The sequence below is a fragment of the Gymnodraco acuticeps genome, unplaced genomic scaffold (genome assembly GCF_902827175.1).
Source record: "Gymnodraco acuticeps unplaced genomic scaffold, fGymAcu1.1, whole genome shotgun sequence".
In the NCBI taxonomy this organism is placed as follows: Eukaryota; Metazoa; Chordata; class Actinopteri; order Perciformes; family Bathydraconidae; genus Gymnodraco; species Gymnodraco acuticeps.
The window spans coordinates 90301-162389 of NW_022989978.1; the positions used below are offsets into that span (position 1 = coordinate 90301).

Sequence of the window (72089 nt, forward strand, 5' to 3'; positions counted from 1 at the left end):
GAAAGTACAGGTATTTGGGTTCAACATGTAAGAAGTAGAAAGTACAGGTATTTGGGTTCAACATGTAAGAAGTAGAAAGTACAGGTATTTGTGTTCAACATGTAAGAAGTAGAAAGTACAGGTATTTGGGTTCAACATGTACGAAGTACAAAGTACAGGTATTTGAGTTCAACATGTAATAAGTAGAAAGTACAGGTATTTGTGTTCAAGATGTAAGAAGTAGAAAGTACAGGTATTTGTGTTCAAGATGTAAGAAGTAGAAAGTACAGGTATTTGTGTTCAACATGTAATAAGTAGAAAGTACAGGTATTTGTGTTCAAGATGTAAGAAGTAGAAAGTACAGGTATTTGTGTTCAACATGTAAGAAGTATAAAGTACAGGTATTTGAGTTCAACATGTAAGAAGTAGAAAGTACAGGTATTTGTGTTCAACATGTAAGAAGTAGAAAGTACAGGTATTTGAGTTCAACATGTAAGAAGTAGAAAGTACAGGTATTTGAGTTCAACATGTAAGAAGTAGAAAGTTCAGGTATTTGAGTTCAACATGTGAGAAGTAGAAAGTACAGGTATTTGTGTTCAACATGTAAGAAGTAGAAAGTACAGGTATTTGAGTTCAACATGTAAGAAGTAGAAAGTACAGGTATTTGTGTTCAACATGTAAGAAGTAGAAAGTACAGGTATTTGAGTTCAACATGTAAGAAGTAGAAAGTACAGGTATTTGTGTTCAACATGTAAGAAGTAGAAAGTACAGGTATTTGAGTTCAACATGTAAGAAGTAGAAAGTACAGGTATTTGTGTTCAACATGTGAGAAGTAGAAAGTTCAGGTATTTGAGTTCAACATGTAAGAAGTAGAAAGTACAGGTATTTGGGTTCAACATGTAGGAAGTAGAAAGTACAGGTATTTGAGTTCAACATGTAAGAAGTAGAAAGTACAGGTATTTGGGTTCAACATGTAGGAAGTAGAAAGTACAGGTATTTGAGTTCAACATGTAAGAAGTAGAAAGTACAGGTATTTGAGTTCAACATGTAAGAAGTAGAAAGTACAGGTATTTGTGTTCAACATGTAAGAAGTAGAAAGTACAGGTATTTGTGTTCAACATGTAAGAAGTAGAAAGTACAGGTATTTGAGTTCAACATGTAAGAAGTAGAAAGTACAGGTATTTGTGTTCAACATGTAAGAAGTAGAAAGTTCAGGTATTTGAGTTCAACATGTAAGAAGTAGAAAGTACAGGTATTTGAGTTCAACATGTAAGAAGTAGAAACTACAGGTATTTGGGTTCAACATGTAAGAAGTAGAAAGTTCAGGTATTTGTGTTCAACATGTGAGAAGTAGAAAGTTCAGGTATTTGAGTTCAACATGTAAGAAGTAGAAAGTACAGGTATTTGGGTTCAACATGTAGGAAGTAGAAAGTACAGGTATTTGAGTTCAACATGTAAGAAGTAGAAAGTACAGGTATTTGTGTTCAACATGTAAGAAGTAGAAAGTTCAGGTATTTGAGTTCAACATGTAAGAAGTAGAAAGTACAGGTATTTGAGTTCAACATGTAAGAAGTAGAAAGTACAGGTATTTGGGTTCAACATGTAAGAAGTAGAAAGTTCAGGTATTTGTGTTCAACATGTGAGAAGTATGAAAGTTCAGGTAATTTGAGTCAACAGTACAGGTATTTGGTTCAACATGTAGAAGTAGAAAGTACAGGTATTTGGGTTCAACATGTAAGAAGTAGAAAAGTACAGGTATTTGAGGTTCAACATGTAAGAAGTAGAAAGTACAGGTATTTGTGTTCAACATGTAAGAAGTAGAAAGTTCAGGTATTTGAGTTCAACATGTAAGAAGTAGAAAGTACAGGTATTTGTGTTCAACATGTAGAAGTAGAAAGTTCAGGTATTTGAGTTCAACATGTAAGAAGTAGAAAGTACAGGTATTTGTGTTCAACATGTAAGAAGTAGAAAGTTCAGGTATTTGAGTTCAACATGTAAGAAGTAGAAAGTACAGGTATTTGGGTTCAACATGTAAGAAGTAGAAAGTACAGGTATTTGGGTTCAACATGTAAGAAGTAGAAAGTACAGGTATTTGGGTTCACATGTAAGAAGTAGAAAGTACAGGTATTTGAGTTCAACATGTAAGAAGTAGAAAGTACAGGTATTTGTGTTCAACATGTAAGAAGTAGAAAGTACAGGTATTTGGGTTCAACATGTACGAAGTACAAAGTACAGGTATTTGAGTTCAACATGTAATAAGTAGAAAGTACAGGTAAGTGTATTCAAGATGTAAGAAGTAGAAGGTACAGGTATTTGTGTTCAACATGTAATAAGTAGAAAGTACAGGTATTTGTGTTCAAGATGTAAGAAGTAGAAAGTACAGGTATTTGTGTTCAACATGTAAGAAGTATAAAGTACAGGTATTTGGGTTCAACATGTAATAAGTAGAAAGTACAGGTATTTGTGTTCAAGATATAAGAAGTAGAAAGTACAGGTATTTGTGTTCAACATGTAAGAAGTAGAAAGTACAGGTATTTGGGTTCAACATGTAAGAAGTAGAAAGTACAGGTATTTGGGTTCAACATGTAAGAAGTAGAAAGTACAGGTATTTGGGTTCAACATGTAAGAAGTAGAAAGTACAGGTATTTGGGTTCAACATGTAAGAAGTAGAAAGTACAGGTATTTTGGGTTCAACATGTAAGAAGTAGAAAGTACAGGTATTTGTGTTCAAGATGTAAGAAGTAGAAAGTACAGGTATTTGGGTTCAACATGTAAGAAGTAGAAAGTACAGGTATTTGTGTTCAACATGTAAGAAGTAGAAAGTACAGGTATTTGGGTTCAACATGTAAGAAGTAGAAAGTACAGGTATTGGGTTCAACATGTAAGAAGTATAAAGTACAGGTATTTGGGTTCAACATGTAATAAGTAGAAAGTACAGGTATTTGTGTTCACGATGTAAGAAGTAGAAAGTACAGGTATTTGTGTTCAACATGTAAGAAGTAGAAAGTACAGGTATTTGGGTTCAACATGTACGAAGTAGAAAGTACAGGTATTTGGGTTCAACATGTAAGAAGTAGAACGTACAGGTATTTGTGTTCAACATGTAAGAAGTAGAAAGTACAGGTATTTGGGTTCAACATGTAAGAAGTAGAATGTACAGGTATTTGTGTTCAAGATGTAAGAAGTAGAAAGTACAGGTATTTGTGTTCAACATGTAAGAAGTATAAAGTACAGGTATTTGGGTTCAACATGTAATAAGTAGAAAGTACAGGTATTTGTGTTCAAGATGTAAGAAGTAGAAAGTACAGGTATTTGTGTTCAACATGTAAGAAGTAGAAAGTACAGGTATTTGGGTTCAACATGTAAGAATATAAAGTACAGGTATTGGGTTCAACATGTAGAAGTAGAAAGTACAGTTATTTGGGTTCAACATGTAAGAAGTAGAAAGTACAGGTATTTGGGTTCAACATGTAAGAAGTAGAAAGTACAGGTATTTGAGTTCAACATGTAAGAAGTAGAAAGTACAGGTATTTGGGTTCAACATGTAAGAAGTAGAAAGTACAGGTATTTGTGTTCAAGATGTAAGAAGTAGAAAGTACAGGTATTGGGTTCAACATGTAAGAAGTAGAAAGTACAGGTATTTGTGTTCAACATGTAAGAAGTAAGAAAGTACAGGTATTTGGGTTCAACATGTAAGAAGTAGAAAGTACAGGTATTTGGGTTCAACATGTAAGAAGTATAAAGCACAGGTATTTGGGTTCAACATGTAAGTAAGTAGAACGTACAGGTATTTGTGTTCAAAAGATGTAAGAAGTAGAAAGTACACAGGTATTTGCTGTTCAACATGTAAGAAGTAGAAGTACAGGTATTTGGGTTCAACATGTACGAAGTAGAAAGTACAGGTATTTGGGTTCAACATGTAAGAAGTAGAACGTACAGGTATTTGTGTTCAACATGTAAGAAGTAGAAAGTACAGGTATTTGGGTTCAACATGTAACAAGTAGAAAGTACAGGTATTTGGGTTCAACATGTAAGAAGTAGAAAGTACAGGTATTTGGGTTCACATGTAAGGGAAGTAGAAAGTACAGTATTTGTGTTCAACATGTAAGAAGTAGAAAGTACAGGTATTTGGTTCAACATGTAAGAAAGAAGTAGAAAGTACAGGTATTGGGGTTCAACATGTAAGAAGTAGAAAGTACAGGTATTTGGGTTCAACATGTAAGAAGTAGAAAGTACAGGTATTTGTGTTCAACATGTAAGAAGTAGAAAGTACAGGTATTTGTGTTCAACATGTAAGAAGTAGAAAGTACAGGTATTTGGGTCAAACATGTAGAAAGAAGTAGAAAAGTACAGGTATTTGGGTTCAAATTGTAAGAAGTAGAAAGTACAGGTATTTGGGTTCAACATGTAAGAAGTAGAAAGTACAGGTATTTGTGTTCAACATGTAAGAAGTAGAAAGTACAGGTATTTGGGTTCAACATGTAAGAAGTAGAAAGTACAGGTATTTGGGTTCAACATGTAAGAAGTATAAAGTACAGGTATTTGGGTTCAACATGTAATAAGTAGAAAGTACAGGTATTTGTGTTCAAGATGTAAGAAGTAGAAAGTACAGGTATTTGTGTTCAACATGTAAGAAGTAGAAAGTACAGGTATTTGGGTTCAACATGTACGAAGTAGAAAGTACAGGTATTTGAGTTCAACATGTAAGAAGTAGAAAGTACAGGTATTTGTGTTCAACATGTAAGAAGTAGAAAGTACAGGTATTTGAGTTCAACATGTAAGAAGTAGAAAGTACAGGTATTTGGGTTCAACATGTAAGAAGTAGAAAGTACAGGTATTTGGGTTCAACATGTAAGAAGTAGAAAGTACAGGTATTTGTGTTCAACATGTAAGAAGTAGAAAGTACAGGTATTTGGGTTCAACATGTAAGAAAGAAGTAGAAAGTACAGGTATTTGGGTTCAACATGTAAGAAGTAGAAAGTACAGGTATTTGGGTTCAACATGTAAGAAGTAGAAAGTACAGGTATTTGGGTTCAACATGTAAGAAGTAGAAAGTACAGGTATTTGTGTTAGAAATGTAAGAAGTAAAAGTAAAAAGTCCTCAGAAAAATAAGTAGTGGAGTAAAGTACTGATACCAGAAAAATGTACTTAAGTACAATAACAAAGTATTTGTACTCCACTACTTCCCACCTCTGGCTGACAGTAAGTAAAGGACTGTAAGTAGAGGCTAAGATGAGCCATTTATGTGAAAACACCAGGGGAATATAGAAAGAAAGACTCTGCCCGGGCCTTTTTTACATACACTCCCCATTTCACACCATAGACCATTTCTAAGCGCCCCAGTGTATAATATCTTGCTCAGTCATACTTCTCCCCCTTGTGGTCCCTTTTCCAACGGGCTTCTCTCATGTTAAAGAAATGTTACTGTCTGGAATGGAAGCAGAACAATTCAATTATTCTTGCTTCTATCGTTGCGATAGCCAAAGATTGTTCAATTTCTGACATCCTTGGACATTATTGGACAATGTCTTTGAAGTGGTTTTCCAGTCTTTCAAGTGCACCACTGACAGGGAAAAGGTGTGAAATCTTACCTATTGAACAAGAAAAATAAATGACAATTCAAATTTGAGCAAGTGTCCTTAATATAGCCTCCAGCATATCAATCAAAAAGGTGTATTATCCATGTCCTAAAAGAAAAGGAGAGAAGGCACAGACCAAAAGGTTGCGTATTGTAACCCTAGTTCTTTAAGGCAGTTTTACAGGCTCCGCCCCCTGCTGGATTCTATGGTTAATAATCTTCTCCAAAAACGTTTATTTATATTTTCCACCGCCTTTTTGGAATAAACAAGAATATTTTTCTTTTCAATCTCATCTGGACATTCCTTTTATTCTTCTCTCAACAACAAGCACAATCCCAGATAAACAGACTCAAATTCAGTTTTTTGTGCACTAAACGCTGCTAATATTTAAATTATATAAGCCTTCCGTGCAATACGAGGGGAATCGTGCAATTTAATTTATTATTTATTGATGTACATATTCCCTATCATGTCTATTTAAGTCCCATTTCTTGTTTTTATAGTGTCTTGTTGTTTTTATATTGTCTTGTTGTTGCGTGTTGGCACCTTGAGTTCATTGTAATTTTGTTGAACCTGTACAATGACAAATTAAAGATCTATCTAAACGTCTATTCATCTGTCAGCCCATGAGTGTATCACAGATAAAATAATAACAACAAATGGATATTGTGGTCACTACACCTTCATTCACTGAAATTAGCATGAACATAGCCAGCCAATCAGGACCAGCCAATCAGGACCAGCCAATCAGGACCAGCCAATCAGGACCAGCCAATCAGGACCAGCCAATCAGGACCAGCCAATCAAGACCAGCCAATCAGGACCAGCCAATCAAGACCAGCCAATCAGAACCAGCCAATCAAGACCAGCCAATCAGGACCAGCCAATCAAGACCAGCCAATCAGGACCAGCCAATCAAGACCAGCCAATCAAGACCAGCCAATCAGGACCAGCCAATCAAGACCAGCCAATCAGGACCAGCCAATCAGGACCAGCCAATCAAGACCAGCCAATCAGGACCAGCCAATCAAGACCAGCCAATCAAGACCAGCCAATCAGGACCAGCCAATCAAGACCAGCCAATCAAGACCAGCCAATCAGGACCAGCCAATCACCACGCAGCCAATCCGACAGCGTTACCCTAACCCTATACTGGACTCCACTTTGTACGGACCTTTTGCACAAAATCATCAGTGAGAACTATCAAAGTCCATTGGCGTTTTTCAAAGATAATGTTCAATCAATCGTATTTTATCGTATACTTAATTAAAGGACATTGTTAGACCTAAATGCAATTATTGAGTATGTCAAACTTGCTTAGTAGTACACCAATGGGAGCCATTTAGCAGAAGTTTGCATTATACAATTATATATATTATATTGAGGTTGATCACATTCCTTCAACAAACAATCATGACCATTGCTATGAAGGATCATTTTGTCTGCTTATTAGTACATTTTATTTTTCATATTTCCCCAGGTGAGTTCTACTAAGAGGGCAACCAACCATATTGAGATGAAAACAGACCCAACAATGCAGATTAAAAATCAACATTCTTCAACTACAAATCGTACATCGTCTCTCATTTGAGCTCTGTTAAGTGCCTCGATAAACATTCATCCGTTTGTCATCTTAAAATCTAGTTATTTATCTAAATTGTTATCACCGCAATAAACCGTATTTAATTGTTTTTTCATGTACAATATTTAAATTCCCATTCTGTTCTTGAATATTTCACATTCTATTTACATGTATATAGCCTCTGTTGTTTCCCCGACTCAGACTGCAAGGAATCTGGGTGTGACCCTAGATAACAAACTGTCCTTCACTGCAAACATCGCTGCTACAACCCGCTGCTGCAGATATACGCTTTACAACATCAGGAAGATACGTCCCCAGCTGACTCAGAAAGCCACGCAGGTTCTGGTCCAGGCTCTCGTCATCTCACGCCTAGACTACTGCAACTCCCTCCTGGCTGGTCTACCTGCATGTGCCATCCGACCTCTGCAGCTCACCCAGAATGCAGCGGCTCGTCTGGTCTTCAACCTTCCTAAATTTTCCCACACCACTCCGCTCCTCCGCTCCCTTCACTGGCTTCCAGTAACTGCTAGAATCCACTTCAAGACAATGGTACTTGCTTACCATGCTGCGAATGGATCTGGCCCTTCGGTACATCCAGGACATGGTTAAACCGTACACCCCAGTACGTGCACTACGCTCTGCATCAGCCAAACAGCTCGCTGCACCCGCACTGCGAAGGGGACCCAAGTTCCCATCAGCAAAAACACGTGGGTTTGCTATCCTGGCTCCAAGATGGTGGAATGAGCTCCCCATTGACATCAGGACGGCAGATAGCTTGCACATCTTCCGGCGCAGACTGAAAACTCATCTCTTTCGACTCCACTTCGAGCGATAGAACTATTAACGAAGCACTTATATACTAATAAAGGACTGGATTATCTAAAGCCAGTTGAGTAGCACTTGAAATGTTTGGCTCTATGAAACCTGATGTACTTATATGATTCTGTTTTCTTCAAGGTCGTGTCTTCCTGGTCGAATGCACTTATTGTAAGTCGCTTTGGATAAAAGCGTCAGCTAAATGTAATGTAATGTAATGTAATATAGACTTATTTCACTATTTTTTATTTGTATTTTTGTATTTTATCCTAAATGTTGCATCGCTGGAGGAGCCCAGGTCAGAAGATGTTCATTGCCATTTCTACACTGTAGCTTATATGACATAAAAACCTTTGAGTCTTTGAATTTGCTCCACCATCTGGACAAAATGTCATGAAACAAGTTCTGATTGCTTGGTTTATTGAGGTAATGGGAGAACCCCTGGTGTAATGCCTCTTCTTCTGTTAACTCCCTCATAAACACACTCCAATGAATGAAATGGCACCCATTCAGGGAGATTGACTAAAGGCTGTAATTCACTGCAATCAAGGTAAAATGCCTCTTCTAGTTGATTGTGCTCTTCAATAATGTCACTGATTCAGCCTCTTGTAGTCGTACACACTCATGCTGATCGACCAAGATATTAAGAGGGAGGCGTGTGGCGCAGTGGACTAGTGCATTGGTGTTCGGAACAGGTGGTCACAGGTTCAAACCCCACTGCAGTCAGCATGTTGTTGTGTCCCTGAGACACTTCACCACAAAGTGCTCCTGTGGGGATTGCCCACAGTATTGAGTATGTGAGTCGCTTTGGATAAAAGCGTCTAACATGTAATGTAAATAATGCATGTGTTGCTGCTATTCTGTCTCCTTGTGTTGCTTCATACCACCGCATATAATGATAATACTATCAATTGGGAATACAAGGCAAATTGTCTTGTATGTGGAGCAAGCATCATCTGGTTGGATCTTATATAGTAAAATAAACCATTTCCAACAGATTTAAAGTAGCAAAACATATAATAAAATCCCAAATAAATCCTGGAGATAGTTTGTATACGACAGTAATTCAAATTCAATTCAAATGTAAAGGTTGTATTGTCATGTACACAAAGCTACAGTGTAGAAATGGAACCTGAGCTCCTCCAACAATGCAACACATATAATAAAATACAAAATACAAAATAAAAAGTAGTGCAAAAGGTCTATATACATGTCAATAGAATACATGAACAGAATATGAAATTAAATAATGTAAATTAAGACAAAGTTAAATATGGTTTATTGCGGTGATAACTATTTATATAAATGAGTATATTGCAAGATGACAACAGGAAGTGACGATACATTAAATCATGTCTGGGAGTGTTATTTAATGAAACACACTACAATGTTTCTGACAGAAAAGCATGCATGCGGTTCCAAATATGAATTCAGATCTGGATGCTTCTAATTCAAGAGAAAGTGTAGCAATTGGTTTCATACAATACTATTAAAGCTTCCTAAGACAAGAGTAAGTGCTAGAATCAGAGCTAATGGGTACCGTGGGCAAGAAATTCTTAACGCCTTGTCAGGCAACGCTGGAGGGCATTAGATTCATTGCTGAAATCACAGTCAAACCAGTCAGGCTGAAGAAAGATACCAAACCAAGAGAAATATGGTTTCTACTGTATATGTATCATCATTTCTGGATTCAGTTATCTTTAGTGTGAGGTTTTGTTCACAAAGAAGCTCCATTACTCCACTGATTCTCAAAAAAAGAGCCTTCTGTTTTGATATCTAAAACAACAGACTATGTGTGAATCACAGCCTGAGGAAATGGACACATTACCATATGGAGCCGTCAGCAGAACAGCTTGTTTAAATGCAGTCTGTGCTGCTGAGTGCTTTCCTTCTTGCAGATACTACACAGATACAGCCACACATAATTCCCCCTCCCTTTTTTGCTGGTGTGTTGGCAGGTTCCTGATGGATCCAGGAGGTTGTTGGCAGGTTCCTGATGGATCCAGGAGGTTGTTGGCAGGTTCCTGATGGATCCAGGAGGTTGTTGGCAGGTTCCTGATGGATCCAGGAGGTGTGCGAGGTTCCTGATGGATCCGGTAGGTTGTTGGCAGGTTCTGATGGATCCAAGGAAGGTTGTTAGCAGGTTCCTGATGGATCCAGGAGGGTTGTTAGCAGGTTCCTGATGGATCCAGGAGGTTGTTAGCAGGTTCCTGATGGATCCAGAGGTTTTGGCAGGTTCCTGATGGATCCAGGAGGTTGTTGGCAGGTTCCTGATGGATCCAGGAGGTTGTTAGCAGGTTTCCGATGGATCCAGGAGGTTGTTAGCAGTTCCTGATGGATCCAGGAGGGTTGTTAGCAGGTTCCTGATGGATCCAGGAGGTTGTTGGCAGGTTCCTGATGGATCCAGGAGGTTGTTTGGCAGGTTCCTGATGGATCCAGGAGGTTGTTGGCAGGTTCCTGATGGATCCAGGAGGTTGTTGGCAGGTTCCTGATGGATCCAGGAGGTTGTTGGCAGGTTCCTGATGGATCCAGGAGGTTGTTGGCAGGTTCCTGATGGATCCAGGAGGTTGTTGGCAGGTTCCTGATGGATCCAGGAGGTTGTTAGCAGGTTCCTGATGGATCCAGGAGGTTGTTGGCAGGTTCCTGATGGATCCAGGAGGTTGTTGGCAGGTTCCTGATGGATCCAGGAGGTTGTTGGCAGGTTCCTGATGGATCCAGGAGGTTGTTGGCAGATCTCCGTCTGAAATCCCCCATAATTGTGTCGTAAAAAGACGGCCAAATCGTAAAACCACTTTATGTGAAAATCCAGTCCAATGGTTGAGCTATTTCTCAGGTTGAGCAGTCATAGAGGAGTGTGGTGAGAACGTTTTGTTGATAGTTAGCATCACAAGGTTGGATTTCAGTAAAGTGCAAATTAATTTGAAATGTAATGGATACAAGGCTTGTCTGAATACCTAAATATGCTGTAACATACAAATAATAATAAAGTGAGAGTGGAGGAAATGAAAATATATGGTTAAAGTAAATGAGAAGTTAAATTCTTCTTCTGTGGTGTTCCCTCTCCTGCAGTGTGTTCTATCGTGCATGTAAATGGACTGAAAAGGCTAAAAGAGGGTTTATTTGTTTGTTTTTCACACGTTGGGTGAATTGGCCATCAAACGGACTTACTGTAGGGCATTAGTGTTTTCACATAAACCTCCTCTGGATAAAATAATATCTGGGATGCAAAGCCAGTGTGAAAGAGGCCTGATTGTTAGCTCGTCACTGAGGACCAAATATCCTGTCGAGTTAATCAGCTGAATCTAATGTGTTTCAATAAAACGGGAAGGAGTGAGTTGTTTTTCCTATTGTGTGTTTAGTTGAGCAGACTCTTTTCAAACTCAGCCACAGAATGGTACACACACATTTCTCTCCATCAGTCACACAGCGGGCTCAGAACATAAACACCATCAATCACCTCACGGGCCCACACACAATGGGCACTGAGTGATGGATACAGGAGGAGCAGTGGATCATATTGAACAACTGGAACGCTTACAGTCTGGAAGGCTTGTTGATCATTTTTGCTGCGATAGATTTTTACTGTGAGACGTCCCTCAGGGTTATGACACACTGACGCCTTGCAGTGAGTAAAGTACATTCCCGATACACACAACCCAACATCAATGCTCCCTATTCCTGCTCGGATCAAAATCACACCATATCAAACACATAATATCGTTTTTCACAAACACTTCCCAATGCGGTAAATTGAGAATTGAGCTCAAAGGAAGCAGGGCCTTTTTCACGGCCCGTCCACACAGCGGCGTGCGTTGAAGCTTCCAACGCTTCGCCCATTCACTTTGAATGGGGTGACGTCACTTTTAGCCGAACTGCATTTTGGGAAGCGACGTGGAGCGTTGCTCGCTTCAAAAGTTGAGCAATGTTCAACTTTTGACGCCTCGACGGGAGCGTCAGCCAATGAAATCCCGTTTCTGCCAGTACAAGTGCTAGCCAATCAAACCGCGTGTATGCTGGGAGAGACTACGCAGGTCATTTCCTCATATTCAAACAAATGGAGGAGAAATTGATTATAGCGGTAGTGAATCACCCGGTGCTGTATGATCAGTCTCTGTTCATCTACCGGGATACAAACCGGAGGAGCGAGGCATGGAGGGAGGTGGCAGAGACAGTGGGTGAAACTGGTAGGTTTTCGCCTGTTGGGGATTTTATATCCAGTTTACTTCGTTTTAACTTTGCTATTGCTTTGTATGCCGGGGACGGGAGATTCATGTGATTGGTTGTTGGTCACGTTGGTTGTTGGTCCCCAAGCTTCAGACACGCCCACCGCCTAGCGTCAACGCACGCCGCTGTGTGGACGGGCCGTTACGCTCCTGTAGTGTGTTCAATAGGTTTTTGTGCATGTAAATGGTCTGCAGAGGCTAAAATCCCCTCCATTGGACTCCTTTGTTCACTTCCTGAACATAGTGACATCACTACGTTATACACTTCTATTGGCTAGCGCTCCAACACATTGTACGTGATAGGCTAAGGGGCGGGACATCTCTAAGTGGTTGACCGATCACAACAGAGCCGGCCAACTAACCAATCAGAGCAGACTGGGCTCTGGTTTCAGACAGAGGGTGAAAAGAGGTGCTGCAGCACAGACAGTATGAGAAGAATAAAGAGCTTTTTGAACATTAGAGCATGGAGACATGTAGAGACACTACATACTGATATACACCTAAACATCAGCAGGAGAGGACTCTTTAAAGTAGAGACACTACATACTGATATACACCTGAACATCAGCAGGAGAGGACTCTTTAAAGTAGAGACACTACATACTGATATACACCTGAACATCAGCAGGAGAGGACTCTTTAAAGTAGAGACACTACATACTGATATACACCTGAACATCAGCAGGAGAGGACTCTTTAAAGTAGAGACACTACATACTGATATACACCTGAACATCAGCAGGAGAGGACTCTTTAAAGTAGAGACACTACATACTGATATACACCTGAACATCAGCAGGAGAGGACTCTTTAAGTAGAGACACTACATACTGATATACACCCTGAACATCAGCAGGAGAGGACTCTTTAAAGTAGAGACACTACATACTGATATACACCTGAACATCAGCAGGAGAGGACTCTTTAAAGTAGAGACACTACATACTGATATACACCTGAACATCAGCAGGAGAGGACTCTTTAAAGTAGAGACACTACATACTGATATACACCTGAACATCAGCAGGAGAGGACTCTTTAAAGTAGAGACACTACATACTGATATACACCTGAACATCAGCAGGAGAGGACTCTTTAAAGTAGAGACACTACATACTGATATACACCTGAACATCAGCAGGAGAGGACTCTTTAAAGTAGAGACACTACATACTGATATACACCTGAACATCAGCAGGAGAGGACTCTTTAAAGTAGAGACACTACATACTGATATACACCTGAACATCAGCAGGAGAGGACTCTTTAAAGTAGAGACACTACATACTGATATACACCTGAACATCAGCAGGAGAGGACTCTTTAAAGTAGAGACACTACATACTGATATACACCTGAACATCAGCAGGAGAGGACTCTTTAAAGTAGAGACACTACATACTGATATACACCTGAACATCAGCAGGAGAGGACTCTTTAAAGTAGAGACACTACATACTGATATACACCTGAACATCAGCAGGAGAGGACTCTTTAAAGTAGAGACACTACATACTGATATACACCTGAACATCAGCAGGAGAGGACTCTTTAAAGTAGAGACACTACATACTGATATACACCTGAACATCAGAGGAGAGACTTTTTAAAGTAGAGACACTACATACTGATATACACCTGAACCATCAGCAGGAGAGGGCACTCTTTAAAGTAGAGACACTACATACTGATATACACCTGAACATCAGCAGGAGAGAGGACTCTTTAAAGTAGAAGACACTACATACTGATATACACCTGAAACATCAGCAGGAGAGGACTCTTTAAAGTAGAGACACTACATACTGATATACACCTGAACATCAGCAGGAGAGGACTCTTTAAAGTAGAGACACTACATACTGATATACACCTGAACATCAGCAGGAGAGGACTCCTTAAAGTAGAGACACTACATACTGATACACACCTGAACATCAGCAGGAGGACACCTGCACATCAGCAGGAGAGGACTCTTTAAAGTAGAGACACTACATACTGATATACCACCTGAACATCAGCAGGAGAGGACTCTTTAAAGTAGAGACACTACATACTGATATACACCTGAACATCAGCAGGAGAGGACTCTTTAAAGTAGAGACACTAGACTGATATACACCTGACATCAGCAGGAGAGGACTCTTTAAAGTAGAGACACTACATACTGAATACACCTGAACCTCAGCAGGAGAGGACTCTTTAAAGTAGAGACACTACATACTGATATACACCTGAACATCAGCAGGAGAGGACTCTTTAAAGTAGAGAAACTACATACTGAATATACACCTGAACATCAGCAGGAGAGGACTCTTTAAAGTAGAGACAACTACATACTGATATACACCTGAACATCAGCAGGAGAGGACTCTTTAAAGTAGAGACACTACATACTGATATACACCTGAACATCAGCAGGAGAGGACTCTTTAAAGTAGAGGACACTACATACTGATATACACCTGAACATCAGCAGGAGAGGACTCTTTAAAGTAGAGACACTACATACTGATATACACCTGAACATCAGCAGGAGAGGACTCTTTAAAGTAGAGACACTACATACTGATATACACCTGAACATCAGCAGAGAGGACTCTTTAAAGTAGAGACACTACATACTGATATACACCTGAACATCAGCAGGAGAGGACTCTTTAAAGTAGAGACCACTACATACTGATATACACCTGAACATCAGCAGGAGAGGACTCTTTAAAGTAGAGACACTACAATACTGATATACACCTGAACATCAGCAGGAGAGGACTCTTTAAAGTAGAGACACTACATACTGATATACACCTGAACATCAGCAGGAGAGGACTCTTTAAAGTAGAGACACTACATACTGATATACACCTGAACATCAGCAGGAGAGGACTCTTTAAAGTAGAGACACTACATACTGATATACACCTGAACATCAGCAGGAGAGGACTCTTTAAAGTAGAGACACTATATACTGATATACACCTGAACATCAGCAGGAGAGGACTCTTTAAAGTAGAGACACTACATACTGATATACACCTGAACATCAGCAGGAGAGGACTCTTTAAAGTAGAGACACTACATACTGATATACACCTGAACCTCAGCAGGAGAGGACTCTTTAAAGTAGAGACACTACATACTGATATACACCTGAACATCAGCAGGAGAGGACTCTTTAAAGTAGAGACACTACATACTGATATACACCTGAACATCAGCAGGAGAGGACTCTTTAAAGTAGAGACACTATATACTGATATGAACCTGAAAATGATCAGAATAGAACCCTTTTGAGAACGGCAAACAATATCTAGGACTCAGATGCTACAACTCCACACAAAAAGTTTTTTAAAATCCTAAATTTCGGAAAACCAAATACGACAATATATCACTCTTCAAGAGGAAACAGTTGGCAAATGCAAAACAATTAAAGACTAAATAAACATGGCTTTTGGTCCAAACTAAATACAAGTAATTGGCTTGAAAACCACTGGCATGAAACAAGACAAACTCACACATGACAAAGAAAGACGAGGACTATTTAACGAAGAGTTAATGAGACAACAATGCACTGACGGGAAAACACACAATGAGAAGAAGTCAAGGGCTCCAAAATGAGAGCGAAAGGTAAGTACAAAATAAAACAAGAAGTGCATGACGAGACTGAACACAAGTTAACTTCACATGTACAAAACAAGACTTGCCTAACTATAAATAACTACATCTAAACATGTACTAACTAAATATGAAACATATAAGATAAGCTAACAAACAGACAAAAAATGACAAGAGAAAGAAAACCATACATGGCAAACTGTCCGGGATGTCTTCGACAGTTTTCATTTCAATGAGCTTTGAAAGCATTTGAGTGGATTTATAATACTTAGCTTCAGGATAAATCTCTCTGCCGCAGATTAAACTAAAGTACTGCTCTAGGACTTTTGATCTGAGTCAATGAAGACACTTAAACCATCTTAATATTTTAATTGATCTCAAATCGAAGGAACAGGTGCTGTTGTAGATATCGACATCCTACAGGCCTTTTAAATATTAGAAAGCAGAGCACACGCATACTCTACTGAACATTACAAAGTAATGGCTTTTATCTTTTCTGTTAAGAATCAGAAAGAAGTTAAGTTAAGAAAAAGAATACATCTTCCTCCAGTCTCTACCTTGAAGTTACTGAATTAAATTAAATCAACCAAATTAGTTTTAAACCCAAGTTTTGGCAATGACCGATTAAATGTAACAGGATACAAAAATAACAACCGTATTCCCTCGTGGATACATAAATAGAAGACCTGATCAGATTGCAGTTTCAATGAATCAGTTTCAATTGAATGTGCTGCAGGTTTTCCTACAATTCAATCATTGTTGATCCTAAATATCTTCCTCTTTTCTAAGGTCACATTGTTCTGCCGTCTTACGTCATAAAAAACACCTTATTGAAATATATTTTCTTTTGTATTTATTAGCATTAGATATTGAGGTAATCCAAAAGTAACGGATTACTTTTATATTTTGATACTCAGATCACATCTAATTGTAACGGAGTACATTTTTAAAGTAACCCAACCAACCCTGGTCATATCTTAAAGAGACAAGTTATAACAAGAAAACATTGTTTCAATATTAGCTAAGCTAGCATAGCTTCAAAGTATTATTTAGTCATCCAAAAGTTATCGATATTACCCAAACATTTTCCATTTTATGTTGAGTATGTGAATATGAATGAAAGCTTGAAGTGAATTAACGACAAGGAGAGTTTCTTCTTCCTCTTCTCTTAATTGCATTTCATAATATCTCCAAATCAAATCCTACAAACCAGCTGTGTGTGTGTGTGTGTGTGTGTGTGTGTGTGTGTGTGTGTGTGTGTGTGTGTGTGTGTGTGTGTGTGTGTGTGTGTGTGTGTGTGTGTGTGTGTGTGTGTGTGTGTGTGTGTGTGTGTGTGTGTGTGTGTGTGTGGTGAGTGTGTGGCTAGCATACTTATGGGGACCTAAATCTGTTTACACAGTCACGTGTGGGGACTCGCCTCCCTTATGGGGAATCATGCATTTTAGGGTGAAGACTTGGTTAGGGTAAGGGTTAGGGTTAGGCATGTGTTGGTTATGGTTAAGGTTAGGGTAAGTCTCCAGGAAATGAATGTAAGTCAATGTAATGTCCCCTGAAGTGATGTATGCATGGTATGTGTGTGTGTTCATATAAAAACATACAGTTTTATCTGGAAAAAGAAGCAGTAAAACGTCCTCTATATCTCCTATGTTTCAAAGCATAATGCCTTGCAGTCCTCCTTCACATAAAAGGCTGCAGAGTGGTGTCTCATTCGGTTGTGTTGCACTTCCACTCTCCCATAAAGTGGTGTGAGTGTTGTGGAGACTTGGGAGTAGCTGTCAGATGTGTGTGTGTGGATCAGAGGAGTGTGTTGACGGCACATTGATGTCCACGCTGGAGGCCTTCCTCCATCAGGACCTCCATTGTGCTGTCAGTGGCTGTGGTGGAGCTCCCAATGGAGGCAGAGAGGCATGCTGGGAACACACCCCCAGGAGTTTCTCGATGTGCCACTGAACAGCATGGCGTCGCTGTGTAAAAATCATGACTCTTTTATTCACTTTTTAAATTCAAAGTCAGCTGTTTTTATACATTAACTGAGAAAAGTCAATCAGTTACCCAATCTGAATATCAATATATGAAAATAATGTTTTCTGATGACTTTCCTTTACATTTGGACAAGAACTTGGACTACAACAAAAAAGGAACAACAATAATATGTATAAGAGGCCCTATTCTGCCTTTTGGGCTGTTCTATAGGTTTCTGTGCATGTAAATGGTCTGCAAAGATTAACATCCTTGTGTCCCCTCCAGAAGGAGTTTCTCTCCCACACACTTCCTGAAACATCTCCATTGGACTCCTTTGTTTACCTCCAGAACATAGTGACATCACTATGTAACACTCGCGCTCCTATTGGCTAGCGCTCCAACACATTGTACGTGATAGGCTAAGAGGCGGGACATCTCTAAGCGGTTGACCAATCACAGCAGAGCCGGCCAGCTAACCAATCAGAGCAGACTGGGCTCTGGTTTCAGACAGAGGGTGAAAAGAGATGATGCAGCACAGACAGTATGAGAAGAATAAAGAGCTTTTTGAACATGAAAGCATGGAGACACTGCATACTGATATGAAACTGAAAATGAGCATCATATGTCCTTTCTTAAGCTAGAAAATGAATGCAGTAAAGTGAAAGCATTATAGGAACACTGGAAGACAAAAGACACACACTGCATTGTATTCCAGCTCAAACAAAGCCTCTCAGTGCCTCTCTGTGTTTACACTGATGTAAACATCATCTGATCACCAGAGCCAGCAGTGAAGTCATGAAACCCTGACTCCATCCTGCAACCTTATCGTGGTTCTTTAGGTGCCGAACCCTCCTTATCTGTCTGTATACAGATGATCAGGAACAGTCAGTAAATTACTAGTTTCTTATTTCAAGCACTGGATTGCAATTGAACCGGATAACATTGAGAACGTTTTAAGGAGTATACTTGTTTTATAGTATGACTGGGTTATTTGTGTCCGTTCTTAAACATAGGCGTGGTCGGTTGATTTAAGCTCAACAAGTTGTATTTATAACGACAAAAAAATATACTGTTTGACCTGAATATCGAAACAGAGTAAATTAAATCAAAGTTATCAAAATCAGGTTTTCTTTCACTTAAATATAATTGTACATGTCCAAAACTATGGGGGTTATTCCCTATCTTTATTCAAGAGCGTGGTATTTAAATTTGAGAGCATACTTTATGTATTTATTTCCCTCAAACCCTGTCCTCACACTCAAATAGTGCCTGCTTGCACTTAGATGTGCTCTGCTTGTGCTCAAACTGTACGCTTGCACTCAGATATATTGCTGTTTACAGATTTGTTCTGCACTCAGATTTATTCTGTGCGCGCTCGAAACTTTTGTGCAACAATCCTGTCAAAATCCCTCAACCAATAGGAGGCCAGGTGTCCTTGCGGGTGCGTTCGCTTTATTTATTACAGCGTCCCGTAAGGGCGGTTACTCTTTGGTTTATAAACTCCCCGCCCTCCACGGCTTTATAACATAACATGTACTTCACTTCGCTGTACAACTTTTTTTTGTGGGGGGGGGGGTAAGCACACTTAGTATATGTTTATAAAACGGACAAGTCAAATCAAGCAATCTGATGTTTCTTAGCTGATATAATGAGCGTATATCCCGGGTATAATTGTAGTTACTTTTCACAAATCAGTATCCCTCCGCGTCTGAGAACCGTTACAACTGTTACAACTGTTGTCCGTTATGAAACTAACTAACTAGGCTAACTAACAAAGCTTAAGATGGAAACATTTAAGGTTAACTTCGACCTCCGGGTGGCCTTACTATGGAGGAGTGGATTGAGAAGTGCCTATCTCCAAAAAAAAAAGCACCTAAACGACGTCTAATATGTTCTCTAGCTGTTATTGTTGTTGCATAGCAACCACCTCGCACTATGTTCTGTGCAGAAGGCAACGGAGGGACTATTTTATTTTGAACATCATTATTTAATAATAAAAACTATTTAAATTGGAGTGTGTATTTTTCTTTCACATTGTCAGCCACACGTGGTAACCGTTTTATAAATGCAATAGCTCACTTCAGGCCGTGATATACGAATATCTATACAATATGGAGTTGTCGACACTCCGCTTCGCGTCGGGCCGAACCAAGCCGTAGCACAACAGTGCTGGAGCAGAACAACAGTCTGGAGGAAGAAGTGGGCCGGTCGGAAAATTCACTAGCAATCCCCCCTCCCCCCGTTGACAATTTACTAGCAATAACGAGGGCCGGTCGAGATTCCCGGGCTGATTTTTAGTCCCAGTACGCCACTGAACGTAGCTATTATGTAAGGTGCTGGTATATATATACTAACTGTGCTTCCCCCCCCCCCCCCAAAAAAAAGTTGTAAATCAAACAAGTGAAGTACATGCTATGTTATAAAGCCGTGGAGGGCGGGAGTTTATAAACCAAAGAGTAACCGCCCTTACGGGACGCTGTAATAAATAAAGCGAACGCACCCGCAAGGACACCTGGCCTCCTATTGGTTGAGGGATTTTGACAGGATTGTTGCACAAAGTTTCGAGCGCGCACAGAATAAATCTGAGAGCAGAACAAATATGTAAACAGCAATATATCTGAGTGCAAGCGTACAGTTTGAGCACAAGCAGAGCAAATCTAAGTGCAAGCAGGCACTATTTGAGTGCGAGGACAGGGTTTGAGGGAAATAAATACATAAAGTATGCTCTCAAATTTAAATACCACGCTCTTGAATAAAGATAGGGAATAACCCCCATACAAAACCAATGTAGTTCAAATGAAGTGAAGAACTTGAATTAGCTGGTATCTCCTATTGTCTGTCCGGCTAGAAATATAATCTGATACAGTCTTTTTTTATGTCACTGTAAGGGAATACAAGTCGCGTTTGTTGTATCCTAATTATGCCGTTATATGTAATCCATTACTCCCTATGTGTAGACGTCTCCTTCTTTACCCACATTTATAATAGTGAATACATGTAAAAGCAGTGGTGTGTGGAGTCTTTATATCTCAGTTACACAACAGAAAACAGCCTTTAGGAGACGTTGTGGTCACATTATTGCTCCCACTGAGATCAGATCAGATGAAATGGTATTGATCCCTGTTGGAACATTTGGGATGTTGTGGAAGTAAAGAGGATTTAATGTTACCCTTGCTAAATCCCTGCCGCACATTATGAAGGGAACACAGGGATTTAAGCCTTTGCTGATAACAGGAATCCTGAAGTCAAATGCAAAACCTTTGAAGACCTTTTTTAAGACCCTTTCCATACATGTTTAGACCTCATCGCCACTTGGAGTTCTAACCGGTTACTTTGGCGACACACTTTACCTCACATTGACTATATACAGTATTGATTGTCCTTCCTCCTTATCTTCCAACCATTTGGACGCAGACTTGCATTTCCCCATGACGATGCTGTTTAGCAACCGGCGTAAACGGGCCTTCGCGCTATCAAGCAGTGAGCGCGCGATGTCCTGTTCAGATGACGTCACACCCAACGGGATGCCATCAATAAACTACACAGAATCACACTACACACCTACGCCATGATTACATTCAGGCAGACTGTAGAATACAACCTCTTTGGACAATTCATATACTTACTGAAAACAAGCTACAAAATGTAATACCTTGGAAAATACCCTTTAATACTTTTTAATAGCCTTCATTTTCGCTAAATTGATTTATCAACTTTTAATACTTTTTAAGACCCCGGGGTCACCCTGAATAATTATACTAAACATAATCAAAATGATATCAACTGAGACATGAGGCATGTTAGATTACATTACATTGCATTTAGCTGACGCTTTTATCCAAAGCGACTTACAATAAGTACATTCGACCAAGAAGACACAACCTTGAAGAAAACAGAATCATAAGTACATCAGGTTTCATAGAGCCAAACATTTCAAGTGCTACTCAACTGGCTTTAGATAAGCCAGTCCTTTATTAGTATAAAAGTGCTTTGTTAATAGTTCTATCGCTAGATTTGAAAGGGATAGATGTAGAAGTGATCTTTAAACTGATGAAATAATCAACATTTGGGAGACTTATCGTAGCATTGTTTTCTGCTGAACAATGCTAAAAAACAACATGTGATTATTGATGGTTCAAATATCCACCTGAAAGGGAGTATAAAACCTTTGAGGTTCTCTTATGCACGATTGGGGCGTAATGGATTACATGTGATTAATTAATGAAGGGTGTACTCTAGTTTTGTTCCAGGTTAGTTTTGCAGAAGTGGTTACAAATGTAGGTTACTATTTAATTGCATAATTCTGATACTTGTAAACATAAGATCCTATTAGGGCATTACAAACCAGGGAAATTGGCTATTTTAAGGGATCGCCAAGGCTTTGTACCGATCCACTTCTGCAAGGACAAAATAAAGAGTAGGCTTAAAAAGGAAAGTACGCTTTAATAAACAATATTATTAAACAAAATAAGTAGAAAAATACATACACCATTGTAAATAAAAAAAAATTGAAGTTTCTTTCCGGGAAAATGTGAACATATAAAAGTACTGAAGTCACCGATATAAAAAAAATTAAGAAATACAATCAGGTGTAAATTGCACAAGAGCAGTATTGTTGCATGAGGCGTGTGGCATAGTGGTCTGGTGAGTTGGTGTTCGGATCAGGGGATCACAGGTTCAAACCCCACTACAGTCAGCATGTCGTTGTGTCCCTGCTGGCAAGACACTTCACCCTAAATTGCTCCTGTGGGGATTGCCCACAGTATTGAGTATGTAAGTCGCTTTGGATAAAAGCGTTATTGAAACTATAGGGTATATTTTGCAGCATCAAAATGAAGCCTTAAGTCCAGCCTGGAGCATTAGAAACACTGGAAGTATTCTTTAGTAATAACAGTGAAATAAATCTGAAAGTGAACTCTGTCTGGACTTCGTGTTTCTTCTGCTTTAAATGTGCGTGTGTTTTTACGTGAGCGCTTTCTACGTATGTTACGTAATGAGCGTAGCAGCGCGACAGCAGCAGGACGGATACTGTGAAGAAATACTGTCAATAAAACCCGATGTCCTTTCTGTCAGCAGGCTCCGGAGGAACAAACAGAGTCAAAGCATGTCGGGAAGGAAATATATTGACAGTCTGCAGTAACTTCTTATTTCCAGAGGCTGTTTCCTCCACAGTCTGACAGGTGAGTGATAGCGGCTGGTTTCTGTGTTCTGAAACACTTCCGGTCTGTTTCAGGCAGTAACCGTGCTAACGTTGTGTCTTCAAAATTAAAATAACCTGGAACACATCATTAGAGACCTGCTCATTCATGTTTTGAGGCGGTGTGTGTGTGTCGTTTCCTTCATGGTGCTTTTGCGTCTCTGTACACATGTCACTGCGCATGCGCGATGCTTTATGTATTCCAGGGGAGATTTGGGTTTTACTGATAGTTGCTTGTTTTATTTTGTTTCTATAAAATACAATGAAATAATAAAATAAAACTAAATGCAATAAAATAAAACATATTTTAAATAAACATAAGAACTTAAAGGTTAAAAAAAAATGGCACATTGTTCTTCAATTATAATAGCTTGAATTATTGCTTGAAATGTTCACTTTACAACAGTGATAATCCTAAGGGATATTGCGCAGTTGAATAGTTGCAAAGGTTTTAAAGTTTTGTAATTAGTTGTATTACTTATCTTTGTATTGTCTATAATGCATCGGGTCCTAGTTCATTGTCCATGGATGTATTTGGAGATCTTTAAGATATTCCCCCCTTTACATTAAGTTATTTGTACAAAGTAAATAAACACTTAATTACTTAATGCATTTAAACTAAATAAAACTACATTTTTAAAGAATAACAAATCAAATATAAAATATAATAAATAAGAAAATAAGTATAATTCATAATACATACAAATAGAATATGCTATGAATATTATCAAATGTATTTTATTATAAAACATTTAAATAGAGTTACTGTCTACTGTTGTGGAAGTTACATTTCATTTTTCCCTTTTTCCCCAAGGTGAAAGTAGCAATGCCTGAAAGACATGTCTCACAACGAAGATAATAAAGGGAAAGGAAGGTGAGCACAAACTAACAGCATGACACTTCCAAGAAAGCTCATTTAGTCACTGGGTTAAATGAGCCCTTTATTATGCTGATGTTCAGGTGTATATCAGTATGTAGTGTCTCTACTTTAAAGAGTCCTCTCCTGCTGAGGTTCAGGTGTATATCAGTATGTAGTGTCTCTACTTTAAAGAGTCCTCTCCTGCTGATGTTCAGGTGTGTATCAGTATGTAGTGTCTCTACTTTAAAGAGTCCTCTCCTGCTGATGTTCAGGTGTATATCAGTATGTAGTGTCTCTACTTTAAAGAGTCCTCTCCTGCTGATGTTCAGGTGTATATCAGTATGTAGTGTCTCTACTTTAAAGAGTCCTCTCCTACTGATGTTCAGGTGTATATCAGTATGTAGTGTCTCTACTTTAAAGAGTCCTCTCCTGCTGATGTTCAGGTGTATATCAGTATGTAGTGTCTCTACTTTAAAGAGTCCTCTCCTGCTGATGTTCAGGTGTGTATCAGTATGTAGTGTCTCTACTTTAAAGAGTCCTCTCCTGCTGATGTTCAGGTGTATATCAGTATGTAGTGTCTCTACTTTAAAGAGTCCTCTCCTGCTGATGTTCAGGTGTATATCAGTATGTAGTGTCTCTACTTTAAAGAGTCCTCTCCTGCTGATGTTCAGGTGTATATCAGTATGTAGTGTCTCTACTTTAAAGAGTCCTCTCCTGCTGATGTTCAGGTGTGTATCAGTATGTAGTGTCTCTACTTTAAAGAGTCCTCTCCTGCTGATGTTCTGGTGTATATCAGTATGTAGTGTCTCTACTTTAAAGAGTCCTCTCCTGCTGATGTTCAGGTGTATATCAGTATGTAGTGTCTCTACTTTAAAGAGTCCTCTCCTGCTGATGTTCAGGTGTATATCAGTATGTAGTGTCTCTACTTTAAAGAGTCCTCTCCTACTGATGTTCAGGTGTATATCAGTATGTAGTGTCTCTACTTTAAAGAGTCCTCTCCTGCTGATGTTCAGGTGTATATCAGTATGTAGTGTCTCTACTTTAAAGAGTCCTCTCCTGCTGATGTTCAGGTGTATCAGTATGTAGTGCCTCTACTTTAAAGAGTCCTCTCCTGATGATGTTCAGGTGTATATCAGTATGTAGTGTCTCTACTTTAAAGAGTCCTCTCCTGCTGATGTTTAGGTGTATATCAGTATGTAGTGTCTCTACTTTAAAGAGTCCTCTCCTGCTGATGTTCAGGTGTATATCAGTATGTAGTGTCTCTACTTTAAAGAGTCCTCTCCTGCTGATGTTCAGGTGTATATCAGTATGTAGTGTCTCTACTTTAAAGAGTCCTCTCCTGCTGATGTTCAGGTGTATATCAGTATGTAGTGTCTCTACTTTAAAGAGTCCTCTCCTGCTGATGTTCAGGTGTATATCAGTATGTAGTGTCTCTACTTTAAAGAGTCCTCTCCTGCTGATGTTCAGGTGGATATCAGTATGTAGTGTCTCTACTTTAAAGAGTCCTCTCCTGCTGATGTTCAGGTGTATATCAGTATGTAGTGTCTCTACTTTAAAGAGTCCTCTCCTGCTGATGTTCAGGTGTATCAGTATGTAGTGTATCTACTTTAAAGAGTCCTCTCCTGATGATGTTCAGGTGTATATCAGTATGTAGTGTCTCTACTTTAAAGAGTCTTCTCCTGCTGATGTTCAGATGTATATCAGTATGTAGTGTCTCTACTTTAAAGAGTCGTCTCCTGCTGATGTTCAGATGTATATCAGTATGTAGTGTCTCTACTTTAAAGAGTCCTCTCCTGCTGATGTTCAGGTGTATATCAGTATGTAGTGTCTCTACTTTAAAGAGTCCTCTCCTGCTGATGTTCAGGTGTATATCAGTATGTAGTGTATCTACTTTAAAGAGTCCTCTCCTGCTGATGTTCAGATGTATATCTGTATGTAGTGTCTCTACTTTAAAGAGTCCTCTCCTGCTGATGTTCAGGTGTATATCAGTATGTAGTGTCTCTACTTTAAAGAGTCCTCTCCTGCTGATGTTCAGGTGTATATCAGTATGTAGTGTCTCTACTTTAAAGAGTCCTCTCCTGCTGATGTTCAGGTGTATATCAGTATGTAGTGTCTCTACTTTAAAGAGTCCTCTCCTGCTGATGTTCAGGTGTATATCAGTATGTAGTGTCTCTACATGTCTCCATGCTTTAATGTTCAAAAAGCTCTTTATTGTTCTCATACTGCCTGTGCTGCAGCACCTCTTTTCACCCTCTGTCTGATACCAGAGCCCAGTCTGCTCTTATTGGTTAGCTGGCCGGCTCTGTTGTGATTAGTCAACCGCTTAGAGATGTCCCGCCCCTTAGCCAATCACGTACAATGTGTTGGAGTGCTAGCCAATAGAAGCACAAGTCTTACATTGTGATGTCACGATGTCCAAGAAGTAAACAAAAGAGTCCAATGGAGGGGATTTTAGTCTCTGTAGACCATTTACATGCACAAAAAACACATTATAGGAAAGGGAAAATCCCCCAAAAGCATAATAGGGCCTCTTAAATAAATCCATGTATAAGTGGCCCTTGTGCAACTTGTTTTACTTTCCCTTTTCCAGCTCTCACCACACAGATCTGTACGCCCGCATCCCGCTGACATGTCTGCCCATCGTGTACCACCCGGACTACAACATCACCTTCATGGGCCTCGAGAAGCTGCATCCGTTTGATGCAGGGAAGTGGGGGAAAGTCATTCACTTCTTGAAAGGTGAGAGGAAAAGGAGACACAGAGTGAAAGATGGGGAGAGCGAATCCCTGAGGAGACATTCAGAATCAGAATATTAGTCCCTCAGAGGGGACATTTACATGGTTACAGCAGCAAAGAGCCACAGACAGCTTCATGTTAAGAGGTGGGAAGTAGTGGAGTACAAATACTTTGTTAGGGGAGCTATCATGCAAAATGCACTTTTGTATGTCTTTTATACATGAATATGTGTCCCCGGTGTGTCAGGGAACTCACCAAGTGTCAGAAAACACAACCCTCTCTCTTTTCCTCCATACCCAAATCTCTAAAAACGGGTCTGGAACGGATCTGACACAGACTGATACAGATTTGAAAATAGTGTGACGTCAGTGACGAGGAGCTCCGCCTATATGGCCAACTCTCCACCAATCAGGGGAATGAGAGGTTGCTGTGGCATGGTAACAGCATGGTAACAGCATGGTAACATGACGCTCGTAACTCGGCCCCCTCCTTTGCAGGGGGGCGTGGTCAGCTGCAGCATGCAAAGACAGGCTGGAGGAGAGCGAAATAGAGCGAAATGAGGCATGATCTGTTTGGTATTTTGAAAAATAAAACGTATAAATATACCTTATATAGGTATGGCCCTACAATATATTATTCAAATATAGCATGATAGGTCTCCTTTAAGTACATTTTTCTGGTATCAGTACTTTATTCCAATACTTATTTTTCTGACAACTTTCTACTTCTCACATGTTGAACCCAAATACCTGAACTTTCTACTTCTTACATGTTGAACTCAAATACCTGTACTTTCTACTTCTCACATGTTGAACTCAAATACCTGTACTTTCTACTTCTTACATGTTGAACTCAAATACCTGTACTTTCTACTTCTTACATGTTGAACTCAAATACCTGTACTTTCTACTTCTTACATGTTGAACTCAAATACCTGTACTTTCTACTTCTCACATGTTGAACACAAATACCTGTACTTTCTACTTCTTACATGTTGAACTCAAATACCTGTACTTTCTACTTCTTACATGTTGAACACAACTACCTGTACTTTCTACTTCTTACATGTTGAACTCAAATACCTGTACTTTCTACTTCTTACATGTTGAACTCAAATACCTGTACTTTCTACTTCTTACATGTTGAACTCAAATACCTGTACTTTCTACTTCTTACATGTAGAACACAAATACCTGTACTTTCTACTTCTTACATGTTGAACTCAAATACCTGTACTTTCTACTTCTTACATGTTGAACTCAAATACCTGTACTTTCTACTTCTTACATGTTGAACTCAAATACCTGTACTTTCTACTTCTTACATGTTGAACTCAAATACCTGTACTTTCTACTTCTCTCATTTCCAAACAGCTGGTTCCTTTAGTCTGAATGTGTGTTTGGTGCGTGATCATTATTCTTTAGAGTCATTGCGTGCCTATTTACAAAATACACATCCTTTAACAGTTGTGAAGATTTAGCAGCCAGGTATTGCACAGATATTAACGGCATATATATATATTGCACATATTGCACATAGTTGGTATTTAACAACAAGAGGTGTTCATTCAATTCATTCAAAGGGTTTATTGTCGTATGCACAAAGCTACAGTGTAGAAATGGCAATGAAATTATTCTGACCTGAGTTGCTTCAACGATGCAACATATATAATAGAATACAAAAATACAGAATAAAAAGTAGTGCAAAAAGTCTATAGTCTGTGTTGTTATTTGTGTGGGGGGGTCTACCAGGGACCATGATGATACATGGAATCATTCGGAGGGAGAACAAAGAGAGGAGAGGGAGATGGAGGAGGAAACACTCGCTGAGGGGGGCTGTGCAGGATTCAAAGATTGTCTTATGCACAGAGCTACAGTAGAGATGGCAATGAAAGCTTCTGAGAGAGAGTCAGGCAAAAACTGCTAGCTGGCACACCTTCATGCAAAAGTGAGAAAGTGTCGTCCACAGCTTAATTCAAACACATTGAGGAGCTAAAAGTGCACGTAAAACTCTGACTCTGCTGACGGAGGAAAGCCTTGCTTCTTTTATGTTTACCTTGGCAATATGTGGTCAAAGTGGCTATTTTTAAGGTTAGATGTACTTTATTCATATAAAGTGGGGAAATGTTTTCGACACAGCAGCAGAAAGTATTACACATGATTTATATATATAATACAAATACATAGAAATAGATTAAAATGTAAAATGTACATATCAACTGTAGGAAAGATACAGTATAGCATTTGAGTATCTGAAGAATATACAATATAACAAATACTGAATACATTAGAATACTCTATAATAGACAAAACTACAAATATAAATAAACTGACTTACAAGGCTTTAAATAAACTTGCCCCTACATATATTAGTCATTTTACAAACTTAAAGGGGACCTATCATGCGAAATGCACTTTGTGATGTCTTTTATACATAAACATGTGTCCCTGGTGTGTCGGGGAACTCACGCAGTGTCAGAAAATAAAACCCTCTCTCTTTTCCTCCGTACCCAAATCTCTAAAAACGGGGAACAACGGAGCTGATGCAGATTGTCGTCCGATATGACGTAATATCTGAAATGTGGACCCACGGCCCAATCAGAAACGTTGCTATCAGAAACAATGCCCGACTGTGTTGGACGTAATATGGTCGGTGTTTACATTAGCATCGCTAACACTCAGAGCTAACCTGTACTGGAGAGCATGTGTGTGAAGAAGCAGGAAGTAAAAAGGAACTCACCTTGTGGTATAACCGGCAAGAGAGAAAGTCTTTGAGCTCCAGACTGTTTCAGAGAGAATCCTTGATAATCCATGATATGGCGTTTCATCACGACAGCATTTAGTTTAGACAGTAGCTGCCGGGTCCCGCATGAGCTCCGCCCCCTCCTAAAGCTTTATACCCAAATCAGCACTTTTGAAACAGGAAGTGAAATAGAGGGATGTGAGGCATGGCTAGAATGGGTGACATATTTTTAAAATATTTTTGATATATCTGAGACCTATGCTATTGCCTGCAAATAGCATGATAGGTGACCTTTAAAGAACACTCAGTTCCTCCAATGCATTTCTTTTTTATCTTTTTTTGATGGATTTAAAAAACAAATGTGTATTCATATTGTTATTTATTATTATTCATATTTGTTTTATGCTGTGCAAACCTGCTCGTTTTTTTAAGACTGGAACAACATTTTTTGTAAAGCGTCTTTGAGCATTTGTTATATGGAGTGTTTTTTCATTTGTATTAATATTTAATATCATCATTTTTAAGTAACATTTTTACCTGCTAGTTTTGTCACCACAACGATCAACGTTTTGGGAATTCTTTGGGATTTGCAGAATTATGGTGAATATCGACTCCTGCTTTAGTACATAGGTTTATTGTTTAGTATTGATGTTGAAGTCCAGTTTAGCCAGTTTTCAATCTGGAGATAGTCTGAGTCTAACTGATCCTGTTTCTGTCTCAGAGGAGCAGTTTCTCACTGATGACAACATGGTGGAGGCGCGAGAAGCTTCTGAAGAAGATCTGCTGGTGGTTCACACCAAGCGCTACCTCAACAAACTGAAGGTCACTCAGATTACCCACAACACACCTCTCAGTATGACACTTAATAATGGCACAGGTTTAGGGTTTACATGTTGTACATATTGTCTTGTTTCTGTGCTGTTTTGTTTTTGTTTTGTGTACCTTGAAAGGCGCCTTCATAATTAAAATGTATTATTATGATTATTATTACATGTGACAGGATCCAATCAAATGTAACTGTATTGCCTTACAGTTACATACAGAAAGAAGTAATCATACTGTTAAATGTCTAAGACTTGGATTACTAGCAGGATGTTAAAATACAGCTAAAATAAAGATCAAAATATTATAGCTTGACGTACTGCCTGAATTTTCATTTTGGTTTCTTTCATTCCTCCTATTTTAAAAATGTGTTTTAGGTTGACGCCTAATTTATTAAATTGAAATACTGTGTTTGCTTTTAATTAATATATGCTCAAGACTAGGCTCATTATTACTGAAAAACTAAAACATATCAAACATAGTGTAACATATCGTAAACAAATAAATAAAAAAACTCAAAAGTAATAGTACTAGTAGAGTAAAAACAATATGATAAATATGAACTAAATTAATTAAACAAAGATTAGAAATATCAATTTCTTTTTAAATAATAATAATTTAAAAATAATAACACGACAGACAAAAAGGATTAACAAACAATGCAGTCCCAGGTTTTTATAGCAAAACTAGATTTAAATTAGTTTTATATTAGAATGAGTTACACAAGTGTAAACAGTTTTGGCGTCTTCATATACAGTGTGTTAGATTTACCTACCGGGACGGGTGGCGCAGTGGTCTGTGCGTTTGATCATCAGATCAAGGGGGCGTTGGGGAACTCCAGTTTGAAACCCGCTCCCGCCCCACTGCGTCAGGCCGTTGTGTCCTTGGGCAAGACACTCGAATTTGCTCCTGTGGGTATTGTCCACAGTAGATGACCATTACATATTGTAAAGCGCTTTGAGAGTCTTTGATAAAGCGCTATAATAAATATAATGATTATTATTATTATTACCTGAGGAACCACACTTTATCTTTTCCGTTTGTAGAAACCTCACACATTCTCCTGTTTGGGTTTATTTACGTTTCAGTCCATCTGTGGTTTTGTTTGCCTTCTAGGAGATAAAGTCACAGTTATAATCTTTTAACCGTCACTAACTGTGTTTTTCATTTATCTCAGTGGTCTATGGTGGTGGCAAACATCACAGAAATCCCACCTCTCATCTTCCTGCCTAATTTCCTGGTTCAGCGGAGAGTGTTGAGGCCTTTGAGGACGCAGACCGGAGGAACCATAATGGTAGCTATTTGAGATTGAGAATTTGTTTAATTTCTTCAGTAAAATGCAATGCAAACGCCACTTAGAGGTCACCTATTATTCAAAATCCACTTCTTCATGTCTCTTCTACATCAACATGTGTCCCCTCTTCTTCATGTCTCTTCTACATCAACATGTGTCCCCTCTTCTTCATGTCTCTTCTACATCAACATGTGTCCCCTCTTCTTCATGTCTCTTCTACATCAACATGTGTCCCCTCTTCTTCATGTCTCTTCTACATCAACATGTGTCCCCTCTTCTTCATGTCTCTTCTACATCAACATGTGTCCCCTCTTCTTCATGTCTCTTCTACATCAACATGTGTCCCCTCTTCTTCATGTCTCCTCTACATCAACATGTGTCCCCTCTTCTTCATGTCTCTTCTACATCAACATCTGTCCCCAGGGCCGCCCCTGGCTAACTTGGGGCCCCAAGCAACATTGTGAGATGAGGCCCCCCCCCCAAAGTCTCAGGAGTGAAACATTTTTTTTTTGGAAACAAAGTAGGCTACTTTGGAAATATAATTCCTGTTTATTATTATTATCAACACTTTTTTATGCAGTGAGGTAAATGGTAAATGTGCATGTATGTCGTTCAGTATGCGTTTACAGGTGAATACGTCTGCATTTCCTGCCAAATACTAGCCTCAAAAAGATTAAAATATAATTAATGCAAATAAACAACTTCTACTAATAATCATAATCAATTCAATAATATAAATACTATATTATTTTATTATAATATAGTTGTATAGTCAAGACAAAACATGCTTATGACATGCTCAAAAACTGATATTTCTTGTATTCAAATGTAGTTCCCTCTGTCAGCAATGTGTCAACAACTACACACACATTTCTCTCAGTATTTCTCTGTGTTGTGGTTGACATGATGATGACTTAGGAGTTAAGGGGAGATGCTGAGTGTCACCATGATGATGACTGTTAGGAGTTAAGGGGAGAGGCTGAGCGTCACCATGAAATGTGCAAATTGACATAAAAATGAATATAAGGGGGAAAAATGCTCCATGTTTTTTAGGCTGTAAACTTTAACTGTTATGTAAGCAAACTAGACAGACAGTGTATCACTCTTCCTCCTGTACATTAGCAGATAAAAGGCATCACATACTTGAATGAATGGTAAATAAAGAATGCTGGAAATAACTGCATCTCCATTAGCCTGTATGCTCTGCAGAGACTGCCTTCTTCATGTCCTGAATTGCAGCTGATGTTTTAATATGGCAATTTGACTTATACAACATTCGCAAGTTGTACATTTGACAATAACCCACCTTCGAGTGATGCTCTAGTTTCTTCAAGTTTTGTTTTTTTCCCCTCTTGCTTGCGCCGGACTGAAACTGTCTTTTCACCGACATCTCTTCACCTGCACTCGTGGCCGTATCAAAGCCGTGATTGGTCAGATGTCGATTAATTGCAACGGTGTCGGGTTACAGACGTGCTCCCCTTGTCACCTCTCACTCTCGCGGGGGGTGCGCGGAGAACTGAGCGGAGATCTGCGCACAGCAGCTGAGGCCCTCTGGGCAGGGCCCCCTGCGCAAGGCGGGGCCCCATGCAGCCTGCGTGATTGGCCTGTAGGGAGGGGCGGCCCTGTGTGTCCCCTCTTCTTCATGTCTCTTCTACATCAACATGTGTCCCCTCTTCTTCATGTCTCTTCTACATCAACATGTGTCCCCTCTTCTTCATGTCTCTTCTACATCAACATGTGTCCCCTCTTCTTCATGTCTCTTCTACATCAACATGTGTCCCCTCTTCTTCATGTCTCCTCTACATCAACATGTGTCCCCTCTGTGGAAAGAGACTCTGAAAGTTTCAGGACCAAAGATTCTCTCTCTTTTTGATCCATTTCTATAAAAACCTGTCTGAAAATGAGCTGATCAGATTTTGGCCACTTTATGATGTCATAACGATGTTTTGTCTTGTGTAACCATTAGCCAATCAGCAACCAAGGTAACCCCCCCCCCCCCCTTATCACCTGAATCTCCTCCTAGAGCACCATTGAGTTCTTTGTAACCAAATGTCTCTCAGAGGGGCGTGGGGAGGGGCTCCTTATTTTCATCTAAAGTAACAGACAGAGAATCAGCACTTTTGAAACAGGGCTGAAACAGAGGGGATTATGGGTAATGCTGCAATGATCTGTTTGGTGTTTCAGCCAATCAGAGACAGGTTCTGGATATATCTGAGACCTGTGATATATTGATGAAAAACAGTATGATAGGGGACCTTTAATGATTGTTCGCTTCATGTAAGTTGGAAAAGTTGATTTTTTATTTTGTCAATTGGTATTCTGGTTACACTTTATGTATTTGTCTATGTTGATTTAAAAAATGTATTCGAAGTTTGTTTTCTTTCTACCACAGGCCGGAAAACTGGCTATAGACCGAGGGTGGGCTGTGAATGTGGGTGAGTGAGTTTCTTGTTCAGTAACCAAAAGAGATAATTAGATAGATGTATAGATATACAGTATACCATCGATACAGCCCATACTGTGTTCCCTTTAGTGTTTACTTCCTGTCTGTCTTCTTCTGTTGATTTATCTGATGTCCAGCGCTCTGCCTTTTAACCTCGTTCCTTCTCTTGTCCTCTTTTTATATATATTGGACATCGTTAAGCCATCATGAATCCAAAGTGTCTCTCCCTCCATAAATATAAAAATAAAAATTCACAAAGTATCCCACTGTGTTTTCTAACAGATGGAAACTAATGCTTGTTGTCCACAGCTGATTATAAATTGATCGGACTTCTTTCAGCGGATTGATATAACTGCACACAGTCTCTTGATCCTCTTAGCAACGGTCTGTTCTCCTTAACAACGGTCTGCTTGGAAAAAAGAGCAGACCTCTGGAAGGTCCAAACTGACCAATCAGAATCAAGTATTCGACTAAATCGTGTAATAACCTGATTGAATGGTTATCATCCCATGTTTGCCTCCTTGTGCTGTACATTACTGCTCTTCAAGCATTTCAGCATCAACTCGTTGTAACACAGGGGACACAGCAGCTGTTATTATAAGCTGCTACAAACTCAATAAAACCAATTGCTGCTGTTGAGATAAATATGTTTCTCAGGTTTGCAGTGACATGCTCATAGATGTCCTGACACTGATGCAGTGTTTCTGTTTCCCAGGAGGAGGGTTTCACCACTGCTCCAGCGACAGAGGGGGGGGCTTCTGTGCCTACGCTGACATCACTCTGGCCATCAAGGTAACTGTTGGATATTTATTGAAAGGCATCAAAAGTTTGACAAAATGTTTTAAAAATAAAACACACACCCTTTGGGTTCAAAAACATTGTTAAAAGTGTTAAATGAAATGCCACTAAATATATTCAGATTATAAGGATTTGTTTAACCCAAATGTACAGTCTGAAACCTACGGAGCCCCCTAGGGGACATGGAGAAGAAAACAAATAATAATTTATTCTCCATGTCCCCTAGGGGGCTCCGTAGAAACCTTTACTGGTGCATGATGAAAAAGAGAGACGAGCAACTTGCTAAGAAACACTGGAGTTAAGTACATTGTTAGCTCATTGGAAACACTCACCTAATGTTTGGAGAAGCCATTTTTTGTACGTTGTTTGATTATGTGGAGCATGTTTTGGATTTCACTGTGCTGATGTTTATTATCGTTTTGATCGATGTTGCTATTACTCTCATTTTCCTTGATAAATAGTAACCTCTAGGTGGCTTTTTTGCCCCTTAATTTAGGAATAGGTGTTGACAATAGGCGCTTTCACACCAAGTACTTTGCCGTACTTAGTTCATCAGAACTAAAGAGCAGATCGCGTTCACACCGGAATAAGTCCCTGGGGGAGGATTAGGCAAATGAAGCCGCTGACGTCACTTCTTCTTCTTCTGCTCTGGGTTTACTGGCAGGCCGCAAACCACTTCACGGCGTATACTGCCACCCGGAGTCCCCGGCCGGAAGTCCCCGGAGTTGGGGACTGGCTTCAGTAGAAGCTGCTGGGACTCCCAGCAGCTTCTACTGAAGCCTTCCGAGTAAATTGCCAGAACGCCGACACCTCCTCATCTCCACCGCTCCCATGTTTTATTTTGTGTTGCCATAAATTAGTCTCTCTGCATTTCTGCGCTGGGCTAATGCTAATGCTAATAATGCTAATGCGAGGATAATAAAATGGCGGCTTCACAAAACTTTTTGGGAGTTTTACGGGGCGTGGTTTGCAATCCGCCCAGCCAATCAGACATAGGAACCTTTTTCTCCCACAAAAGTACCTGCTCTCTAGCAGGGACGGAAAAGGTGGTGAAACGGTTCTCATGAACTAAGTTCTAGTTCAGGCTCTTTTTGGTGTGAACGCAAATTATCGAAACTATACTGGGAAAAGTACTCCGGTGTGAAAGTGCCTTATGAGTGGAAGAGCAAACAATTCGATATGCAAGCTACCCATGTTACGCCGTATGGCTATGAATCTTCAGTTAAAGTTAAACATTTTGATATACTACTCACTCTGCTTTCCTTCAAATAAAAGGATGATTAGTGGGGAAGCGCGTTGGTTTTCTGACCGTTCATAGCAGCTGGCATTGCTTTACTTGGTCTAGTATGACTTTTAGCTTTTGATGGCTAGTTACAGCTAATGAAAACCATCTTTACAGTAATAAGTGTAACGTTCACAAATCACTCTTTGGTTGACATGTCATTGACATTTCAAAACACATAAGCAGTTTGGCCAGATATGGCATAAGATGGAAGAAAGTTACTCCAATGCATTAACAAATACTGAACTGTGAACGTGTCTTCTTCGGAGAGAAAGCAAACATTTCCTCATCTGTTTCTCAGTTTCTGTTTGAGAGAGTGGAAGGCATCTCCAGGGCGACCATCATTGATCTGGATGCTCATCAGGTGAGCCGATACCATTACCTCGTTCTGTGTCAATGCTCAGGAGCCCACATAGATTACCCCTCTTTCACCACTTCAGCCAATCAATACGGCTCCCTGCAGACCAAATTGGCCCTCACTGTCACCATCAGTGAAATGTAACGAAAATAATCTCCTCTGGAAAACAGTTGAGTGCATACCAGCATCAGATAATAACAGACCAGCACTGGGTTATCTGCAGTAATTCCAGCGCCTTGTGTGTTTCGGCTTGTTTTCACTGAGATGTGACTGAAGTGCAAAATAGTGCCTTAAAGTGGCTACAGTTCTAGTCTTGCTATATAATACATGTTTGATGTGATTCAGGGGCGAAATAACAAAAGCATTTTGATATATGTTACTTTATTTCCATTAACCAGTCTTTAAACACTGCTAGAGACCATACAGTGTTCCCTTTAGTGTTTACTTCCTGTCTGTCTTCTTCTTCTGCTGTTCCCATTCGTGTTTACTTCCTGTCTGTCTTCTTCTGCTGTTCTCTTTAGTGTTTACTTCCTGTCTGTCTTCTTCTGCTGTTCCCTTTAGTGTTTACTTCCTGTCTGTCTTCTTCTGCTGTTCCCTTTAGTGTTTACTTCCTGTCCGTCTTCTTCTGCTGTTCCCTTTAGTGTTTACTTCCTGTCTGTCTTCTTCTGCTGTTCCCTTTAGTGTTTACTTCCTGTCTGTCTTCTTCTGCTGTTCCCATTCGTGTTTACTTCCTGTCTGTCTTCTTCTGCTGTTCCCTTTAGTGTTTACTTCCTGTCTGTCTTCTTCTGCTGTTCCCTTTAGTGTTTACTTCCTGTCTTCTTCTTCTGCTGTTCATATTCGTGTTTACTTCCTGTCCGTCTTCTTCTGCTGTTCCCTTTAGTGTTTACTTCCTGTCTGTCTTTTTCTGCTGTTCCCTTTAGTGTTTACTTCCTGTCTTCTTCTTCTTCTTCTTCTTCTTCTTCTTCTTCTTCTTCTTCTTCTTCTTCTTCTTCTTCTTCTTCTTCTTCTTCTTCTGCTGCTGTTCCCTTTAGTGTTTACTTCCTGTCTGTCTTCTTCTGCTGTTACCTTTAGTGTTTACTTCCTGTCTGGTTTCTTCTGCTGAATTCTCTGATGTCTATTAACCTCTCGTCTTCTCTTGCTCTCTTTCTTTCCTGGGGACAGTTTAGCCATCATGAATCTAACGTTTTGTTTTCTGCACAAATATAAAAAGAAATGTAAAAAAGTTATTTCACAGTGTTTTCTGATGGATGAAACTAATGTGTTTTGTTCACTAACTACTTTCTGCGGATTGATATGACTGCACATAGTCCTTTGATCCTCCTTTACAACGGTCTGTTTTCCTTAGCGACGGTCTGCTCTCCCTAGCAACGGTCTGCTTGTAAAAAATCTGGAATGTCCAAATTGACCAATCAGAATTGAGAATTCAACTAATCTGTGTAATCATTTCGCTTAAAGTCTTCCTGAGGGATTCTCATGATCTACTACACAAGTTAACAGGTGAAATACTGCAAAAGGTCCCAGCTAATAAGCTATACTGCTTATATATTTCAGTTTGAATCTATGGCTGAACATCCTAGTCAAGTTAATTTCATTTAACTTTGTAATTTATACTATTGGGCTACTGTCTATAAACCCTGTGTTGCAGAAAGACAACAACTGATGCTTGAATCCTTGTATAACCTGGTGCATGTAAACAAAAGCATGTCCCAATGTTCCCAAGGTTAATAGCTATTTTCCAGGAATACAATACAGCACTTTTTTCTTGAGCTATAGCTTATGGGAAATGATGAGCCTTTACCTATTGACACATGCAGAGGATCAATAAAGATGCGGAGTAAATAATTAATGGAGAACAAAGAGCAAAATCTGCATCCAGGTGGGTCTGAAGTACTCCTCTCAGCAGATAATGAGGCACAGGGAAATATTGAGGATATGCAGTAAAATCCTAATTACAACCCTGAACATGACAAAGTGCTCTCGTTTGCACATCAATTGAAATGATAGCCTAGGCAGCTGTGTTGCTTATTCACACAACTAAACAATAACGATCCATTCATGTAGAAATAAATAACAAGCGTTCCTTTTATTAAATGTTGTTATATCTTGTGTTTCCGCTCTGTTGTAGGGGAATGGACACGAGCGTGATTTCTTGGACGATAAACGCGTTTTCATCATGGACGTGTACAATCGCTACATATATCCTGAGGACAATGTTGCCAAAAGTGAGAGAAAGCACCACTCATTTCCTCATTCTTGCTTTTTAACCTTTGATTGTATAGACATTTGATAACCTTAATATATATAACGTGTTACATTGTACATAAGTGCAGGAGGGGCTTTACCATGTGTGTTATCTGGAGTATCAAAGAACGGCTTTCTATATAATATATTCATATTATTTCCTTTAATTTAACATCATTTTAAAATGTACTCGCCAAGTAAAGATGTGATATGACTGCATATAGTCTCTCGATCCTCCTCTACAATGGTTTGTTCTCCCTAGCAACATTCTGCTCTCCCTAGCGACAGTCTGTTCTCCCTAGCGATGGCCTGTTCTCCCTAGCAACGGTCTATTCTCCCTAACAACGGTCTGTTCGTGAAAAAAAACAGACCTCTGTAATGTCAGATTTGATTAATCAGAATTGAATATTTAACTAAGCAATGTAATAATATTGCGTATATGCTTCTAGTGGGAGGCGACAGTGCAACTTTTAGATCTTACTCGCAGGGCCGCCCCTGGCCAACTTGGGGCCCCAAGCGACATTGTGAGATGAGGCCCCCCCCCGCCCCCCCCCTCCAACCGACAGGAGTGAAAACAAAGTAGGCTACTTTGCAAATATAATTCCTGTTTATTATTATTATCAACAGTTACTTTTGTATACAGTGAGGTAAATGGTAAATGTGCATGTATGTCGTTCAGTATGCGTTTACAGGTGAATTCTGCATTTCCTGCCAAATACTAGCCTCAAAAAGATTAAAATATAATTAATGCAAATAAACTAATAATAATAATCATAATCAATTCAATAATATAAATACTATATTATTTTATTATAATATAGTTGTAATATAGTCAAGACAAAACATGCTTATGACATGCTCAAAAACTGATATTTCTTAAATCTGTATTCTAGTTCCCTCTGTCAGCAATGTGTCAACAACTACACACACATTTCTCTCAGTATTTCTCTGTGTTGTGGTTGACATGATGATGACTGTTAGGAGTTAAGGGGAGAGGCTGAGCGTCACCATGATGATGACTGTTAGGAGTTAAGGGGAGAGGCTGAGCGTCACCATCAAATGTGCAAATTGACATAAAAATGAATAAAAGGGGAAAAAATGCTCCATGTTTTTTAGGCTGTAAACTTGAACTGTTATGTAAGCCAACTAGACAGACAGTGTATCACTCTTCCTCCTGTACATTAGCAGATAAAAGGCATCACATACTTGAATGAATGGTAAATAAAGAATGCTGGAAATAACTGCATCTCCATTAGCCTGTATGCTCTGCAGAGACTGCCTTCTTCATGTCGTGAATTGCAGCTGATGTTTTAATATGGCAATTGGCAATTTGACTTATACAACATTCACAAGTTGTACATTTGACTCATACAATAACCCACCTTCGAGTGATGCGCTAGTTTCTTCATGTTTTGTTTTTTGCGCCGGACTGAAACTGTCTTTTCATCGACATCTCTTCACCTGCACTAATGGCCGTATCAAAGCCGTGATTGGTCAGATGTCGATTCATTGCAACGGTGTCGGTTTACAGACGTGCTCCCCTTGTCACCTCTCACTCTCGCGTGTCAGCGGGGAGGGAGAGGGGGGGGGGTGCGCGGAGAACTGCGCACAGCAGCTGAGGACCTCTGGGCGGGGCCCCCTGCACAAGGGGGGGCCCCATGCAGCCTGCGTGATTGTCCTGTAGGGAGGGGCGGCCCTGCTTACTCGCCAAGTAAATATAAGATAAAGGCATTGTGACACTGCTTCTTCGGGCTCTTGCGTTCCCACAGTAGTGCTGGATGAAACTCAGGATTTTGTTTTACGGAGGAAAAGTATATATTTGCAGTTCAAAAAGGGGCTTAACTCAAACCAAGTCTACTGTTGTCAATGTGCATGCACCTATTGGCACTATACAGAGGGAACATTTACTTTGCTCAAGTCTGTTAGAGGTGTAGGATTACTCCTTCTTCAATAATACAGCATATAAAGTAATAACCAAGCATGTGATGTGTGTAGAGTTCAGTGTCTGTATCAGCTGTAATTGTTTGCAGTTTTAATACTAAGTTAAAACAGTGGTAGGCTGTATGTAAACGTTTAAATGAGGCTGCAGTTAATCATTCTTTCTGCCTTCAAATGCTGCAAATGGCACTTCCCCTCTGTGTGGCTGGGTCAAAGTTCAGGGTCTACATCTCTCCTGATGTCTGGTTAGAAGTTGATGTTTGAGTGGAGAACGCTGCCTCCTCCAGCTCAAATCTTACATTACACTCTGGGCTATTTAAAGTCTGCTATGACTTCCCTCTGAAGGACCACTCACTCCATTATAACTCAGCAGGAAAGCTGTCACGCAGCAGTCTGTGCGACATTACAATCATTGCTTTTTACACTAATCTGTCATTGCATTGAAGCTGATCTGACAACCACATGCTGCCATTTGGTCCCAATTCCAACAAAACTCTGCGGACCAAACGTCACAATACTGCCTTTAAAGTAGTTCCCCTCCTTCGGCTATCTCCTTCTCGACACGTAATTTAATTTTATAATTAATTTAAGAAAGTGAAATGAATGTACTTTCTGGTTGTTTAAGATAAAACCAGCATTTCCTTCTGCTTCATATGACACATTTCTTCCTCTCTACCTTCAAAGACCAAAGCTTACCATTTTTTGACATGATTGACATTTTGACATTTTTCATTGACTACCAAGAAATCAGTTTCACAGTATTCTCCTTATTAACTGTTTTCATTGTTTGCGTTAATTATTTAAAATGTACATACTAATTCCTTATAAAAGTGCTGCAGATTTGAGTATTCTTAATGGAAAAAACACAATGTCTTACCTGTGGGATCAAAGGAATACAGTTAGCAAGCCTTTACTCTGTGTTGAAAGACATCATCTGCAGCAATTATAAGCCTTCATGTAGTGTTCCCATGTTGTGTGTTAAACTCTGATTGGTACACTAAGTTAAACCACAGCCAATGAAGACAGAGTGGTAGTAGATCGACCATTACTCTCACACTTCGTCATTAACATGTTGGTGAATTAAGACAATATAAAAATACTCAGTGCGTTCCTGTATTGTAAACAATAAAACATGAAGGGCTTTCTTGCACTGCAGGTAGTAGTTAACATGGCTACGAGCATTGTGCAATGTATATGCAATTGTCAGAAGTGGGAAGTAGTGGAGTACAAATACTTTGTTACAAGTACATTTTTCTGGTATCAGTACTTTACTCCACTACTTATTTTCCTGATGACTTTTTACGTTGACTTCTTCCATTTTGAACTCAAATACCTGTACTTTCTACTTCTTACATGTTGAACACAAATACCTGTACTTTCTACTTCTTACATGTTGAACACAAATACCTGTACTTTCTACTTCTTACATGTTGAACTCAAATACCTGTACTTTCTACTTCTTACATGTTGAACTCAAATACCTGTACTTTCTACTTCTTACATGTTGAACACAAATACCTGTACTTTCTACTTCTTACATGTTGAACACTAATACCTGTACTTTCTACTTCTTACATGTTGAACTCAAATACCTGTACTTTCTACTTCTTACATGTTGAACTCAAATACCTGTACTTTCTACTTCTTACATGTTGAACACAAATACCTGTACTTTCTACTTCCTACATGTTGAACACTAATACCTGTACTTTCTACTTCTTACATGTTGAACTCAAATACCTGTACTTTCTACTTCTTACATGTTGAACTCAAATACCTGTACTTTCTACTTCTTACATGTTGAACTCAAATACCTGTACTTTCTACTTCTTACATGTTGAACTCAAATACCTGTACTTTCTACTTCTCACATGTTGAACTCAAATACCTGTACTTTCTACTTCTTACATGTTGAACTCAAATACCTGTACTTTCTACTTCTCACATGTTGAACTCAAATACCTGTACTTTCTACTTCTTACATGTTGAACTCAAATACCTGTACTTTCTACTTCTTACATGTTGAACACAAATACCTGTACTTTCTACTTCTTACATGTTGAACACAAATACCTGTACTTTCTACTTCTTACATGTTGAACTCAAATACCTGTACTTTCTACTTCTTACATGTTGAACACAAATACCTGTACTTTCTACTTCTTACATGTTGAACTCAAATACCTGTACTTTCTACTTCTTACATGTTGAACACAAATACCTGTACTTTCTACTTCTTACATGTTGAACACAAATACCTGTACTTTCTACTTCTTACATGTTGAACTCAAATACCTGTACTTTCTACTTCTTACATGTTGAACACAAATACCTGTACTTTCTACTTCTTACATGTTGAACACTAATACCTGTACTTTCTACTTCTTACATGTTGAACTCAAATACCTGTACTTTCTACTTCTTACATGTTGAACTCAAATACCTGTACTTTCTACTTCTTACATGTTGAACTCAAATACCTGTACTTTCTACTTCCTACATGTTGAACACTAATACCTGTACTTTCTACTTCTTACATGTTGAACTCAAATACCTGTACTTTCTACTTCTTACATGTTGAACTCAAATACCTGTACTTTCTACTTCTTACATGTTGAACTCAAATACCTGTACTTTCTACTTCTTACATGTTGAACTCAAATACCTGTACTTTCTACTTCTTACATGTTGAACACAAATACCTGTACTTTCTACTTCTTACATGTTGAACACAAATACCTGTACTTTCTACTTCTTACATGTTGAACTCAAATACCTGTACTTTCTACTTCTTACATGTTGAACACAAATACCTGTACTTTCTACTTCTTACATGTTGAACTCAAATACCTGTACTTTCTACTTCTTACATGTTGAACACAAATACCTGTACTTTCTACTTCTTACATGTTGAACTCAAATACCTGTACTTTCTACTTCTTACATGTTGAACTCAAATACCTGTACTTTCTACTTCTTACATGTTGAACTCAAATACCTGTACTTTCTACTTCTTACATGTTGAACTCAAATACCTGTACTTTCTACTTCTTACATGTTGAACTCAAATACTTGTACTTTCTACTTCTCTCATTTTCCAAACAGCTGGTTCCTTTAGTCTGAATGTGTGTTTGATGCGTGATCATTATTCTTTAGAGTCATTGCGTGCCTATTGATTTGAACACGATCCGTGTATCCATCATTTCCTGGTCTTCTCTAAAGAAGAGGGACCAATGGAAACGTTGTCATGTTGCCGTTGTTCAGCATGGAAACATTCATTAGCTAACAATGACATTATTGTTCTATTAATATAAAGGGAGGTCAGGTACTCTTTAAAACAGCTGCTAGTTATGGGTACTTTTTACTGAAGTACATTTCAAAGCCTCTTTACTTTTACTTGAGTAAAGAAGTTTAGTCAGTACTTCTACTTTTACCAGAGTATTTTTAAACACGAGTATCTGTACTTCTACTTGAGTAAAGGATGTGTGTACTTTTGCCATCTCTGACAATTGTAAGTAATTAGATTTTAAACAAACCTCAAACTTTCTTTGGCTACAAATCTGTTACAAGGCAAGGCATTCAAGGGCTTCAAGGGCAGCACACTTCTTATACATGGACATCCCAGGAGTATTTTGTTTAGGTTGGCTAACTGATGGCAGTAATTGTGGATATTGATGATGTCCCTGTTACTCCAGAAGCCATAAAGAGGAAGGTTGAGCTGGACTGGGGAACTGAAGACTCGGAGTATCTTCAGAAGGTGGAGCTCCACACAGAAGGATCTCTGAACGAGGTCAGACCCGATATCATCGTCTACAACGCGGGGACAGACGTCCTGGATGGAGACCCTCTGGGAGGACTCTCCATTTCTCCTCAGGTACTGAACCTGCTCCATCAGACAAGGATTTAGACAAAAAAAATGGGACTACAAAAATCTGTTTTCTGACTTTTTTTCAAGACATTTTCAAATACTTTAAAATAAATTCTCAGAAATATTCAGAAGTTTGACTTTTTCCATCAGAATTTTCATTAATTTCCTCTGAATTTGTATATTTGTACTGTGGATTTAAAAATAACTTTAAAAAGGGGATTAATAAAGTGGATTTTTCTTTTTCTTCTTTGATTTCTGACTTTTTTCTCAGAGAATTTCAGAATTTTGACTTCTTTCGTCAGAATTTTGACTTCTTTCGTCAGAATTTTGACTTCTTTCGTCAGAATTTTGACTTTTTTTCTCAGAATTGTGTCTTTTCTTTTTCTCAGACATTTTCCATTCCTGACTTTTTTCTTAGAAATGTTCATAATTTTCCTCACAAATTTGTATATTTGTAGAGTGTATATACAAAAATGGGGATTAAAAAAGTGGATTCTCCTTCTCCTTCAGGGCATCGTTAAGAGAGATGAGATTGTGTTCAGGGCTGCGCGGCGTCGAGGCATCCCGATCCTCATGGTGACATCGGGGGGGTACCAGAAGAGAACCGCCCGCATCATCGCCGACTCCATCCTCAACCTGTATCGGGAGGCCCTGATTGGTCCAGAGGCTCTGGAGGGGGAGGGGTCAACGTCTATGGTGACCAGCATGATGAGCAGCTCTGGATCTACTGGGTCAACATCCACTGCTGTCTGAGATGCAATAATTCTGCCACTAACATGTGTTTCCTGTGAAGGTGTAACATGTGAAGGCACGGAAGTCACTTTGTAATTCTTTCTTGGTTTTTTTCAGAAATGTTCTGAATGTTGACTTTTTTCTCAGAATTCTGTCTTTTTTTTCTCAGACATTTTCAGAATTCTTACTTTTTTCTTCAGAATTTTTACTTTTTCTTCAGAACTCTTTCTTTTCTCTTTCAGAAATGTTCAGAACTCTGACTTTTTTCTCAGTCTTTTTTTTCTGTCTCACTAATTCTGCCTCTAACACTAACATGTGTTTCCTCTGCAGGTGTAACATGTGAAAGCACTGCAGTAACTTTATATAGTGCAGTAATTATGGTGTCAGGTTGTTGCTGCACACACAAAGGTGTTTAATTTAACTCAATACCAGACGGGGTTACCCAGTGCTTGATTACACATTTAATCTAACAAGATTTGGATTTCTTTTTTACATTTTTACTCTATAGGTTGGCCATGAATCAAAGGAATAATTCTGGAAAGAGAATAATTTTACTGCAACAACAGCACTATTCTGACTGCAGTCAATTTCATTAATAGCAATTTTAAAGTCGGAGAATGAAGGGTTTTATGTTTAATGTTTGTTCGGGAAGCTTTTAGGAAGAGTCTTCTTTCATCTCAGGAAATGGAATAATGTCATATGTGAAATATATAAAATGCTATGGTATTGTAAACAGGTTTGAGGTTCTTTTAAATACGTGGACATTTTATGAATTATCCTCTTAATAGTTGTAGAGGTGAAACACAAGAAAAAAAGCACCTTAAAACCGTAGCTATCGAAACTAATCTAATGATTTTTTGTATTATTAATTGTATACGGAAGAGGATAAACGCCACATGTTGAAAATGTTTGAGAGCTGAACAAAAGTTACAAGAAGAGTAAGAAGACTGGGATAAAAGTCAGAATTCTCAACATTTCGGAGAAAAAGTCAGAAATCTGAAAATGTCTGAGAAAAAAAGCTAGAATATTGAGAAATTAGTAAAAATTCTGATCAAAAAAATTGGAAAAAATTCAACATTCTGAGAAAAAAGTCAGAATTTTGAGCAGTAAAAAAAATGCACGTGGCCCTTATTCTCATCCCTAACGGTGTAAACATGTTTTGACCTCTAGATATTTGTTGTGATCATTAAATAGTTTATTCTTCATTATCCAGTGTTTCATTCATCAAGGTTAGTCATTACTTTTTCTACCTATAATCTGTGCCGTTCATGTTTAACAGGGAGTTGCCAATGATTTTACTGAAGGTTGTACTGTTCTCCTAATTAAGAAAATATGTTAATGTGGCTGTGAATGTTTTAATAATGAAACTTTGTCTGTGTTCTGGACATGTTTGAAGCAGTTTGGACACATTCATAATGAAAGCGTGTAAGCAGTGTCAGTGCTAATTAGCTGAAGCCTTTGATCCGATGTGGTGCTTTTGAATGTGTCTACCTTTTAATTAGAACATCTCACTTTATTGTAAGCCGTCCTTAATACGAGATGAGATCACAGATTCCAGATCAGCAGCTCCTTCCTGTCAGACGATGTTGCCAAAAATAACACTGTGTTCAAAGCTGTACTGTATTTTCCTAAGGGCGTGTTTGTGGTTTGTGCTGAAATTAAAAACGACTTCTATGCATTCACACTGATATTAAAAACATCTGGGACAACTAATGTATCTTTTTTGGGCGTTTTCTTTTTTTAAATCTTTGAATTTCTTGTATAACGCCAATGCTAAAAGTACAGTATGTTTGGAAAACCAAGATAATAAAACTGTTTTAATGTAGTTCAATGGAAAGGTTGAAGCAACATATGACACAGAGCGCTGTCAGAGTAAATGAGCCAAACCTGAGGAAAGGCGCTTCAACCTCAGGATCCATGTATCTGTGATCCTCTCCAGAATGGAAGGAGTCATCACATGCAGAGCATCAACTAGTTCCTAAACAGTGTCCTTCACATGCTGATATCCAAGAGAGGGAGTTACACAGTCACAAGATGGAGGAATGCCGATTCTTGTAGGAAATTATACATCCTGCCATCTAAAAATGTTGACTTTTTCTCCAAAAATCTGACTTTTGCAAAAAAAATGGACTTTTTCTCAACATTTCAAAATTCTGACTTTTCCCTCAAAAATTTGACTTTTTTTTCTCAAAATCCAAAAATTCTGACTTTTTCTCAAAATTCTGACTTTTTCTCAAAAATTATGACTATTTTCAAAATCCTGACTTTTTTTTCAAAGAATCTAAGAATTCTGACTTTTTCTCAAAATCTCAAAAATGTTAATAATCATTCGTCACCGGCTTGAGCTTTAATCTCAGGATCCATGTATTTGTGTTCCTCTCCAGAATGGAAGTAGTCATCACATACAGAGCATCAACTAGTTCCTGAACAGTGTCCTTCACATGCTGATATCCAAGAGAGGGAGTTACACAGTCACAAGATGGAGGAATAGAAAGCAGTATTCAATGTTTACTTCAGATTAGCTCCACGTCAGAAATGAGCATGCTTGATGTCTCTCTCCATAGAGGCTGAATCATCATGTTAATCACAGAGCTATCATCTGCCTCAAACAGTCCTGATGCTCTTCTTCGTAATCAGACATCCTGTCATGTTCACAGCTACAGTTGATACCTTTGTTATCATGTTACTCTCATGTTGGAGGAGGACATTCAGTATTTTCACAACAGAAATATGATCAGACAGTTGTATAAGAATTAGCTCAGGTGTTTAAAACAAAACTAGCAATTACTGACATGCTTTGCATAATGTGAGATCTGGATTAGTTCCAATGCAAGCTGTTGTTTATGCCTGTCCATCATCAGCTAATTCACAATACTGTCTTCCAGTCACATAGAAACCTTGTATTTAAACAAAAACACAGAGCTGACTTAGAAAAACTCGTTTTTTACAAACTTCGATTCAAAGGAGGTATTCAATTAAAGAATTAAAGTCTCAACGCGGCCTCCTGCCTCTGATAACCGTGGTTTGGGAAGTAGAGCAGTTCTGTATTGTTTTCACAGCTCCAGTGTTTTAGAAAGGGAAGACTATTGCACAGTCTGACTTAATGATGTATTTTTGACAGTTTGCCGAAGGGAGTGAAGCAAGACTCTGCTTCAGAAATGTTTTCGGGTGGCAGAAGCTAAACGAAAGACTTGAGGAGCAACAGGTTACATGAAACGGGATGATTTGATCAGGATACAACAATAAAGTAACTATTCCTTTACAGTTACATACAAAAACATGTAATCAGAATACTGGTACAGTCAAGAAAATGGAGATAACTATCAGGTTTAATTCCATTATTCTTAGGAGGGGTTTTATTTAGATAAAAGTTCACAGCTGGAGCATACACTTTCTCCATGCTCATATTTAAAAGATCCTTGATCCCTTACTGTGTTTCTTGGCGCTGGTGCACAGTCATCGCCCTGCTTTCCAAGGCTACAAATTAAGTTGAGACAGTTTACTTTAAAGGGTTTCCTTGTGTCTGCAATTTAACCCAACATATTTTCCACGGTTACTGTTATGCACCCCTATTTCCTCAGAATAAAGGATGACCTTGAGGAAGATGTATGTAGGAGAGATGCAGACGGGAAACATCAAACCACAGAGATGTGGCTCCCTGCCTAGATTTAAACCAAACAACAATCCATCATTATCTCACAGAGACACAGTGTTTCAGTGTGTAGAGAAAGAGATAGCTTTACTGCAACAACATTATTAGTAAATCTGTTTCATCTGAGAGATTCCCCTTCCTCTTTCTGGGAAGATTGCATTTGTAGGAAGTGTTTAAAGGTGTATGAGCCTGCATCCAAACAGAGGTTAGGAGTAATGTAACTTAATGTACAGTAATGCCCTTGTGCAAGACACTTAACCCATGCATGGCAGTTTGTGAGTGTGTGTTTTATCAATAGCTCTGCTAGTAAAATGTGAAGATCAAATGTGAGTAGAGTTATGCTACACAACAAAAACAGTAGAAGAAGTGCATTCCTTGTTGTCTCCCTAATTGTAAAGCTTTTAAAAAGACAGCATATTGAGAAAAAGCCAAAATGATAAGGAACAAAGTTAAAATTCTGAGAAAAAAGTAAAAATTCTGAAGAGTAAAAAGAAAATGTCACCTTTTTTTCTCAGATTTTCGAGAAAATGTACGTAGCCCTAATCGTCTTCCGTTAAAGCGTAAACATGTGTTAACCTCTAGATATTTTGTTGTGATAATTTAATAGTTTATTATTCATCATACAGTGTTTTATTCATCAAGGTTAGGCGTTGATACGTTTTTGCCTGTAAAGCAGTGACCATCAACTGGCGGCCCACGGGCCACATCCGGCCCGCCAGACATTCTCATCCGGCCCGCACGACGGGGGTGACGGCCCCTACACACGGCGGCGTGCGTTGCCGCTTCAACGCTTCTGCCCATTCACTTTGAATGGGGTGACGTCACGATTCGCCGAACTGCATTGTGGGAGCAAAGCTTCTCTCACGGTGCTCGCTGCAAAAGTAGAGCAATGTTCTACTTTTGCCGCCTCGACGGAGGCGTCAGCCAATCAAATCCCGCATATGCAAATCTGACAGTTCAAGCGCTAGCCAATCAAACCGTGTGTATGTTGGGAGAGCCAGACCGCAGTTATTTCCCATATGTAAAAAAATTGAGGAGAAAATTATCGTGGCGGTAGGGAATCACCCGGTACTATATGACCAGTCCCTCTTTACATACAGGGATACAAACTGGAGGAGCCAGGCATGGGGGGAGGTGGCAGAGACAGTGGGTGACACTGGTAGGTTTTCGCCTGTTTGGGGAGTTTATATCCAGTGTACTTCGTTTGAATGGACAGCTAGCAAGCATAGACAGTATATTTAGCCAGCATGGATGTAGTGTGAATGCTTTGCTTTGTATGTCCGGGGCGGGACATTCATGTGATTGGTTGTTGCTCCCGTTGCTCGCGTTGACTCCCCAAGCTCAAGATACGCCCACCGCCAAGCGGCAACGCACGCCGCCGTGTGTAGGGGCCGTGACTGTGGCGTTGGCGGAGTGGTTAGTGCGTTTGCCCCCCACTCATTTTTCTCGTGAGCAATGTGCAGTACCGGAGTCCAACAGAGAGGCAGCAGCTGCGGGACAGTAGACTGCGTACTGCGTAGCCTTCCCTGCCCTGAAGAAGAAGTGATCCTTCGTTGTGAAGAGTCTGCTTTATGCGCTCCGCAGCAGTAGCCCCGCTGCGGCAGAGTCCAACAGAGAGGCAGGAGCTGCGGGACAGTAGCCTAGAAGTGATCCTTCGTTAGCGCGAAGAGTCTGCTAAGCTTAATGCGCTCCGCAGTACCTGAGCGTGCTCCACTACCACCGTATAGTGCCTGTGCTATAGTTCCTTTAAAGCCCAACATTAGCCGCCTTTAGCTTAGCGGTGGTGATGTGAAGTCATGTGACCGTGCTTTAGTTCCTTTATAGCCCAACATTAGCCTCCTTTAGCTTAGCGGTGGTGATGTGAAATCATGTGACCGTGCTGTAGTTCCTTTATAGCCCAACATTAGCTGCCTTTAGCTTAGCGGTGGTGACGTGAAGTCATGTGACCGTGCTGTAGTTCCTTTATAGCCCAACATTAGCCGCCTTTAGCTTAGCGGTGGTGACGTAAAGTCATGTGACCGTGCTGTAGTTCCTTTATAGCCCAACATTAGCCTCCTTTAGCTTAGCGGTGGTGACGTGAAATCATGTGACCGTGCTGTAGTTCCTTTATAGACCAACATTAGCGTCCTTTAGCTTAGCGGTGGTGACGTGAAATCATGTGACCGTGCTGTAGTTCCTTTATAGCCCAACATTAGCCGCCTTTAGCTTAGCGGTGGTGACGTGAAGTCATGTGACCGTGCTGTAGTTCCTTTATAGCCCAACATTAGCCGCCTTTAGCTTAGCGGTGGTGACGTGAAATCATGTGACCGTGCTGTAGTTCCTTTATAGCCCAACATTAGCCGCCTTTAGCTTAGCGGTGGTGACGTGAAGTCATGTGACCGTGCTGTAGTTCCTTTATAGCCCATCATTAGCCGCCTTTAGCTTAGCGGTGGTGACGTGAAGTCATGTGACCATGCTGTAGTTCCTTTATAGCCCAACATTAGCCGCCTTTAGCTTAGCGGTGGTGACGTGAAGTCATGTGACCGTGCTGTAGTTCGTTTATAGCCCAACATTAGCCTCCTTTAGCTTAGCGGAGGTGACGTGAAATCATGTGACCGTGCTGTAGTTCCTTTATAGCCCAACATTAGCCTCCTTTAGCTTAGCGGTGGTGACGTGAAATCATGTGACCGTGCTGTAGTTCCTTTATAGCCCAACATTAGCCGCCTTTAGCTTAGCGGTGGTGACGTGAAGTCATGTGACCGTGCTGTAGTTCCTTTATAGCCCAACATTAGCCGCCTTTAGCTTAGCGGTGGTGACGTGAAGTCATGTGACCGTGCTGTAGTTTGTTTATAGCCCAACATTAGCCTCCTTTAGCTTAGCGGTGGTGACGTGAAATCATGTGACCGTGCTGTAGTTCCTTTATAGCCCAACATTAGCCTCCTTTAGCTTAGCGGTGGTGACGTGAAATCATGTGACCGTGCTGTAGTTCCTTTATAGCCCAACATTAGCCGCCTTTAGCTTAGCGGTGGTGACGTGAAGTCATGTGACCGTGCTGTAGTTCCTTTATAGCCCAACATTAGCCGCCTTTAGCTTAGCGGTGGTGACGTGAAATCATGTGACCGTGCTGTAGTTCCTTTATAGCCCAACATTAGCCGCCTTTAGCTTAGCGGTGGTGACGTGAAGTCATGTGACCGTGCTGTAGTTCCTTTATAGCCCATCATTAGCCGCCTTTAGCTTAGCGGTGGTGACGTGAAGTCATGTGACCGTGCTGTAGTTCCTTTATAGCCCATCATTAGCCGCCTTTAGCTTAGCGGTGGTGACGTGAAGTCATGTGACCATGCTGTAGTTAATTTATAGCCTAAAGTTAGCTTTTCGTGTTGTTAATATGTGGATATACTCCTGCTGAACAGAACCTGTAATTATCATAATGTGTGTTTGCCACAGAGCTTATTTTCTGCAATATTCCAAAATCACAATGAAACGTCCCATTGCTTTTTGTCGAGGGAGACCTTGCGATGCTAACTTCCAGATTAGCTTACAAAAATACGTGATCTCTGCACCACTTTTTAGTTTACCATGTCTGTGGTCGTGTAGCTTCAGAAAGATGCAGAGGCTTTTGGGGTTTGGTCAGAATCCAAGATATCATGCTGCGTCTGTTCATCCAATTTCATTTGCTTGTTCCTCGCCCGCAGCATACTGTGTTTGTGTGCCAAGTTATTAAATATCTGGCATCCCTCAGTTTTAAAAATGGACGTTGACAGCATCACGCAGGCCTAAATGTAAAAAACATGAACAGAAATGTGAAAGCAGTGTGTAGCATCGTTGTCAGAGAAGTCAATTTTCCTTAATCTCTGATGACATATTATGGTTGTTTTATGGTAAATCAAAGTAGTTGTTTCACATATAGATCCTTAGAGTAAAGAGAATAAGTGTCTGTTGTTACTTTAACATTACATCTACATAATTCTTCCTAAATATGTCCCATATGAGAGGGAAGATTTAACAACAGAATGGTGTCTCTCCTGACTCAGCTGCCATATTGTCAGTGAAACCATGAAAGCAGCAGATGCCCCCTGCTGTTTCTGCAATCTTTGAAAAATCCCTCATAAGGCCTGGAATAGAGGGACAGTCAGGGACAGTCAGGGACAGTCAGGGACAGTCAGGGACAGTCAGGGACAGTCAGGGACAGTCAGGGACAGTCAGGGACAGTCAGGGACTTTGACCAGGTTATCAAAGCCACTGCTGATGCTGGAATACCTTGAAGGAAGAGATGTCGAAAATGAATGCTTCAAGCACTTCTGTCCTTGTAGCTCATCCTCTTCGGGATTTAAACTCGCCTTTGAGTCAGATTTCTTCCCCCATGCATCATTAATGCTCACATTGCAGAGTTGGAGGAGATGTTAAAGATCTATACAGTCTAGAGAAAAGTCTCTACAGACTTCCCGTATGTCTCTGCTTTCAACTTAAAACTGGAGAAAGGAGACTCAGTCCGTGGAGAGTACAGCAAGTTGAGGGACTCATATCTGCTGATACAAAAGGGTTTCTGGATCACATGATGTACTCTGAGAACATGCTTTAAGCACTATATTATACAACTTAATATATCCGTTTTTCATTACATTACAGCACAAATGGTTGAGCTTTCGTGATAAAGTTGTAAACCCTGACCCCTCACCCTCCAGGTGGCATTACATGCAAATATATGACAGAGTTTTGCATTGGGTACTTATATACACAATATAGACAGATATATATTTCTACAAATTGGTCTTCTTATCAATACAAATACGTACGGTTTTGCAACAATTAAAAAAATACACAAATAAAATAAAGGAATTCATGATATCTATGATATTAAAGGTCCCATGTCATGGCCATTTCTACTGATCATAATTCCATTGTTGAGGTCTAGCATAGATTTAAATTGTTACATTTTCCAAACACACATTGGTTTCTCATACAGCATCTCTGTATAGTCTGTGTATTCACTCTCTGTCCTAAACGGCTTGTTGGAGCTCCTGCCCCCCCCCTCCCTGTGAGCCCAGTGTGCTCTGATTGGTCGGGACGTTGCGAGGCTCGCTGCTCAGCGAGCTGGCTTACTGGTGTGGTTTCCGGGTCGGCGATACAGCGGGACAGCGCGAAACTCATCCTGAACACACACAAACACTCACAGCTGAAGTAAAAACAATAAGTGTGGCTTGATATTGAGTAAAAGGTTTATAACGCTGCGAGAATGGGTCTGCGGAGAGCATTTCTCCGCCATCCCAACTCATCTATTACCAACCAGGGAGCTCTATGCAAGTCAATGGAACTCCCTGTTAGTTGAACATGTACCCTAAAGGTCCTGGTGTGTGAGGAGCTCCACAGATGCATACAAACCTTCATAACACACAAGGGGACGGGTAATAACCGGAAAAGCATGACATGGGACCTTTAGGAAACAGATAAATAAATAAGCAGATACATTTTACCCTCACACAAATGAACCAAATGTACCATAAAGGGACCTATCATGCTCCTGTTCATCAACTGTGAAATGCTGACATGCATTTTTCCACCACTTAGAGATGTCCCGCCCCTTCGACTATCACCAATCTGTTGGAGCACTAGCCAATAGAAGCACGGATGTTACATAGTGGATTCAATAAACAAAGGCGTAGACAAAGGAGTCCAATGTAGGCGTTTCAGGAAGGGGGGCGGGGTGTGTTTAAAGGCCATTTAGTACTTCTGGACACAATTAAATCCTGCAAATACTTTACCATCTCAGAAACTGGATTCCTTCATGTTTTGACAGCATTATACAGTCAGACAAAAGAAGATCTAAGAGCCGTTTCCATTGTGGAGTCGGCTCTCTTCCTCCTCCCTGTGCAGAGGGAGATATTTGCTGGCAGAGAGACAGTGCAGATGGGAAAAGCCCAGATGGCATCCAGGCAGATATTCTCCAGCGCTGGAGCTCCTTCAGGCCTCAGTGAAAAAAAGAAAGGTATTATGGAATCACCAGATACCTGCATCGTAATCCTGAGAGGATGAGACTGACCCCCTGGGATAACATGTTCAAACTCATCTGCAAGGCTTTAGGCTGTTGACCTCTAGTATGCAGCCTGTGGCAGTTGATGCTACCATTTATTACTTTTAGCTTTCCCATTTATCTTACTCGTTATTTTTCTATTAGTAAATGATATTATTAACTTATTAAGCTGTGCCCTCTCTTAACCTTCTTGTCCGGATTCAAGATTTAAGGCTTTATTGTCATGTGCACAGTAGCGACAGTGTACCTGAAGCTGCTGACTCTCCACCGTAGTCCCATTGATGGCGATGAGAGAGATGTTGTATGTATGTTGCTGCTGTGGTGCGTCCATGCCACAGTTGGCTGCCTTGTTTACATCAGGGACAGCTGATCACTCTTGCATGGTGGTGGAACAACGGCTATCCATACTGAAACCTGGAGGACACAGAGGATGCGGGGTAAACTGTGGAGACAATTCGTGGAGTAAAGTATACAAGCCATGTCTTGCCCCTCTCATCCTGGGCAATGTGAGATCACTGGCTAATAAAATGGAAGAAGTCCGACTGAATTTCTGTAGTGTTAGTAGAGTGTATCCTTCATCATGTCTTCACTATGAGTCTTGGGACATTCTGCCTAAGAGGCTATTTCCAAGTGGCTACAAGGACTTTTATTGTACATTATCTAATATGGAGTCACAACACCTTGTTTCCCCCTGGGATTAAGAAAGCATTTAGATTTGATCTTCCAGAGAGAGTAAAGAGACGGATCTGAGCAATATATTCCTTATTCTGCGCCCACTGTGACCGAGATAGGCTTAAGGCATCAAAAAGGTTATATTATTAAATTAGATCTTCAGACTACTGGCTGTCCCACGGGCTCGTTTCAAAGCTAAAGGTGACCGTGCCTTTCAAGCGGTGCTCCAACACTGTCGAACTCTGTAGAAGCTTTAAAAGAACAACTGAAGACCCATCTTTTTACATTGGCTTTAGTTTCTACCTGAGATGTGTGTTCTGTTCTTATGGTTGTTCCTTTCTGGACTCCACATGCTCTGTGTTTTGTTTTCATGCTAACCTTAATGTCTGCCTCATGTTGTTATTGTGTTCATGTTTCTGTGGTCTTCATTTTAACATGTGTTATTTCTTGTGAAGCACTTTGTGAATGTTATTTCTGTGAAGGGTGCTATACTAAATGAACATATTATTTTTTTTAAAAGTACTTACTCAACCCCCTTTCCACCCTCACCTGTGCACCACCGAAGCAGAATCACCAGGTTTAAAGGCCCTGACACACCTACCCGATGTTGGGAGTCAGAGGCCATCAGAGGCAGTCGGGCATTCCCGCACCGTCGTTGCTTTACGGCACATTTCCACACCTCGAAAACACCGATATGTTGGTGTGTAGCAGCCTTAGCAGAGCTAAAGGAAGATTTGAGGTGATCTTGAGCTCTTGATGTCAGAGAACCACAGTCTGAGACTTTTCAAGCTGTGATGCAATGACTCAGGTTTCTCTGCAGTGGTGAAGAAGACACAGGGAGCCAATTTGGAGGGAAGCTTACTCTGGGATGTCCTCTTCGTAGCGAGCAGAATCCCATAGAAACCAAAGCTCCCTGCAGAGCGCCTGCTGCTAGCACGTGCATATTTCATGAAATCAGGGGCTGATAAGTGAACGGGTGCAAAGTAACGTTGCATTCAACAAAACCATCTCAGATATAAAGACCCATCCTTTTGTTTATACATACAGGTAGAAGTCTTACGGCCCGTCCACACTACAGCTTCAAAAAAAGCTTGCAGCTGGGCGTGTCTGAAGCTCGACCAACAACCAATCACATTAATCTCCCGCCCCTGACACACAAGCAGCGGTTTGATTGGCTAGAGCTCGTACTGGCATATGATTTGATTGGCTGACGCTTCCACCGAAAGCTTCAGAAGCTTCAAAAGTTGAACATTGCTCAACGTTTGCAGCCTGAAACGCCAGGAAAGCTCCGCATAATCTGCATATTCTGATACACACATGTATCACAATTGTGCTTTTAAAACATCAGAGTCTATAGCGCACTGATGAAGGGGTTTGTAGCAGACCGCATTTCAAAACTGCGCAGATGTCTTCACTTACACATTTTGTCTTTGAATTGCTGTTTTTAACGGGAGGAAGTAAAGTACAGTCAAGCACGATGGAGTTATTACAATTCTGGAATGATTTCAATTCAATCAGTGTGCTGGCTTGTTGAATAAATGCGTGACATGAGTTGCAGACCAACTGTATTCAGACAGTAATGTGGAATTAAAGTATGAAGAGAATATTTAGGGCGCATTTCTTCCCATCATCGACTCACTGTGAGAATATCTTCCCTTCTCTGGATGACCGTGATGTCTCCAGCATGTTGCAATTAGCTTCTGGCTCCAGATCAACTGCAAAGTCTTATTTCCTGCAGAGCATTAAACACTGAGGTTGCATACGATTGTTTCATAATCATATTTGGGTCATTGGGTTTGGCGAGTGTTTCTGGATTATTTAACCACAAGTATACAACCAGGCCAACTCCACACAGCCATTAGACAGGTGTTCAAGAAGCTTTGTTTTTCACATTCTTCACAAAACTTCTACCATCTCCTTTGGCTGACAAAACAAGGAGAGACGACCCTTCTCATTCACCCTCTGATCCAACATCAGCATCATCCACCAACACTTGTGATGGTCTATGTGCTGTTTGTGTACATGCAGTACTTGATAACATTCATTCCAGCAGAGGAAGTTGGTTGACAAAGTTTGATAACCAACACCTTAAAGAGGCCCTACAATGCTTTTGGGGGGTTTTCCCTTTCCTATGGGTGTGTTATATAGGTTTGTGTGCATGTAAATGGGCTGCAAACACCTCTATTGGACTCCCTTGTTTATTTCCAGAACATAGTGACATCACTTTGTACACTCTGGCTTTTATTGGCTAGCGCTCCAACATATTGTACGTGATAGGCTAAGGGGCGAGACATCTCAAAGCGGTGGACCAATCACAACAGAGCCGGCCAGCTGACCAATCAGAGCAGACTGGGCTCTGGTTTCAGACAGAGGGTGAAAAGAGGTGCTGCAGCACAGACAGTATGAGAACAATAAAGAGCTTTTTGAACATTAGAGCATGGAGACATGTAGAGACACTACATACTGATATACACCTGAACATCAGCAGGAGAGCACTCTTTAAAGTAGAGACACTACATACTGATATACACCTGAACATAAGCAGGAGAGGACTCTTTAAAGTAGAGACACTACATACTGATATACACCTGAACATAAGCAGGAGAGGACTCTTTAAAGTAGAGACACTACATACTGATATACACCTAAACATCAGCAGGAGAGGACTCTTTAAAGTAGAAACACTACATACTGATATACACCTGAACATCAGCAGGAGAGGACTCTTTAAAGTAGAGACACTACATACTGATATACACCTGAACATCAGCAGGAGAGGACTCTTTAAAGTAGAAACACTACATACTGATATACACCTGAACATCAGCAGGAGAGGACTCTTTAAAGTAGAAACACTACATACTGATATACACCTGAACATCAGCAGGAGAGGACTCTTTAAAGTAGAGACACTACATACTGATATACACCTGAACATCAGCAGCAGAGGACTCTTTAAAGTAGAGACACTACATACTGATATACACCTGAACATCATCAGGAGAGGACTCTTTAAAGTAGAGACACTACATACTGATATACTCCTGAACATCAACAGGAGAGGACTCTTTAAAGTAGAGACACTACATACTGATATACACCTAAACATCAGCAGGAGAGGACTCTTTAAAGTAGAGACACTACATACTGATATACACCTGAACATCAACAGGAGAGGACTCTTTAAAGTAGAAACACTACATACTGATATACACCTGAACATCAGCAGGAGAGGACTCTTTAAAGTAGAGACACTACATACTGATATACTCCTGAACATCAACAGGAGAGGACTCTTTAAAGTAGAAACACTACATACTGATATACACCTGAACATCAGCAGGAGAGGACTCTTTAAAGTAGAGACACTACATACTGATATACACCTAAACATCAGCAGGAGAGGACTCTTTAAAGTAGAGACACTACATACTGATATACTCCTGAACATCAACAGGAGAGGACTCTTTAAAGTAGAGACACTACATACTGATATACACCTAAACATCAGCAGGAGAGGACTCTTTAAAGTAGAGACACTACATACTGATATACACCTGAACATCAACAGGAGAGGACTCTTTAAAGTAGAAACACTACATACTGATATACACCTGAACATCAGCAGGAGAGGACTCTTTAAAGTAGAGACACTACATACTGATATACTCCTGAACATCAACAGGAGAGGACTCTTTAAAGTAGAAACACTACATACTGATATACACCTGAACATCAGCAGGAGAGGACTCTTTAAAGTAGAGACACTACATACTGATATACACCTGAACATCAGCAGGAGAGGACTCTTTAAAGTAGAGACACTACATACTGATATACACCTGAACATCAGCAGGAGAGGACTCTTTAAAGTAGAGACACTACATACTGATATACTCCTGAACATCAACAGGAGAGGACTCTTTAAAGTAGAAACACTACATACTGATATACACCTGAACATCAGCAGGAGAGGACTCTTTAAAGTAGAGACACTACATACTGATATACACCTGAACATCAGCAGGAGAGGACTCTTTAAAGTAGAGACACTACATACTGATATACACCTGAACATCAGCAGCAGAGGACTCTTTAAAGTAGAGACACTACATACTGATATACACCTGAACATCATCAGGAGAGGACTCTTTAAAGTAGAGACACTACATACTGATATACACCTGAACATCATCAGGAGAGGACTCTTTAAAGTAGAGACACTACATACTGATATACACCTGAACATCAGCAGGAGAGGACTCTTTAAAGTAGAGACACTACATACTGATATACACCTGAACATCAGCAGGAGAGGACTCTTTAAAGTAGAGACACTACATACTGATATACACCTGAACATCAGCAGGAGAGGACTCTTTAAAGTAGAGACACTACATACTGATATACACCTGAACATCAGCAGGAGAGGACTCTTTAAAGTAGAGACACTACATACTGACATACACCTGAACATCAGCAGGAGAGGACTCTTTAAAGAAGAGACACTACATACTGATATACACCTGAACATCAGCAGGAGAGGACTCTTTAAAGAAGAGACACTACATACTGATATACACCTGAACATCAGCAGGAGAGGACTCTTTAAAGAAGAGACACTACATACTGATATACACCTGAACATCAGCAGGAGAGGACTCTTTAAAGTAGAGACACTACATACTGATATACACCTGAACATCAGCAGGAGAGGACTCTTTAAAGTAGAGACACTACATACTGATATACACCTGAACATCAGCAGGAGAGGACTCTTTAAAGAAGAGACACTACATACTGATATACACCTGAACATCAGCAGGAGAGGACTCTTTAAAGCAGAGAGATTACATACTGATATACACCTGAACATCAGCAGGAGAGGACTCTTTAAAGAAGAGACACTACATACTGATATACACCTGAACATCAGCAGGAGAGGACTCTTTAAAGTAGAGACACTACATACTGATATACACCTGAACATCAGCAGGAGAGGACTCTTTAAAGTAGAGACACTACATACTGATATACACCTGAACATCAGCAGGAGAGGACTCTTTAAAGTAGAGACACTACATACTGATATACACCTGAACATCAGCAGGAGAGGACTCTTTAAAGAAGAGACACTACATACTGATATACAGTACACCTGAAAATGATCAGAATATGACCTCTTTAAGTAGATTTTGCTTATATAACATGATCTTACTCTCCTTAAGCTTCAGCTTTTTTGCAGAAGAGAGTGATAGTCAGTCATTTTAGCTACATTTGAAAGTTTCTAAAGTGTGTTCCATTTCCCTGTGGACTGATATGAAACCCATTCTGGGCAATCTTCAGTCTGTGTCTTTCACATTTTAGGAACAGAATTGAAATACTCTTTTGCAGCCAATGTCCCACGACATACTGTAATTGCCAAGAGGAACTAAAAGCTGGCCTGTCTTCAATCAACCATACGAGGGACAGCAGTGTGTTTCTCTCTCAAACACTGGTCTCAACACATCTGGCAGATCTCCCGTGGATCACACAGGGATTCTACAAATCTCACCCATGCGTTGTTGAAGTCCCACACAGAGTTTCATAGCCTGATCGTGTTACGAGTGCAAAATCAGAGTTTGTTCACCACACCATGGCAACCCCCTCTCTAATCTACTGTACGTTGCATGTTTGTATTCGATTGTACTTGTTTAAAATGAAATGTGTCTTTAGGTTGACATACTAAATCTGACAGATGATAAATAGCCTCTTACATTTACAGAGGTAAGGCAAGTGCTTTACACAAAGGAAAGACATTAAGAGCATTAAACACATTAGAAACATTAAAAAGCAAAGATATTAAAACATGAATAATATAGGTACATGAATAAAAGTTACAGTGCAGTGTAAGATGTGAATAGTTCAATTAAAAGTAGCGGCAAAAAGAAAGTCTTCAGCCTGGAGATGTTGATTAATGTGCACTGTCCCTGTTAAATACATGAATACATATATAACATAATCTCCCTCTCCTACACCGCCGTCTGTGAGAAACTCTGACGAAACTGCAGTGAACTTCTGTCACCGACGAATCCATTTTCATATGTGAGGAAGTGTGACCCGGGCAGATTGAAAAACAAGTGTAAGCAAGCTGTGACAGGTCTTCACTCTGAATGTAAGTCCTCTCTATTGTTTCATCTCTATTAGTGAGCCGGCCCACTCCTCTGAAAGTGGTCTTATCTGTGATCATGTGACCAACCAAAACTCCACCCCAGGCCCAGGCTTTGGGAGTAATGGATTACATGTAACAGGATGACGTAATCATACAAAAAGGTAACTTCATAATCCTGATTACAGTTACATTTCAAACAATTGGGGATTAGCAGGATAACAGTGTACAAATCTAAAAAGGTCATGTAGTGTTTGTTGTAAAGGATCAGCTGTTATCTCTTCTCTGTGAGCTGTTCTGTTCTGTAGGAAAATACTTTAAGAGTGAATCTATACGTGTACTGCCTGAATCTGCTTCATGGTTTCCACTTTCTTTGCTTCATTTGTTCTGTTTCTAATTCAGCAGGTGAACCTATATGTTCATAACATAGTGTGTGTGAGCTTAACTGTGTGTGTTAAACTAAATCGGAGCATTTTCTGTCAGCTCAGATTTCATTTCTGCTTTTTTAAACTGTAGTATAGCTCATGTTGGTGTATGGGCTGAATATGCTTCATGAAAGGCAGCTTTTCCTGTCAATAAAATCATTTCTGATCCTAAATATCTTAGTTTCTTCTTTTCTAAGGTTACATTATTCTATTGTCTTACCTAATGAGAAACAAACAAACATCTTATTGATATACATGTTCTCTTGCATTTGATATTGAGGTGATGCAAAAGTGAAAAGTAATCAGGTTACATTGCTTTTTTATATTTTGATACTCAGAATAGGTTAGTGATTTCTACAGTTAACCAGTAATTGTAACGGAATACATTTTAAAAGTAATCCTGCACATCTGTGTGTCTGCTCTTCATTACACATCAGAATCAGGAGCAGGTTTATTACCAGCTAGGTGGACACGTATGAGGAATCTGACTTGGTGTCGTGGTGCGTACATAAAAGTAAACCAACATTTTAAAACACAGATAGAGAACTATTTTAAGAACACTATAATAACATTATGATGGGATTTCCTCCAGCGGTGCTCCCACCAACATTTGCCTGATAACGTCTCTGTATCTCCGGACACACACAGAGAGAGAGAGAAAGTCTGGAGAGGTTAGTAGAAGTTGTCGGAGGAGGGGGTTTGAGTTGTATTTTAGTGGGTGTGTCTGCCCGGGGCTCCAGTCGCTCTCTGACCGTCTGAAGACTCACTCTGAGCGGATAGCAGAGCACCGACAGCCCGCAGGTCTCCAGTAACTCAACCTGGTTTCTACGAACTCCTTGGACTTTCTAACAGCTTTGTATCGAGGATTTGGAGCATGCAGTTTAATCCCCGGATGTTGTGGTAGCACCGTAGAGTCCTTCGATACAGAGGTTAGCTTTAAAGTTTTTTGAAGGAGTTCAACTTCACTTTTCGCTGCAATTGGGGCCAGTGTTTGAGTTTGGTGAGTTCTTTCAGGTGAGAAACGATGACAAATTCTACAAAATCTATGCAGTCTGCTCAGTGGTGCAATGTTATGAAGTAGATTTACTCAAGCCTGAGTACATTTTGACGTACTTTAACCAAGTATTTGTTTTTTACTAGATGTCAGAAGCTATAGTACTTTTATATCTAATATCGGCTAGCTATCCCTTTTCTCTACACCACTACATGTAAATGGCAGCTTTAGTTACTTTACAGAGTCAGATTATTAGTAAATACAAATTATAATCAAATAATAAATCAACATATAATTATAGATTAAGATCTCCAGCAGCAGTAAATACAGTTATTAAAACGACCCTTACCAGCTGTGATGAACACATTCATGCATCTATAATGATTTAGTAATGCATATCAAGTATCATTTTGGTACTTAAAGTATATGTTGATCCCATTACTTTTGAACTAAGCTGTTGAATGCAGGACTTTGACTTGTAACAGAGTATTTTTACAGTATACAATCTCAGTAGTTCTTCCACCTCCTAGTCTGTTTGGTCCAAAATAGGGCTCGAAAGTCTCTCATGTAGCTAACTGCATACAGATACAAATTATTCAACCCTTCTTCTATTTCTCTGCTTGTCATTGTTTGTTAGATATGCTTGGCTTTGACACTATAACATATTAAAAACAGCCTTCTGATGGTGTGGGAAAAACAATAAAGAAACACCTTCATTATAGAGCACGGAAAAAGGCTGTAATAGTTTAACACACTGGTTTACACTACAGTTTGCTGGTTGGAGATGTACTGCCTGGTGACCAACAAAGCCATTATTTTCTGTCCATTAAAGTTCTTTAAATGTATATTTTTTCACACCAAAATACAAAAAACTAGTTACAATTTCACTTTGTCACAACCAGTGGTAGAATTTACTTTTACTCAAGTACTTAAGCACAAGTTTGAGGTACTTGTACTTCACCTGAGTATTTTTATTTTATGCTACTTTATTTCCACTTCATTTTGGGAGCCACAATTGTACATTTAAACATTAACATTGATGTATATGTTACGATATCCAGCAGTGAATAAAGTCATTAATATTAGGTCCGCCTTCACCAGCTGTGACGAACACATTAATTCATCAATAATCATAAAACAGTAATTCAATACGAATCTGAAATGGGACTTAATGCATAACGAGAAGTTTTACTTTTGATGCTTTAAGTATTTTTTGAGACAATACTTGTGTCCTTTTTCTTAAGAAAGATTTGCATGAAAGACTTGACCTTATAACAGAGTATTTTTACATTTGTGTATAGCCATTTTACTTAACTATAACATCTGAGTACTATTATAAGCTGTAGTCACAACATCCTCTACGGTGGTTGGCTTTTCACATGTTGGGATCATTCTGTATGAAGCATTGCCAGGGTGATGTGGATTAAATGCTTTCTGACAGGACCTATGTGACGGATCAGTGTTAAATTCAGCACTTCATAGATACATCATGAATATCTCTCCAGGATTAGAGCAGTTTGAGTTTGATGTGGGGGGGTTTGTTTACTTTTAAAGATGGCCAGCCAGCAAGCATCCACTACCATGGGAACATATGCAGATTGTCTTACAGAAGAGCTGGCTAAAAACATGTTGGCAAAGACAGTAATGTGTAGCTTCTTGGAAAGCTCAGAAAGGAAACTCACAAATGTTTAGCATAAGAATGATGTGTTACAAAACAGAATTAACATAAGAGATAATTGCAATACTTTGAGTCTGATCAACTTTTCAAACTCATTTCAAAACAAGAAGACTGCGTTCTTTGTTTTCTACTTCACACATTTCTTGAGAGAATGTACTTTCCATTAAGTGTTATCATTTCCCCACAGACTCCAAACTGCACTCTCTAAGTTCAGCAGTTACAATTTAGGGTTTCATTGCCACCAAGATTGTCGAGGAAATTGTGCCTGTAGAGATAATCAGGTACGCGGTAGACTTGTGAGATTAACTATCGAGCCAGATGTTGGTCTGCTTTCATTTTGTGAAAGAAGCCTGTGTCTACCTGTCTCTCTTTCTCTTTTTCTTGCAGAGTAAAGATGGTTCACAGAATGCTCCAGAATCCTTGAAGATAAACCCTTGAATGAAACCGGATCTGCTTTTATTACTGTACCCACCTGGTGCCATGGCTGCTCTAAAAGCTGAAGTACTTCTTCTCAGGTTTACAATCCTCTTTCTTTGCTTGAGTGTGTGCTTGTGTCAGCGAGACTGCACCGGTGTGGACTGTCCTCAGCTGGACAACTGTATCGAAGAAGTGCTGGACACTGGCAGCTGTTGCGCTTCATGTTTGCAGAAAGGATGCATGTGTGAGGGTTACCAATACTATGATTGCCTCCACGCTGGCTTCAAGAACGGCAAGGTGGCAGAGGGAGAGTCTTACTTTGTTGACTACGGCAGTACAGAGTGCCTCTGCCCGACAGGAGGAGGAAGAATCAGCTGTGACTTCATCAGCTGTCCTGATTTGCCGCCAAACTGCATCGATGTCTCGGAGCCTGTGGACGGTTGCATGCAGTGCGAACGAGTTGGTTGTATCTACGACGGGCAAAAGTACGACGCCGGGCACTCCTTAAACACTGACCCTTGCCAGGTGTGCCACTGTCCCCCAGAGGGAGGGAAGATGATGTGTTACCCAGTGCCAGAATGTGACCAGAACAAGGTCCATAACCCCATGTTAGCCGAACCAACAGACGAGGACAAACACAAGAGTCACGCCGAAAGGTTTGACCAACAAGGGCGAACGGATCAATTCTCAACACCACATCAACTTCCTCCCAACCTTCCCCTCTTCAAAACACTGCCTTCGGAGGGAATATTGCCCTTGATGAAGGAGGAGTCAGAAGATTATGATTACAATCCTACAGACTTTCCAGAGCCTTACCCTCAATCTCTAGCCTTGCCCACCCAGTCCTCTTCCTCCAACAAGCTCATATCTGTATCTCGAGGCTCTGACAGAACCACCGCCCTTAAGAGCTTTGATAGACAAACCAAGCTGGAGCTGAGAGAGCGACACAAAGTTCATGAACATCCTGCAGACAGAGAGGAAGTGACGGAAAGTCCAATAGGAGAACAGCAGAGGACTATTAAGCCACAAACAAAAATGGACACCACTTTTTGGCAGCCTTCACAGAGTCTAACAAGTGCTCAAAGTGTTTCAGTCAGTGACAGCACAACGAAGAAAGATCTGGAGAATCCTCTGCATGCGTTTGAGAGTTCAGATAGTGTCACATTTCCACTCATTCGGGAATTAGGGAGTGAAAAACACCCTCTTTTGAGTCCAGAGAGTGCAGTTCATCAGCAGATAAGCTCTGAGACTCAGACTTATAACCAAAGTGCATCAGAGGGTGTGACCACTATCGGTTCAAAGAATCAAATCAATGTTAGTCATACAGTGAGAGGTACAGACAGTCAAACCAATCAAGAAAATGTTCCACTTTATATGCAGAGCAGCCCAGAAAGCCCAAATGTTGAAAAAGACTTACAGGGGACCATAGCAACGGACATCGAGGAAGGAATGGATGAAGAGGAAGAAAAACTAGAAACATCTTTTAGTGTCACTGGGCCTGAAGGATTGGATGTTACCTACAATATAAATCCAACACCACAGGAGGTAATCCAGGAGGAGACAGAGGGCAGAGATCCAACCAGTAGAAAGGAAAAGATCACAACAAAGCCCACCACCAACTCCCCCACGACGCCTGACTTCCTGACAACCCCTGTGACCCAAGAAATGAGCAATACCCAGGCAGCAATAAGGGTCAATCTGCAGCAGAGTGAGCCCAGCAGAAAGCCATTTGAGAGGCTGGTTAACCTTCACAGTGATGACCAGGAAGAGGAGGTGGAGGAAGAGGAGAGAAATTACCGTCCTCTGCTCGTCCAAACTGATGGAGGTAAGTCAAAGCTTTGATTGATGGTGATTTATATTCTACATAATCTGTTCACACACATTGTCGATTTCAGTGTGGAGTCTGAAACAGATTTAGAAAACTATCACAATATATCAACTTCATTTTATGAGTAAGAGAAGTTGGCATGTCAAAACAGATGAGGGTGCGTTGAAGAATGATGGACACATATTCCACGGAAATACCTCAATATGACATATCTTTTGCTTTTGGCCTAAAAATATTGAATTACAACATTATGGGTGTCTATCAGTGCAATAATACAGGAGCAGACTTTTGTGTTCAATATCGTGCCTAAGGACACTTTGACATGTTGACTAAAAAGGGTCAGAGTTAAAACACCAACCCTCTGGTTTGTATACAATAGGGGTGTAACGGTATACGTATTCGTACCGAAATTATTCGGCATGGGCCCTTCGGTTCAGTACACGTGTGAACAAGTTCAGACCGAGCCAAAGCTATTACAAACTACTTATGTTGCCATGTTAGCAAAGCGCTACCTGGCTGTATCTGCTACCTCTGTCCCTAGAGAGGGTGTTCTCCACAGCAGGAGACATTGTTAGTGCCAGCAGATCTGCCCTTTCGGCTAGAAATGTGGACAAGTCCATTTTCTTAAAGAAAACATGAAAATACAATGACAAGCAAGTCCTAATGTCAAACTGGCTGCTTAGGTTCTAGTACAGTTCAAATACAGATGATTTCAGTTCATCGAAATGCTGCACCTTAATGTTTATTTGATTATATTTTGTATTTATTTGAGTGAATACATTATTCACAGTTCACTATACAAAAATGAACCACCCCTATGATTAATTGCGGAAAAGTTTACTGGAAACCTGGATGTTACCTTGGTTGGCCTCCTCGCTCTACAGCTGTCGGACTGAGCACTGAAGCTCATTCAGATAAAGTGTGGGAGCAAAAATGATGTCAAGCAAATATATAGTAGCACAAACAGATAATAAAACCCAAACGTTGGGCTGGGGCTTTCCCCAGCACTCTGCCAGAAAAGTGTGGACACAGGCCCTAACTCACTGGAATTGAGCTTGGCAGAAACACACCAGACAATCTGGCAGTACCAAGTGAAAGGGAGGTGGTGTTTGTGCTGTGAGGCTAATGAGGGAATGAGCAGCAGGTGAGGAGAGGGGCTGAAACCAGGTGAGCTGATTGTAAGGATCTGAGAGGAAATCATAGCCAAAACCAGACGGCCAACTTAAAGTGCGTTGAACAGCAGAGAAAATCCTTTAAATTACATTTCTTGACTCGACTTGACGTTCCTAAATGGAACAAAGATGTTTGCGGCTTGCTGTAAGGCGGCACTTGTTATTGGTTTTGCTTCAGTTTCATTCAGTTATGTGGATTTCCCAGGTTCTGTTTTGGTCTTAGTTGGACTATACTTTCTGTCAACTACTTCCATTATGAATTGCTCCAGTGCCAAGCGGCTTATCTTTCCATTATAAGTGGGGGGAAGCCACAACGCCTTACACCAGGGGTGTCAAACTCAAGGCCCGGGGGCCACATTCGGCCCGCGACTTCATTTTATGTGGCCCCACAAGAGCTTGCAAAGAATATAATATGTTTATTATATGGTTACATGCTACAGAAGCACGTTGCCCATAAACTACATGTCCCACAATGCATCTCAAATATGACTTTTTTTTCTCAGAATCTGACTTTTTTTCTTCAAAATATGCATTTTTTCATAGAATTCCTTTTTCTCAGAATTAGATTTTTATTTCAAAATGTCACTTCTATTTCTTTTTTCTCCATAATTTGGCTTTTCTTTTTAAATCATTTTGGGACATACGCACTGAAAAGACTTGCAATTATTTGCCCTAGACTTCTGCTTTCAGACGTAGTTAATTATGAAGTTATTACCCTATCCGATGATAATCCAATGCAGAGGCAATGATGTAATATAATACATTATTTTATATATATGATATATTTATATATGTATTTTTATACAGTCTTAAAGTTACAACCGGCCCTTTGAGTGCAACCATAATGCTGATGTAGCCCGCGATGAAATTGAGTTTGACCCCCCTGCCTTACACTCATGAGTAATTGTTGAACTACAAATGGTTATAGATCTGTGTCCCTCTTCCCCCTCTTGGATTGTAGCATCCGTCTGTGTTACTATATATGTGTTTGAAGTTATTTTTACACTATGTTCACCCACCAGAAGATGCTTGCTCTCACACTTTGACAGATTGAGCTTCACCGCTCAGTCTGACAGCTGTAGAGCGAGTGTGACGATCTGCGTACATATGAAATCTGAGATAAAAGTCACACAAACCGACAGGCTTTAGGTTTTTGTTATGATAGTTTCCATCTGACAGACACGGCAAAAAACAAGCTTCTCCTCCAATGTCTACAGTGATGTCACCTGTCTGAAAAGTTGAAATATTTTCAAATGGAAACACTGGGAGCGGTCGTACAAAAAAAAGGCTCTAAGCTTCAGACGTCATGCACTCTGTTTTCATTGGAATATATAAAAAAAGACTCAGAAAAAGCTAATATGTGGACACAGGCCCTAAAACAGTTCTCTAATAATGGCAAATACTTGTGTGGAATGCTCCAGCACTTAATCAATCTGAACTCTATTGCTCAGAGAATTATTTCTGCACTTTAGTACCCTGAATCTGAATCTTACGTAAATCATTGAAACGTCTTAATGTTTAACAGTCGCAGAACAATCCTCCCTTTGTCCGTCCTGCTGTAAGTATAACTCCAGGCCATATGTCATGAGTGTATAGAAGCAGTGGAGGTCCCCAGGTATAAAACAGGAGCATAAATAGTGATCTCAGGGTCTGTCTGGAGCAACGAGTCAAACTCTCATGTGGTGAAAACACTCTCAAAGCAGTCTTATAGCCGTCAGCACCATCGCTCACTCCTCAGTCACTGTTTTACTGCGCGTTGCCTCAAAACTCCCGAGGAGACGGATACGGGAGCTGGAGAATCTGGATTTGGTTATAAATTATCTCTCTGGCCTCCAGCCTTTCGATGGTTTCATTTCAGGAGGATTTTTAAAAACCTTCATTTGGAATATTTGAAACTATATATTTGTCAGTATAACGATGTCTGAGCTGTTCAATTAAACTCTACGGACGTACTGTCAGAGATGGCAAAAGTACATACGTATTTTAGTCAAGTAGAAGTACAGATACTCATGTTTAAAAATACTCTGGTAAAAGTAGAAGTACTGACTAAACTTCTTTACTCAAGTAAAAGTAAAGAAGTATGGGCTTCGAAATGTACTTAAAGGTGGGGTAGGTAAGTTTGAGAAACCGGCTCGAGATACACTTTTTGTTATATTCCATGGAATGCTCTTAACATCCCGATAGCAATGAATATCTTAAATGCTTTGACAAAAAATCCATAAAAGAATATCATCTGTGGAAGCCGTGGCGCTGTAAAAAGCACGACCAATCATCTGAGCCGGCTAAAGTAACTGGATGGCCTACCTGCCTGTCAGCCTTCCATCTGTGCACAAACTTATCTTGTGCCCTCATTGGTCATGTGCGCATTCGTGTGTGTTGGAGGAGGGGCTCTGTAAGGAAGTGGCAGATTTTTTCCGGCTGTGTATTTTCAAAATCTAGCGCACTCGAGCTGGTTTCTCCAAAATTACCTACCCCACCTTTAAGTAAAAAGTACCCATAACTTTGTGTCCTTGGGCAAAACACTTCACCCTAATTTGCTGTATGTGTGTGTCTACAGAAGGTCCAGTTGTGATAGACACGGTTCGCCACTGGGGTCATAAGATTCTAGGTAATATGGTCTTGCCAAAAAACAGCAAGGGCGTTATTTAGCATCAAGCTAACATAGCATGGTTTCCTTCGCTTTTTGTAGTTTCAGGTGATTTCAGAATATTGACTCTTCAATATATCTGATCTCCAAGCTTAAAACGCAACAAGCTTTATTAACATCTTCATCTGTTTGTTGGAGAGGACTTATTTTGTGTTGCTGTGCAGTACTTCACCTCTCCCCTGCCTGAATATTGCATAAATGGCGCTCAGCCAGTCAGATGTTCTGAACAGTCTGTCAGGGTGATAGAGTGTGATTTATTTGTCAGGTAGCTGCTTCGCACTCTCCGTCTCTGGACTCAGTCACTCCTGGAGAGCTTTTCAAAGGTTCCTGACTCAGTTAATCAGGCATGATGACACCAGCTGTCTGAGCCGTGAACATCTCCATCTGCTCCGGACGCTTTGAAAAGACGTTTGTGAATCATTCAAACTTCACTGATTTTATTCAATTCAATTGGACAGTTGATTGCATTTATTTGAAAAGAAATAAGCAGGCATGTCATTTTCTATCAGCACTTAGATGGCGACTTGAGATAAGCTAGTCTCTAGATCAGTGATTCTCAAATGGGGGTACGCGGACCCCTAGGGGTACGTTGGGGTACTGCAGGGGGTACGTGAGATAAAAATAAATAAAAAGGTTAATAAAAAAAATAGCATTCATGATTACAAAAATAATCTTAGTACAAAAAGTTAAATAGAAAACACCATTTTATATAAAATATTCCTATAACCACTAAGGGGGTCCTCATATAAACATGTCAAATGTGTGTATTGTATTTTATAGTTTTTCATAATATATCATTGGTTTGTTAAACACATATTACTTCAATTGAAAAACTCCTTGGAAAACTCTGTTTTAATTTGTTTTTGTCATGTTATCCTTAGTTTGTTGTAATTCATGCATGAAGGAGTTTATACATCCCTCACTGATGGAACATCACTATATTTTTTTAATCATAAATCTCCGGGGTCGGTTAGGGGGTACTTGGCTGAGAAAATGTTTCAAAGGGGGTACACTACTGAAAACATTTGAGAAGCACTGCCCTAGATGACTGTTTAGAAAATGAGCACCCGACACAAAGCACTTAATGCTTTCATGCTATCATGCTAAAAGACTTAAGCCAAATTAAATGCATGTGTCCCAGGCCACAAGTCTGTAACAGCTGATGATCCATTACGTCGTTATAGACATGTCGATTGACAAGATATTTACAGTCAACAGTCGAGAAGTCGCCAATTAAAATGTCATTTTATCAGTCGAATCATAAAAACGTTTGTTCAAGTCATTGTGCACAGCATAGGATAAAAGCCGGCTTTAAACTATGAAAACAAAATGATGAACTAAGAGAAATAACTTCAGGTACAGCGCTAGTTGCTGTCAGTGAA

The 72089-nt window shown here is 39.9% G+C and overlaps 2 protein-coding genes across 2 annotated transcripts in view; both read left to right on the forward strand.

Moving 5' to 3' along the window:
* The first annotated feature begins 22743 nt into the window (after positions 1-22743).
* Positions 22744-46780, forward strand: hdac11 (histone deacetylase 11). Its single transcript, XM_034211527.1, has 11 exons — positions 22744-22937; positions 23769-23828; positions 26404-26552; positions 30013-30113; positions 31291-31407; positions 33800-33842; positions 34566-34642; positions 36232-36294; positions 38414-38510; positions 44163-44341; positions 44846-46780. Exons 2-11 carry the CDS (start codon positions 23794-23796, stop codon positions 45086-45088), a joined length of 1104 nt encoding a protein of 367 aa, XP_034067418.1. The 5' UTR covers positions 22744-22937; positions 23769-23793; the 3' UTR covers positions 45089-46780.
* Positions 46781-61672: 14892 nt separating this feature from the next.
* The window catches only part of LOC117543335, a 15783-nt gene continuing 5366 nt past the window's right edge, over positions 61673-72089 (forward strand). Inside the window, exons 1-2 of the mRNA XM_034211529.1 lie at positions 61673-61710; positions 65031-66885. Of these exons, the coding sequence (XP_034067420.1) occupies positions 65082-66885 (1804 nt within the window). The 5' untranslated portion in view covers positions 61673-61710; positions 65031-65081. The remainder of the gene's footprint in view (positions 61711-65030; positions 66886-72089) is intronic.

Bases quoted from the DNA above. Each gene is read 5' to 3' on its own strand.
- hdac11 (XM_034211527.1), top strand. From the start codon at position 23,794: ATGTCTCACAACGAAGATAATAAAGGGAAAGGAAG. The intron at 26,553-30,012 runs GTGAGAGGAAAA...TTTCTGTCTCAG, and splicing joins AGTCATTCACTTCTTGAAAG to AGGAGCAGTTTCTCACTGAT. The intron at 34,643-36,231 runs GTAACTGTTGGA...TCTGTTTCTCAG, and splicing joins ACATCACTCTGGCCATCAAG to TTTCTGTTTGAGAGAGTGGA.